Consider the following 62644-nt stretch of genomic DNA (forward strand, 5'->3'; position numbering starts at 1 on the left):
GGTGTGTCTGTTTGTCACCCCTGCAGCTGTGTGAGGGCAGGAGAAGCAGCAGAGGTGTCACCATGAGCACTTTGTCCCCTGGCACGGAGGGAGCCAGCCCTGCCTGCTGGAGCCAGCCCGGTGGGAAGGCATCCCAGGGGAGCTGGAATGAGGAGAGCCACGACAACTGGAGCCAGTGTGACAGCAGGCAGTGGAGCAAAGTGCCTGTCCTGCTGCTGCTGCTGCTGCTGCTGTGCCTGTGTGGGATGGTGGGAATGGGGCTGTGCTCTGGCTCCTTGGCCAACAGCAGTGCCCACCCTCTGATTGACTTCCTGGCTGGGAGCTGTGCAAAGGAATTCACCCCCTCTGGTAGTGTTGCCTTGCAGAGGGCTTTTGAGGCTTTAGTGCCAGAGCCAGGGCATAGGGACAACACAGTGGAGTCATCATCAAGTGGAATCATCATGAAAGAGAGGCATCATAAAATAGAACCATAAAATATCCAGAGTTGGAAGGGAGCCACAAAGATCATTGAATTCAGTTCCTGGCCCTGCTGAGGACATCCCAGCAATCCCAGCCTGTGCCTGAGAGCATTGTCCAAATGCTCCTTGAGCTCTGTCAGGCTGGTGCTGTGTGCAGCAGGGGAACTCCAGGCTGGTGTGGTTGCTGGATGACCTGAGGAATCCTCATGGAATTGTTTGTCTTGGAAGGAACCTTAGCTATCATCTCATTCCATCTCTCCTTCTGCCATGGGTAAGGAGACCCAAGAAAACTTTTGGTTTGAAATCGTTGCTCTTTTGAATAGAAGCTCAGGTGGGGAGTGGTCTGGGTGACACTGGAGACAAGAACGGTGCTGGGAAGCAGAAAAAGTATATTGGAGGATCATGATCCTTCTGCACTTGCCTTGGGACAAACATCCTGGCTGAAATGTCATTTCCTGGATAAGAGGTTCCACTGTGGAAAGTTTCTGCTTTCCAAATGGCAGGAAAGTAGGAGATGGGAGAGAAAAACCCTTTCAGATGTCAAATCTCTCTCATGTGTGTCTCCAAAGCCTGACTCCATCCACTGCTTTCACTCTCAGTTCCCTTTCCAGAAGCAGTGGCACGTTGCTTTCCCCTGGATTTAAGGCAGTGGGAAAAGGAGGGACAACTTCCCCCTGAGCAATAGATGTGGCTGCTGCCCAGGTCTCTCCCAGCAGCAATCAGGAGCTCTTGACACTACCAACATCATCCCAAGCATTGCAGGCACGTGCCTTAGGAAGGGCTCTTGTATGAGACAGGGACCTGCCCTGCTCCCAGACCAGCCAGAGGCTTTAGAATGGGATAAAAGAAGGAAATGAGCCATTTTGGACACTGTTAAACAGGGACAGGCCCTGCAGTGAAGCCTAGATGTTGTGTATTTAACAGATTCAGAGGCTGGAACTTCCACAGTGGAATCAAACAAAACCCATGAATCCAAATCTGATTGAGGGGTAGTTTCAGAATGACAAAGATCAGGACAGGCTGGACTGTGGCTGGAGCTGCTGTGCAGAGTGGCTGTGCAGCTCCTCCTGAGGGTGGCCAGGTTCAGGATGGAGGTGCTCAAGGGCTTCCCTGGACACTGATGCTGGGGAACCAGAGGATGGATGGCCCCATTCTGCAGAAGAGCAGCACAACCCCATAATCTCTGTGCAATTCAATGGTCCAAGCATCTGGTGATGGGAATTTCCATGTTCCATGTACTTTCTGGATACAGGCACAGGAGTTCAGTGGAGTTCACCATCGACCCTGCACTTTACTCAGAAGGATTCAATTCTGGAATTCAAGAATGTGAGACATTCCTGCTGAAGGCATAAGGGAATGTTGCTGTCCTTCCCCAGCTCTGCAGCCCTACCTGGTGTCCCTTCCCATCAGCTGGGAATGCAGGGCTGGCTCTGCTGGACAGAAAGGGAAGGATGCTCCCTGTGATCCCAGCCCCTCTCCTGCCATCCAGAGGCACCAGCCCTGCAGGGATTTGGGAAATCACTGCCATCCCATGCTGGGTGTGTCCCCAGGGATTAGGGTGTCCCATGCTTTGCAGGCAAGAGCTCCCTGAAAACACCATGGAACTCATCTGCTGAGCCAAAGGAGATGGAGTTCATTCCCTGGGGCTGAGGCCATGAGGGTCATTGCATGGGGAATAGAGCTGGGGAACAGCACTGAGCCCAGCTGCACTGCTTGGAGCCATGTGGATCCAGGAGGGAGGAGGAAAGCCATGCTCCAGTGTGCTCCCTGCAGAGCATTCCACAAAAATCACACAAGACAATGCCACTGGTCCCTTCTCCTGCATGAATACAGCACCATGGGGAGGGTGATCCTCTGGATATTGATTCATCAGGTGACTCAAGGAAACCCTCAGGCTTTGTGCCAAGGTCCTTCAGCAGAGCAGTGGTAGGGATCAACAGGCTCAGACTACTGTTTCTGTGCGAGACTTATTTCTGCGTTTTTTTTTTTTTTTCTGCTGCTCAAAGACCCTCTGGAGGGAGAGCCAGAGTGACCCCATGGAGCAGGGCCACCAGCATTGCCCTGCCAAGAAGTAGATGAAGGGTTTGATGCTGCTGTGGATGCAGTTGAGCAGGAAAACAACCTGGAAGGGCACAGTGAGGTAACCAAGCTGCTTCAGGAAATTCCAGAGGCTGAGAAAGAGAGTGAGGAGCACAGTGATGAGGATAACGATGTCGCGCCTCTTGGGTTGCTGCTGCTGGGAGCCCCACTTGGCCTTCATGAGGATGATTGTGCGGGAAGTGACCACCGGTACAACAAAGAGGAGCAGGGCGATGGTGTACACGGAGATGAGAGCTGCCCGGCAGAGCTCCTGCTGGTGTGATGGGCACAGGAATGTCAGTGTGGGAATGACAGCAAAGAGAGCAAAGAAGGCCCAATATTGGACACTTCCCACCACCCACATCAGGTGCTTAGGAAGGTGGCAGCCGCAGCAGAGCTTGCAGAGCTTTTGCATGGACTGGGCAGTCCTTCGAGACACCAGTGCCCTGTAGTAGGGGACCACTGAGAGCTGGAAAAGGAAACTCACGTACATAAAGGGCACGATAGGGGAGCAGGACACGTCCTCCACCAGGAAGAGGAAGGTAGAGGGGACTGCAAAGAGGAGGAAGAGAAAGTCAATGAAAGCCATGTAAAAGAAGTAACGATTACCCTTTTTCAGGCTGAGGAGCAAGAGCACAGCCCCGTTCCCAGCCAGCCCACAGAGGCAGATAAGCAAGGTCACACTGTGTATGGCCACATCGGTGACATCTGTCTCACACAGATCATCCCCTTCAGTGGGTGAGGCAGGAGATGGGGACACGGTGGTCACCTCCATGGATGGACGCTGGACAGACAGTGGGTTGTGGCCCTGGCTGTGGTCAGAGTGGATGGGCAGTCAGTGCTTGGAGAATCCAGGGATGGACCATGTGGCTCCTCAGCAGCTCCCTGCAGTGGGAAGGATTCATTGGGGAGGAGTGAGATGTGCAGGGGAGGAGGGCAGTGGAAATGGTGGTGTGGGAGAGGGAGGTGGGACGGTTAGCATGTGAAGCAGGTGATGTGAAAGGAAAGCTCAGGGCAGAGGAGGGAGGAGCTGGGGAGAGCACTGCGGTCACCAGGAGAGGGTGGCAGGAAGAGAGCAGCTGCTGCAGGAGAGGAAGGTGGGGTAGGGAGGAAGGCAAACATTCCACTGACCTGTTCCCTGTGGGGCAGCAGCAGGCAAAGGGGTCTGTGCAGATCAGCGGCGCTTCCTGGTCCCTCTTGCTCCTTTGGGATCCATGTCCTAAAGTGGCTCCTGGCAGGTCAGGGACATGAAGGAGAAAGTGCCCAGGTCACCAGGAGCTCTCCATTCCCATCCTGCTGGCTCCTCTCTGTGCCCTGTCCTGGTGTTGCTCACCAGGGCTCCATGGAGTCATGGGGGGAGGTGGAAATTGCATCTTTGGCTACGTCAGAATGTCACTTCCTCTGAGTTTTTGGTCGTGGGGTTTTTTTTCAGACAGAGGAAGTGACTTTTGTCAAAAGCTCCAAATGAAACATTTTGCAAATGCCTCCCTGTTTCCTCCTGATGAGAAACATTCCTTCCCTGCAGACTGTCCCTTTCTCGTACTGCCTTCTCTCTCCTGAGAGTCTTGCACCATTTCTTGTTTCTCTTCCCTGCGGGGTAACTGTCCCTCCAGCAGCAGAAGGATGCTGGTGGTTCTGGTGGCTGTGGAATGCTGGCAGTGCTGGTGAGGCAGCTGGGTATTTCTCAGAAGTAACTCCTGTTCCAGGAAGAACTCTGGGATCATTGCCAAAGCCTTCCTATGGCCTGAGGAAGCCGATGTGAGCTGGTCCCTCCCCTCCCCTCCCCTCCCCTCCCCCCCCCTCCCCTCCCCCCCCCCCCCCTCCCCTCCCCTCCCCTCCCCTCCCCTCCCCTCCCCTCCCCTCCCCTCCCCTCCCCTCCCCTCCCCTCCCTCTCCTCTCCTCTCCTCTCCTCTCCTCTCCTCTCCTCTCCTCTCCTCTCCTCTCCTCTCCTCTCCTCTCCTCTCCTCTCCTCTCCTCTCCTCTCCTCTCCTCTCCTCTCCTCTCCTCTCCTCTCCCAATCTCTTCACCCCATTCCCACCCCACTCTCTTCCTCACCCCATCCTATCACATCCCACAGCTTTCCCAGATGGAGCCGCTCCCCAACTCTGACCACGGCCTGTCCGGCTCTGCTCTCCTCTGGCTTTGCCAGCATCCAGACCCCCTCCAGCCCCCTCTGACCCTCTCCTGACCCCTCCAGCCTACTCTGACACCCCAGAAACCACCCAGGGCTGAGTTTTTCTCCTGTGAACCCCACTCCTGCCTCACTCAACCTGGGAACCTGGCAGTGTCCCAGTTCCTCCTGGCCACAGGATTCTAGGGTCCAGGAGGGAGGAGGAAAGCCCAGCTCCAATGTGCTCCTCAGGATCACACAGGATGATAAATGTGGCTGGAGCCAGTGCAGAAACAGATTTGGAGGCCTGCAGTGGTTTTGGTGCAACTTCTGTAACAAGCAGCAAGAGCACATGGCCAAAGGAAAAGCAATATCATAGCAAGGTCGCCTTTAATATCTGCGCACTCAGTGAATGCGACCACCAGAGACCCCTCTGAATGATCCTCCAGGAGTATCAAAGGATGCGCAGTAGGAAGCGGATGCATGGAAACGAGTTCTAGGAAAATGGTGTTTATGTAATAGATAAGAAAAACTTGTAGCGTCTCTGTATGGTTAAAGTGGATAAAAACACGATTGCAAAATCTCACAACACACAGAGAAAAAAAACTTCAGCATGTCCTGCTGCCCAATACTTCCCTTCGTAACTCCATTAGTTAGTGTTAGGAGCTCTATTCTGTCTCATTTTGGTATCACTCCTCATCCCCATGTCTCCCACACTCTTCACCACATGCCATGCCATGCCATGCCATGCCATCCCGATGGGTTCCCAGTCCCTGGTCTCTCCCTGGCTGCAGGTGTGGCCTGTTGGGCTCTGCTGCTGTCCAGTGGCAGATTTGGGATTGGTGGCACCCAGAGCCCTCCTGCCCCCCAGCCCCTGTCTGCCTGATGCCTTGGGCTGGCTCCCTGGAACAGAGGCCACAGCAGGTGAAGAAAATAAAAGGAGGCATTGATGAAAGGCCTTCAAAAGGTTCACCTTGGGATCTCAAAGCCTCTGAGAGGGGCTGCGCCCAAAATGGACAATGGTCATGAGTTTTTCAAACAGATATAAGTTTGGTCCATTTACAAATCTGGGATTATCCTCCAAATACAGCTTCAGGTAATAAAGTCATTTAGCCCCATTTTGCTCTACCCCGCTTCATTTTTGTCTATACTTTTCTGGGCCTCAGGCAGTAGAGGGTCCTTGAATTTCATGCCTAGAGGGATTGTTTTGTCTGACCAAAATGTGCAGACAGTTAACTAACACTTTCCATTGAGTTTAGAGTTATGCACTAATGCAGTACAGGATATGAAAAATAGAAAGGCTAAAATCCTAAGGCATCATGCCCCCTCTGACATCCTCTAGAAATTCCCCCCAGGCTGCCTTCCCCTCCAGACAGCCCCGCTCCTCTCCTGCCCCACTCAGGAGCCCCAGCAGTGTTTGTGCTCCTCCTGGCAATTCCGTGCTTCTCCAGCCCAATGAACAGCAGTGGAGCCATCCCTGTAGTGCCTCTTGTTTGTGTGCAAAGGAGGTTGGGGGGCTGGAGAGCAGGGATGGAGCTGGGGAGGGGCATCTCCAAGAGAAAGACGGCCCCAAAGCCTTCCGGGGCAGGCTGGGGTGAGCAGCCCGTGGGGAGGGACTGGACCTGAGGCCCGGGGCTGGGAGGGATGGGAAGGATGGGAGGTGGGTGGGCTGCATGGGGAGTGGGATGGGAGGGTGGTGTGGGAGGGGTGGGACATGATGGAGCTGCTGGGAAGATGTGGTGGGAAGGTGTGGGGTGTGGTGGGGCTGGAGGGAAGGTGTGGGGTGCAGTGGGGCTGGAGAGAAGGTGTGGGGTGTGGTGGGGCTGGTGGCCTCAGGGAAGCCCCAGGGAGGGGGGTGGTGCCCCGTGGAGCCCATGGTGACAAACACAGGTGTCACCCTGCTCCTGGAAGGGGGTGGCTCTGCTGAAGATCACGGCCTCCTCCTCTCCTTGCTGTTGCACCACCTGAGCCTGCTGAGGGAGCAGCTGAAGGCAGTGGAGAGGAAGAATTTCTGAAGGCAGAGACACCTTTGCACCTGGCTCACAAAATTGAAAACTGAATATCTTTGAGGAGATCTCTGCTGTGACACTCACAGAGCCCTCGGGGTGGGGAATGCTGAGCCCCTGGGCCATCGTGTCTGTGCCAGCCCAGCTCTGGCACTGGGGATCGTGGTTGCTGCAGGGAGCACAAGCCATGGCTGTGTCCCCTCCGACACCCAGACTTCTAAGTCTTACAGCAAATGTGTGTTAGACTAGTAACAATTTTGAGTCAAAATTGTGAACATATTGGAAATATATTTTCCACCGATATGTCCAAAGAAACAACAATTATCAGGCATTCTTATACACTACTGCGAGAAACAGAAGTCACTGCTTAGAGGTTTTAGTGTTTAATAATAATAATAATGATAATGATAGTTTTAAAATGTTTAATAGTAATAATAGTAATAGGATAAAAAAGGACACTTTCCAGGGCTGGGTTGCTCCTGGCAAACAGCCAAATAATGCGGAGAGAGGGGGAGTGTTGGGTATACAGACAATGTTATTTTTGTACTGTTACATTGCTGAAATGCATGCATATTCATGTGTTTCATGCATTATTCAAACATTCTTTCAAACTTTCTGATGTTCTGGGAACGCCTTTGTCTGACTTTTTCACACTCCAGCTTCTCTTCATGACATCCTGGGTGTCAGGTCAATGTGTTTTATTTCTTCTTGTGCCTCCATGCTGCTGTTTCACATCCTCTGATGAGATTTTAGTGTGTCCTCCTTATATCTAACATGGTATTCTCTAATTGTCCTCCAGGGCTCTGGTTTGAGTCATGGTTATCACTTGGACAGGTTGGTCAGTGGATGCCTTACACTGCTTTTAGTTACACAAAAGCATTTTTCACATCTTATGTTTTGCTGAGGTCTGTAACACAATACATTCATCACACTATGATTTCCTTACAGGATACATAGATATTATATTCATTACACTACTATTTCTGTGAGCAATACAGTGCATGCATAAGTGGATAGATTATATTATACTAGCATGCAGCTAAAAATAGTCATAACTGATATGATTTCTAAATAATTATAATCAATATTAACATGCTAGGCTAATGCATAAATGCAAAAGCCAATATTATCTGGTCAATTCCACACTACAATATCCAAGATTTTTAATAGATACACCCAAAAGTGCTCCCAGATTCTTACACCAAGGTATAGATGTTTTGTTTCTTTTAATTACTACCAGAATATGTTGTCTTAGTTTAATGCATAACCCAGGTTTTTCCCAGCTAAACAATGTTTTATTAAATTTGATGTCTTGGTTAGACAGGTGTATAAGCCTAGGAAATGGCTTTCTTATTGCAATTTATCTCTTGCAATTTATTAATCAAGTCTTCTGTTGTGTTTAGACCTGTGAATTCCTAATGCTCTAAAGTTATCATTCTTATTCTATGAAATCCAATTCATTTCTACTTATATGATAACCATTAATTTCTATACCGTAACCATTAAAATACTTTATTGAATTTTATTCTCCAGATATTAAGTTCTCTAAGAGGTAAGGGTCAACAGAGTATGGGTCAATATAGTTTTCTACTGACACTCAGCCAACACAGATCAAAATCAAAAGCAGCTAAAAAACCACAGTCAAACAAATTACCAATAGTTCATTATGAAATTTCTAAACAGTCACAGAATTCCTGGCTAACTACCTCTCTGTCCCCTCCCTCCAGCCACATTCCCGGCTGGCAGCAGCAGCCAGAGGAAGCCGGGAAGCGCTGGCAGAGGGGGCAAAGGCAGCTCAGGGTTCATGGTGCTGTTTATTGATATCAGACCTCAGTGGGATGCAGGAACCAGGTGCCAGGGGGAATTCTGGGGTCACAGCCATGTTGGGAAGGATCCATTTGGGGAACAGTGCTCTAGGACGTGTGAGGGAGAAGCAAATCCATGCTCCAATGTGCTCTCTGCAGAGCATCCCTCCCACATGGCCCTTTTCTCTGCCTCTGCTCCCTTTTCCTGCAGGAATAAGGGTGGGAAGGTGATCCTAAGTCACTGGTCCTGCATGGAGGCACTTTAAGGGTTCAACAGGCTCAGATCACTGTGTCCATGGTGGCATCATTACTGGGGGCAGTGCTCCCTTCTGGCTCCTCAAACACCTTCTGGAGGCACTCCCTGAGGGACCCCATGGAGCAGCGCCTCCAGCACTTTGTTACTGAGATGTAGATGAAGGGGTTGAGGCTGCTGTGCATGCAGGCAAACAGGAGAACAACCTGGGGGGACACCATGGTGTAGCCGAGCTGCTGCAGGAAATTCCAGAGACTGAGGGGGAGAGTGAGGAGCACAGCCAGGAAGACAATGATGTCAAGGCTCTTGGATTGCTGCTGCTGGGAGCTACCCTTGAAGTGAATGAAGAGGATTGTGCTGGAAATGACCATGGATGGAGCAAAGACGAGGAAGTTGAGGATGTACAGGGAGATGAGAGCCCCGCGGCAGCAGAGCTTGTGTTCCTGTGACTGGCACACAGAATTCACTGCAGAAATGGCAGCGATGGAAGTGATGGAAAGGGCCCAGAGCATGACGCTCACGACCACCCATGAGAGGTCCTGGGTAAGGTGGCAGAAGAGCCCAGGTGGGCAGAGTATGGACCTGCCCCTCTCGATGCTGATGGCCGTCAGCCGGTACAGCCCTACGCTGTGGAACATCCGGAAGAGGAGAAAAAGGAAACTTATGTATGCTGGGGGCATGATGACAGAGCAGAAGAAATGTTCCAGGAGGAAGAGCAAAGTGGAGGGGACCATGAAGATGAGGAAGAGGAAGTTTAGGATGGCCAGGTCAAGGATGTAGGCAGCAATGGGTTTCATGCTGTCCCACTGGATGCGGAACCCGAGGACCCAGAGCACAGCCCCGTTCCCAGCCAGCCCACAGAGGCAGATGAGCAGTGTCACACTGTGTATGGCCACGCTGGTGACATCTGTCTCACACAGATCATCTCCTTCAGTGGGTGAGGCAGGAGATGGGGACACGGTGCTCATCCCCATGGATGGATGCTGGGCAGGCAGTGGGATGTGGCCCTGGCTGTGGTCAGAGTGGATGGGCAGTCAGTGCTTGGAGAATCCAGGGATGGACCATGTGGCTCCTCAGCAGCTCCCTGCAGTGGGAAGGATTGAGTGGGGAGGAGTGAGATGTGCAGGGGAGGATGGTGGTGGAAACTGTGGTGGGAGAGGGAGGCAGTTAAGTTGGGCAGTTCAGCAGGGGATGTGGAAGCAAAGCAGAGGAGGGTGGAGCTGGGGAGGGCACTGGGGTCACTGGGAGAGGGTGTCAGGAACAGAGCAGCTGCTGCAGGAGAGGAAGGTGGGGTAGGGAGGAAGGCAAACATTCCACTGACCTGTTCCCTGTGGGGCAGCAGCAGGCAAAGGGGTCTGTGCAGATCAGCGGCGCTTCCTGGTCCCTCTTGCTCCTTTGGGATCCATGTCCTAAAGCGGCTAAAGGGACATGAAGGAGAAAGTGCCCAGGTCACCAGGAGCTCCCCATTCCTGTCCTGATGGCTCCTCTCTGTGCTCTGTCCTGATCTTGCTTCCCAGGGCTTGATGGAGTCAAAGGGAAGTGGGGGAATCGAAAATTGCAACTTTGCCTACTTCAGAAATTCAGTTCCTCTGAGTTATTTATGTTGGGTGTGGGGGGTTTTGTTGTTATTGTTGTTTTTTTCCTACAGCAGAGGTGGCTTTTGTCAGAAGCTCTAAATTAAGATTCTTGTGGTTGGATCCTCTTTCTCTCCTGATGAGAAACACTCCTTCCCTGCAGAGTGTTGCAGTCTCCAACTACCTTCCCTCTCTAGATAGGTTGCTACCATTCCTCATTTCTCTTCCCTGAGGGGTCATTGTCCTTCCAGCAGCAGAGGGATGCTGGTGGCAGTGGAATGCTGCTGGCAGTGCTAGCAGTGCTGGTGAGGCAGCTGGGTGCTTCTCAAAAAAAACTCCTGTTCTGTGAAGGGCTCTGAGATCATTGCCAAAATATGCTCTGGTCCCAGGAAGAACAGTTGAGCTGCTTCCTCCTCCTATCCCCATCGCATCCCATCCCATCCCATCGCATCCCATCGCATCCCATCGCATCCCATCGCATCGCATCGCATCCCATCCCATCCCATCCCATCCCATCCCATCCCATCCCATCCCATCCCATCCCATCCCATCCCATCCCATCCCATCCCATCCCATCCCATCCCATCCCATCCCATCCCATCCCATCCCATCCCATGTGATCCCATCCCATGGGTGCTCCCCTCCTCGAAGCGATGCCCATTGCACTCTGCTGCCCTTTGGGGGGGACATTTGGGATCAGCAGCATACAGACCTTTCCTGACCTCCGCCAGACCCTTCCAGAACTCTCTGACCCTTCTGGACCACTCTAAAAACCTCCAGACCCTCCCTGGGTCTGTCTTTTCCCCTATGACAGCCCTGCTCCTACCCTGCTCCACCCAGGACCATGAGCAGTGTCTCTCCTGCTCCCAGACAGTCCTGCTTTTGTACCTTGAAATAAACGATTTAGCAAAGAAAGGACATGAACAGCATTTAGATAGAATGGTATCTCATGCCTTAACCTCCCTTCCAGGCCTGCCCCAGTCAGATGTCTCAGGTACTAACACAGCTGAGAGAGCAGCATTTCTGCCACATTTGCCAGAGCAGATGCAGACGTGTGTGCACACAGCCAGCCAGGCAGGCAGAGTGAGTGCAAGGTGCCTGTGAGCAATTGCCCTGGCAGGCAGTGAAATGCTCCCTGCGGATCCCTTTGCATCTCCTCCCTGGGCCAAGGGCTGGGCCTGCAGCCCTGGGGGGATGGGCCCAGGAGCCGTGGGCGTTCGGGGATCAGCCCAGGGCAGCAGCCGGGAGAGATCCCAGCTGGGAGAGGCCCCAGTGCCAGGGAGCTTCTGCTCAGCGCTGCTGGGCCCAGCAGAGCTCCAAGGCTCTCCTTTGGGGCCGCTGCTCACAGGGCCCCAAGGCATGGGCGCCACTCACAGCAATGGTTCAGCCTGGCCACACTTGGGGCCGGCAGCTTCCTGGGACAGTGGCAGAGCAGGGATGCTGTGGCATCCAGGGCAGTACAATAATTTCCAAGGCTGTTGATGAAAGCCCAGGAGGTGGTTGGACAGCAGCAGTTGCTGGGTGCAGAGGGTGTTTCTGATCAGCGCCACAGGAGCTGAGCCCAGGGGCTGCTCCTCAAGGCTGAGGCCTCCCAAGCACGGATCAGAGCCCAGAGCGGCCTGGAAAGGGGCTGGGGATGCAGCAGCACAGGGAGGGTGATCCTGTGGGTATTTATTGATCAGGAGACTCAAGGAATCTCTCAGCCACTGTCCCAGGGTCCTTCAGCAGTGCAGTGGGAGCAATGAACACACTCCGAGTTCTCTGTCCATGGCAGGATCATTTCTGTGGGCAGTGTTTTCTTCTGGCTCCTCAAAGACCCTCTGGACAGAGAGCTGGAGAGACCCCACAGAGCAGGGCCTCCAGCACCTTCCAACCAGGATGTAGATGAAGGGTTTGATGCTGCTGTGGATGCAGGTGAGCAGGAAGAAAACTGGGAGAGCATAATGGTGTAGCTGAGCTCCTGCAGGAAATTGCAGAGGCTGAGGGGCAGAGTGAAGAGCACAATGAGGCAGATAACAATGTCCAGCTTCTTGTCTTGCTGCTGCTGGGAGCCAGGCTTGAAATGAGTGAAGAGGATTGTGCTGGAAATGAGCATGGAGGGAGCACAGAGGAGGTGGTTGGAGGTGCATATTAAGCTGAGAAACACCCAGCAGTGCTCAGATGGCTGGAACATGCACAGGGAAAGCATCATGGCAAAGACAATGACAAGAGTGATGAAGAAGGCCCTGAGCAGGGCAAGCATGACCTTCAACAGCTGCTGGGGATGGTGGCAGCAGAGCCAGAGCGGGCAGTGGATGGACCGGCACCTCTTGATGCTGATGAATGTCAGCGTGTACAGCCACAAGCTGTAAGACAACAGTGACATCCAGGAAAGGAACCTTATGTGTGACAAGGGCATGATGATAGAACAGGACACGTCCCCCACGAGGAAGAGCGCAGTGGAGAGCAACAGAATGAGGTGGAAGAAGAAGTCGAGAAGAGCCAGCATGAGGATGCAAAGGATGGTTCTGTTCCTGGATGAAGTGAGGGAGCCAAGGAGCCAGAGCACAGCCCCGTCCCACCCAGCCCACAGAGGCAGATGAGCAGTGTCACACTGTGTATGGCCACATTGGTGACAGTGTTCTCACAGAGATAATGTCCTTCAGTGGGTGAGGCAGGATGTGGGGACACGGTGGTCACCTCCATGGATGGACGCTGGGCAGACAGTGGGTTGTGGCCCTGGCTGTGGTCAGAGTGGATGGGCAGTCAGGGCTTGGAGAATGCAGGGATGGACCATGTGGCTCCTCAGCAGCTCCCTGCAGTGGGAAGGGTTCAGTGGGGGAGAGTGAGATGTGCAGGGAATGAAGGCAAAAGAACTTGTGGGGTGTGAGAGGGCGTGTTGGGCTGTTTGTCAGAGGATGCAGAAGCAAAGCTCAGGGCAGAGGAGGGGGGATCTGGGGAGGGCACTGCGGTCACCGGGAGAGGGTGGCAGGAACAGAGCAGCTGCTGCAGGAGAGGAAGGTGGGGTAGGGAGGAAGGCAAACATTCCACTGACCTGTTCCCTGTGGGGCAGCAGCAGGCAAAGGGGTCTGTGCAGATCAGCGGCGCTTCCTGGTCCCTCTTGCTCCTTTGGGATCCATGTCCTAAAGTGGCTCCTGCCAGGTCAGGGACAGAAGGAGAAAGTGCCCAGGTGAAGGCAGCCCAGGATCTTCCTACTCCTGTTCCTCTCAGTGCCCTGTCCTGGAGTTTCTCCCCAGGGCTCCATGCAGTCCCAGGTGAGTGGGAAATTGCAGCTTTTGCTATGTCAGAATTTCACGTCCTCAGAGACCTTTGTCTTGGGGTTTTTACACTAGAGAGGGAGTGTTTTTTGTCTAAAGCTCCAATTGAAATATTTTGCAAATACCTCTTAATTTCCTCCTGATGAGAAACATTTCTTCCCTGCAGAATGTCCCTTTTTCCAACTTCTTTCCCTCTTCTGACAGATTTCTACCATTCCTCATTTCACTTCCCAGAGGGGTCATTGTCCCTCCACCAGCAGAGGGATGCTGGTGGTGCTGGTGGCACTGAATTGCTGCTGGCAGTGCTGGCAGTGCTTTTGAAGCATCTGGCTGCTTGTCAGAAACAGCTCCCATTCTGTGAAGAGCTCCAGAACCACTGCCAAATCCTCCCCTGGGCTCATGGGATCACCCCTGGGCCATGAACTCCCAATCCTGTCATGGCAGTGCAGCCTCACGCAACCCAAGGGAAGGACAGCACTCAGTTGCTTGCAGCCAGGCTATCAGCACTTGGAGCCCGCCCTAATTACTGCCAATCCCCTTAATGATGCAATGAAAGCTGTCAGGGACCAGGGTGCTGTGCACCCCCGGTCAGCCCTTCACCAGAGCTGCTCCTGCTCCTCCTCAGTCCTGGGAACTCTTGGGGATATTTTGGTGGTTGTCTGATCCCAGACTGTGGTTCTGCCAGTAGGGATACTTTCCACTATGCCAGGTTGCTCCAAACTCCATCCAGCCTGGCCTTGGACACTTCCAGGGATCCAGGCACAGTCACAGCCTCACAGGGCAGCCTGTGCCAGGGCCTCAGCACCCTCACAGGGAAGGATTTCTTCCCAATATCCAATCTTACCCCACCCTCGGTCAGTGGGAAGTCTTTCCCCCTTGTTCTGTCACTCCATGCCCTTGTCCAAAGTCCCTCTCCACATCTCCTGGAGCCCCATCAGCACCTGGATCATGAAGGCCTTTGAAAGGGGTGGTGAGGGGATGTGAGATTCCATAGCTGGGGACACAAACATGGTGTCAGCAGGAAGAGAGGTGACAGTTCTGGTCCCAGGGCCAGCAGCTGGAGCCTGGCAGCTGAGGGCAGTGCACTGCGGGCAAGTTCTCCAGGCTGCCAGAGGAAACCAGGTCAGACTCTTCTCTTCCACCTTCATCAGGGCCCCCTCATTGGGTGGAACCTGGTTATTGATTTTGGGGGCAGAACTGAGGTCTGTAGGGAATTCAAAGCTATAAATAATGTGGGAAATTGAGGGAATATTGAAACGCATGTCCTGCTGAAGGAATCCAGCAGGTCAGTGATATCAACTGACACCTGAGAGGCAAGGTCAGATCCATCCCAAAGCCATTTGCTCTCTGATATCTCCATGGGCAATCCTCTCCGTCTCCAATGGCTTTTCTGTTCCAGCTGTGTCATTTCCAAAGCCAGGAAGGAGGTATCTCCCTGGCTTTTGTGGCAGGCACACAGGACCAGGCTCCCACATCCTCCTTGCCATCTGTCCTTTCCCTCACCCCTCCCTGTGCTGCTCCACATGGAAGCTGTGGGTGGGAAAAGATGGGAAAAGCCACGTTTGGGGGACAGCAGCGTTGCTCTGGTGTGTCTGTTTGTCACCCCTGCAGCTGTGTGAGGGCAGGAGAAGCAGCAGAGGTGTCACCATGAGCACTTTGTCCCCTGGCACGGAGGGAGCCAGCCCTGCCTGCTGGAGCCAGCCCGGTGGGAAGGCATCCCAGGGGAGCTGGAATGAGGAGAGCCACGACAACTGGAGCCAGTGTGACAGCAGGCAGTGGAGCAAAGTGCCTGTCCCGCTGCTGCTGCTGCTGCTGCTGTGCCTGTGTGGGATGGTGGGAATGGGGCTGTGCTCTGGCTCCTCAGCTTCTGCATCCACAGGAACCCCATCACCCCCTGTGTGCTCAGCCTGGCCATGGCTGGCTCCACCTTCCTGCTCTCCATCACCATCACCCTGGGGATATTTTCTGTCCCAGAGAGCTTCTGCCACCAGCTGGGCTCGTGGGGTGTGACAGCTGGGCTGAAGGTCCCCATCCTCTTGGCTTTCACTGCTGTTGTCTCCTCTCTGACTGCCCTCAGTGGTGTCACAGCTCTGTTTGTCCTCCCGTGTCCTGCTGGCCTTGCCACTGTTCCCAGTGCTTCCCGGTGCTCCTGTGTGCCCTGCTGTGGCTGCTCTCCTTCCTGCTCACTGCCACCCTCCATTGCTGCCCTTTGGTGCCCATGGCCTTGGTGCTGAGCTGCCCCTTCTCAGTGCTCAGCCTGACCTGTTCTGCTCTGGCCCTGCTGGCCAGGCTCCTGTGCTGCTCATGGAAACAGCTGCCAGGGAAGCTCTGTGCCCTGCTCCTGCTGCTCCTGTCATCTCCTTCCCCTTCTTCACTGCTGATTTTGGGCACTGGCTCTTGCTGAGGGCATTTGACTTCTCTATCTTTGCCCCCAGCACCTCTCTCCTGCTCACCTGTGCCCATAGCAGTGCCCTCCCTCTGATTGACTGCCTGGCTGGGAGCTGTGCAAAGGAATTCACCCCTCTGGTAGTGTTGCCTTGCAGAGGGCTTTTGAGGCTTTTGTGCCAGAGTCAGGGCATAGGGACAACACAGGGGATCCATCATCATGTGGAATAATCATGAAACAAAGTCATCACAATATAGACTAGTAAAATATCCAGAGTGGGAAGGGAGCCACAAGCACAATGAAGTCGAGCTCCTGGCTGTGCAGAAGACATGCCAACAATCCCAGCCTGTGCCTGAGAGCATTGTCCAAATGTTCCTTGAGCTCTGTCAGGCTGGTGCTGTGTGCAGCAGGGGAACTCCTGCCTGGGGCGGTTGTGGGTGACACAAGGAATCCTCATGGAATGGTTTGGGTTGTGTCCTGGTTTAGGGTAAAATTTGGAGGAAACCTGCAAATGGGATCCCTCTAGAAAATAAACTCAAGCACCCCCTCCCCCCAGCTGGTTCAGGAAAAGATTTCCTGAGAGAGAAGGGGAAAAAACTCTTTATTTAACAAGGAAAGTACTCACAAGCATAGTAAATGAAAACAATATGAAGCAATAAAATCTCTTGCTATTCTGAAGAGTTGGCAAATTCAGACAGTCCTTGTTGTGGAGTGTAGTTTGGCTCACTCAGTCCCTTATCAGTCCCTCTGGTGCTGGAAAATGCCGCGTCCCAGGCCCCGGTGGGCCACAGGTGTGAGCTCCTGGTGCTCTTCTGGGTTTTCAGTCCAGAGCAGGTTTGAACAGTTCCAAGCCAAAGGAAAACCACAGTCCAGGGAACTTCTCTGCCTCAGCCAGCTGAAAAAACCTAAAAGCAAAGGAGAGCTCTGTGCTGCATGTCTGTGCTGCAGACAGCACGGTCTGGGAGCAGGAATGGGGAGGAGTGAGCGCAGCTTCTGAAAACAAACTGCTGCATCTGCTCTGCCCCTCTTTGCTCAAGAACCAGTCTGAAATGTGCAAAACCTATTTCTGGGCTAAACAGATGAATGGGAATATAATTCAGCATCATAAAGTCACCCAAGACAGGTGTGAAGGAAGAGTAGAGATCATCTCATTCCATCTCTCCTTCTTCCATGGGCAGGGACAGCCAGGAAACCTTTTGCTTTGAAGTCTTGCTCATTTGAAAGGAAGCTCAGGTAGGGAGTGGCCTGGGTGACAGTGGAGACAAGGAAGGTGCTGGGAAGTAGAAAAAGTACATGGAAGGATAATGATCCTTCTGCACTTGCCTTGGGAGGGACTCCCTGGCTGAGTTGTTCTTCCCTGGACAAGAGGTTGTAAATGAGCCTTGCTTGGTCTTATCCTATGCAAGCTGTTACAGCTCCAGAGCTCAGTCCCCAAGGGGACTGGGTGCCAGAAGCCAGCTCGCTCTCAGACCAAGGCCGCGGGTTAGCCCCTAGCAAGCAGGGAGATATTCAGCTCTTAGTGATTAGGCAGCTCTTGTGATTTCAGCTTTGCTTGCTAGGTAGCTTTTCCCTTGGCCTAAGGCTCCAGCAGACGGTAGAGAGAGGAGAAGCAGAAGACGCTGGCTGTTCCACGAGTATGGCTTTATTGGAGGGTCCGTGAAGGGTCTCAGCTCTTCTTCTTCCGAGTTAGTAGGGGTACAGTATGCTACTTTGATACCCTTGGCCTGGATCCAATCCTGACCAATGGCAAAGGTGTTAGAGTGACCATAAGTGACCAATAGTAGGGTTAACAAGATATTGCCTTACATGGCTATAGGGATAAGGTACAAGGCGGATGTCCCTGGAGACAGGAAACTTCTTTGCCGCTGTGTCAGCATTCTATTCTCCAAGGGGCCCTGGCTAAACCTGAGGGGTTTACTACAAGGTTGCACCTTGGAAAGTTTTGGGTTTCCAATGGACAGGAAACAGAAGTCAGGGAGAGGAAAAAAAATGTCAAAGTCTGTGTCTTTTTTTAATTATTAACAACTCTGTTAATAAATGCTCCTCAGCTGTTTAACGTTTTGTGCGTCTCCAAAGCCTGCCTCCACAGATGACTTTCACTCTCACTTCCCTTTCCAGAAGCAATGGCACATTGGTTTTTCCTGGATTTAAGGCAGAGGGAAAAGTAGGGACAACTTCCCCCTGAGCAAGAGATGTGGCTGCTGCACAGGTCTCTCCCAGCAGGAATCAGGAGCTCTTGGCACTGCCAACATCATCCCAAGCATTGCAGGCACGTGCCTTAGGAAGGGCTCTGGTATGAGACAGGGACCTGCCTTGCTCCCAGACCAGCCAGAGGCTTTAGAGTGGGACAAAAGAAGGAAATGAGCCATTTTGGATACTGTAGAACAGAGACAGGCTCTGCAGGGAAGCCTGGATATTATTTATTCAACAAATTCAGAGGCTGGGACTACCACAGTGGAAAGAAACAAAAACCATGAATGCAAATCTGATTGAGGGATAGTTACAGACTGACAATGATCTGGACAGGCTGGGCTGTGGCTGGAGCTGCTGTGCAGAGTGGCTGTGCAGCTCCTCCTGAGGGTGGCCAGGTTCAGGATGGAGGTGCTCAAGGGCTTCCCTGGACACTGATGCTGGGGAACCAGAGGATGGATGGCCCCATTCTGCAGAAGAGCAGCATAACCCCCTAATTTCTGTGCAATTCAATGGTCCAAGCATCAGGTGATTGGAATTTCCATATTCCATGTGCTTTCTGGACACAGGCACAGGAGTTCAGCAGAGTTCACCATCGACCGTGCACTTTACTCAGAAGGATTCAGTTCTGGAACTGAAGAATGTGAGACATTCCCACTGAAAGGACAAGGGAATGTTGCTGTCCCTCCCCAGCTCTGCAGCCCTACTTGGTGTCCCTTCCCATCAGCTGGGAATGCAGGGCTGGCTCTGCTGGGCAGAAGGGGGAGGATGCTCCCTGTGATCCCAGCCCCTCTCCTGCCATCCAGAGGCACCAGCCCTGCAGGGATTTGGGAAATCACCACCATCCCTTGCTGGGTGTGTCCCCAGGGATTAAGGTGTCCCATTATTTGCAGGCAAGAGCTGCCTGAAAACACCATGAGAACTCATCTGCTGAGCCAAAGGAGATGGAGTTCATTCCCTGGGGCTGAGGCCATGAGGGTCATTGCATGGGGAATAGAGCTGGGGAACAGCACTGAGCCCAGCTGCACTGCTTGGAGCCATGTGGATCCAGGAGGGAGGAGGAAAGCCATGCTCCAATGTGCTCCCTGCAGAGCATCCCACAAAAATCAACCAAGGCAATGCTCCTGCTCCCTTCTCCTGCAGGAATACAGCACCATGGGGAGGGTGATCCTGTGGATATTGATTCATCAGGTGACTCAAGGAAACCCTCAGGCTTTGTGCCAAGGTCCTTCAGCAGAGCAGTGGAAGGGATCAACAGGCTCAGACTGCTGTTTCTGTGCCAGAGTTATTTCTGCGTTTTTTTTTTTTTTCTGCTGCTCAAAGACCCTCTGGAGGGAGAGCCGGAAGTACCCCATTGGGCAGGGCCACCAGCACTGCCCTGCCAAGAAGTAGATGAAGGGTTTGATGCTGCTATGGATGCAGTTGAGCAGGAAAACAACCTGGAAGGGCACAGTGAGGTAACCAAGCTGCTTCAGGAAATTCCAGAGGCTGAGAAAGAGAGTGAGGAGCACAGTGATGAGGATAACGATGTCGCGCCTCTTGGGTTGCTGCTGCTGGGAGCCCCACTTGGCCTTCATGAGGACGATTGTGCGGGAAGTGACCACGGGTACAACAAAGAGGAGCAGGGCGATGGTGTACACGGAGATGAGAGCTGCCCGGCAGAGCTCCTGCTGGTGTGATGGGCACAGGAATGTCAGTGTGGGAATGACAGCAAAGAGAGCAAAGAAGGCCCAGTATTGGACACTTCCCACCACCAACCACAGGCATTTGGGAAGGTCACAGTGGCAGCAGAGCCAGCAGAGTGTGTACATATACAGAACATTGCTGATGGGAATTAGCTGGAATAATGCCAAGTAGCAGGAGATCACTGACAGCTGGAAAAAGAAATTCAGGTACCAAAGGGGCATGATAGGAGAGCAGGACATTTCCTCCACCAGGAAGAGGAGGGCAGTGGGGATGGCAAAGAAAAGGAAGAGAAGGTTGGCAACAGCCAGGTCAAAGATGCGATAATTACCACTTTGCAGGCTGAGGAGGCCGATGACAGCCCCGTTCCCAGCCAGCCCACAGAGGCAGATGAGCAGTGTCACACTGTGTATGGCCACAGTGGTGACATCTGTCTCACACAGATCATCTCCTTCAGTGGGTGAGGCAGGAGATGGGGACACGGTGGTCACCTCCATGGATGGACGCTGGGCAGGCAGTGGGATGTGGCCCCTGGCTGTGGTCAGAGTGGATGGGCAGTCAGTGCTTGGAGAATCCAGGGATGGACCATGTGGCTCCTGAGCAGCTCCCTGCAGTGGGAAGGATTCAGTGGGGAGGAGTGAGATGTGCAGGGGAGGAGGGCAGTGGGAATTGTTGGGATACCGAGGTGGGAGGGTTGGGTTGTTCAGCAGAGGATGTGGAAGCAAAGCTCAGGGCAGAGGAGGGGGGAGCTGGGAGGGCCCTGTGGTCGCCAGGAGAGGGTGTCAGGAACAGAGCAGGTGCTGGAGGAGAGGAAGGTGGGGTAGGGAGGAAGGCAAACATTCCACTGACCTGTTCCCTGTGGGGCAGCAGCAGGCAAAGGGGTCTGTGCAGATCAGTGGTGCTTCCTGGTCCCTCTTGCTCCTTTGGGATCCATGTCCTAAAGCGGCTCCTGCCAGGTCAGGGACATGAAGGAGAAAGTGCCCAGGTCACCAGGAGCTCTCCACTCCCGTCCCACTGGATCCCATATCCCACTCCTCTCCATGCCCTGTCCTGGTGTTTTAAATGATCAATCGTGAGCCAAATTATCATAAATGAGATACGGTCTTCAAAACCACCACAGCCAAAGAGACAGTGTCGATCCCGGGAACGGCGCTGGGTGAACCTGGATCCAACCTGTATCGCATCGAATCCTCCCTCGTTCACGCAAGCCACTTCTAGCGACGAGGTTTTATAAAGCTTATTGTGCCCGAGGCGAAGGAGTCCCAATTTGTTTTGTAACTCTTCACATTCATTGCTGTTTCTTTCAGCGTTCAGAGCCGGACAAAGACCGTCTCCAGGTGGATAGCCAGTGTTGATTGACTTCAGGGAAGCCATGTATTCACATGTATGCTCTGGCGTCCCTGGCTGTCTTGATTGATGTTATCCACAGGACGATGATCTCTTAGGCAGTTTCTGGCAACTCGAGATACTGGTGATCATCGTTCTGGGAGCGTCTATTCTTATGCTAAAGTGTCGATTGCAATCTTAGCCGTGTCCGGGAATCTCAGAATCTGAATAGACATCTGCTTTCGGGCCGTGTGTGGTCATAGACACGTTCGGATGTCACAATCTTTATAAAAGACATTCTTTAATATCATGAATTATTTTTAACATCTATTACACTAGTGTTGCTCCCCAAGCCTTGGTGGAGTCATGTGAGAGTTGGAAATTGCATCTTTGTCTACATCAGAATTTTGCTTCCTCAGAGTTTTTTATCTTGGGGTTTTTTTTTGATAGAGAGGATGTACCTGAAAAGTTCCTAATAAAACATTTTGTAAGGGACTCCTAATTTGCTCCTGATGAGAAACACTCCTTCCCTGCAGTGTGTGCCGTTCTTCAATTGCCTTCCCTCTCCTGACAGGTTTCTACCATTCCTCCTTTCTCTTCCCTCAGGGGTCATGGTCCCTCCAGGAGCAGATGGATACTGGTAGAACTGGAAGGTTGGCAGTGCTAGTGAGGCAGCTGTGTGCTTCCCATAAACAACTCCTATTCCCAGAAAAGCTCTGGGATCATTGCCAAAGCCTCCCATGCATTCAAGGAAGCAGAGCTGAGCTGCTCCCTCCCCTATCCTATCCTATTCCTAATCCTATCCTAATCCTATCCTATCCCAATCTCTGCACCCCATTCCCACCCCACTCTCCATCCTCACCCCATCCTATCACATCCCACAGGTTTCCCAGATGGAGCCGCTCCCCCACTCTGAGCATGGCCTGTCAGGCTCTGCTCTCCTCTGGCTTTGCCAGCATCCAGACCCTCTGCAGCCCCCCCGACCCTCTCCTGACCACTCCAGCCTGCTCTGACACCCCAGAACCCACCCAGGGCTGATCTTTTTCTCTTGACAGCTCCACTCCTACTGGGACCTTGACAGTGTCCCTGCTCCTGCGGGCCAGAGGGTTCCAGGACCCAGGAGGGAGGAGGAAAGCCCAGCTCCGATGACAAATGTATCTGGAGCCAGTGCAGAAACAGATTTGGAGGCCTGCTGTGATTTGAGGGAAAGTTCTGTAATAAGAAGCAACACTACATGGCCAAAGGAAAAGTTCAAGACAAGGTCACCTTTAATATCTCAGCACTCAGTGAATACAAACACCGGAGACCTCTCTGAATGATCCTCGAGGATCAGGAAAGGACTTCCAATAGGAGGAGAACACATGAAAATTAGTTTAAAGAAAGAGATGTTTGTGTATTAGATAAGAAACACCCATTAATGATTATGTGTGGTTATAATGCACAAAACCCCTGTTGTAAAGTCTCACTACACACACAGATCAAATAGAGATCCTTCATTGCGTCCTGTGCAGGTAAGGAATTCCTGCTTCTTAATGCTTCCCATTGTGTTAGAATGTTTATTTCAGCCTATTTTGACGTCAAGATAGGGCAGAGGAGGAGGGAGCTGGGGAGGGCCCTGCGGTCACCGAGAGAGGGTGTCAGGAACAGAGCAGCTGCTGCAGGAGAGGAAGGTGGGGTAGGGAGGAAGGCAAACATTCCACTGACCTGTTCCCTGTGGGGCAGCAGCAGGCAAAGGGGTCTGTGCAGATCAGCGGCGCTTCCTGGTCCCTCTTGCTCCTTTGGGATCCATGTCCTAAAGCGGCTCCTGCCGGGTCAGGGACATGAAGGAGAAAGTGGCCAGGTCAGCAGGAGCTCCCCATTCCTGTCCTGCTGGCTCCTCTCTGTTCCCAATTCTGCTGTTGTTTCCCAAGGCTTGGTGCAATCACAGAGGACTCGGAAATGATTTTACAAATTTGTCTCCGTTAGATTTCCACACCCCCGAAGTAATTGATCTTGACTTTTTCCCCGTAAAAATCAAGTGATTTTTTTTTCTTTGTTGTGAGAAACGACGTGTCCGTTCTTAAAATTTAAAAAAATTTATTAAACTACAGCAAGGGACAAAATAAGGTAGAAGTAAAAACGCTCGGAGCTCACTCGCAGACAGAGGCACGGCCAGAGGCACACTGCTTGCAACAGAAATAGGCTTTGCAGACTTTCGGTAATCCAACCCCGGCATTCAGACACATTCCGCTTTTCCAACACAGCTCCTCCTCCGTCCCGCCTTCCCGGAGCTTGTGCAGCGCTTCGGGCTTCGACTGCCCACAATGGTCAGAGATCAGCATTACAACTCTCAACATGAACACAGTACTCACGTTAGAAAAACTCCAAAGCTTAACAGAGCTTCTTTGAACATTATAACACACGTAATATTCATTCAACATTTGCGAGAGTCAATCACCATAGCACCTGTTCATAACATTTTGAATAGCTCCTCATTTCCCCCTAATTAGAAACACTCCTTCCCTGTAGAGTGTCCCATTCTTCAACTTCCTTCCCTGACCAGACAGATTTCTGCTATACCTCCTTTCTCTTCCCTGAGGGGTCATTGTCCCTCCAGCAGCAGAGGGATGCTGGTGGTGCTGGTGGCACTGGAATGCTGCTGGCAGTGCTGGCTGTGCTGGTGCATCTGGCTGCTTGTCAGAAACTGCTCCCATTCTTGGAAGAGCTCCAGAACCACTGCCAAAGCCTCCCCTGGGCTCATGGGATCACCCCTGGGCCATGGACTCCCATTCCTGTCATTCCAGTGCAGGCTCACACAGCCCAAGGGAAGGACAGCACTCAGTTGCTTGCAGCCAGGCTATCAGCACTTGGAGCCCACCCTGATTACTGCCAATCCCCTTGATGATGCAGTGAAAGCTATCAGGGACCAGGGTGCTGTGAACTCCCAGCCAGCCCTTCACCAGAGCTGCTCCTGCTCCTCCTCAGACCTGGGAACTCTTGGGGTCGTTTGTGACACCTGATCCCAGACTGTCCCTTTACAAGCAGGGACACCTTCCACTATCCCATGTTGCTCCAAACCCATGTCAGGCTGGCTTTGGACACTTCCAGGGATCCAGGGACATCCACTGCCTCTCTGGGCAATGTACGGCAGGGCCTCTGCACCCTCACAGAAAAGGATTACTTCCCAATATCCAATCTGACCCCACCCTCTGTCAGTGGGAAGCCAAACCTCCTTGTCCTGTCACTCCATGTCCTTGTCCAAAGTCCCTCTCCACCTCTACTGGAGCCCCACCAGTTCCTGGATCATGAAGTGTTTGCCCTTGAAAGGACTGAGCTGGTGAGGGGATGTGAGATTCCATAGCTGGGGACACAAACATGGTGTCAGCAGGAAGAGAAGAGACAGTTCTGGTCCCAGGGCCATCACACACAGGGCAGTTTCCAGCAGGAGCATCCCAGATCCCTGAGGCACATGTCAGCCTTGATAGGAATCATCTTGGAATTCACTGTAGCTTGCTGACCCCCATGAAAACTTTTGCTTTGAAATCTTTGCCCTGGAAAGGAAGCTCAGGGATGGAGTGGCCTGGGTGATGCAGGAGACAAGGAAGGTACTGGGAAGTAGAAAAAGTACATTGGAGGATCATGCTCCTCCTGCACTTGCTTTGGGAGAAATCCCCTGGCTGAGTTGTTCTTCCATGGACAAGAGGTTGCACCATGGAAAGTTTCTGCTTTCCAATGGACAGGATAATGGGAGACAGGGAGAGAAAAACACAATCAGATGTGAAAGTCTCCCTCTTCTGTTAATTATTAACAACTCTTTGCATAAATGCTCCATAGCTGTTTAACCTCACATGTGTCTCCAAAGCCTGACTCCCCACTCACGGCTTTCACTCTCACTTCCCTTTCTAGAAGCAATGGCACGTTGGTTTACCCTGGATTTAAGGCAGTGGGAAAAGGAGGGACAACTTCCCCCTGAGCAAGAGATGTGGCTGCTGCCCAGCTCTCTCCCAGCAGGAATCAGGAGTTCTTGGCACTGCCAACATCATCCCAAGCATTGCAGGCACGTGCCTTAGGAAGGGCTCTGGTATGAGACAGGAACCTACCCTGCTCCCAGAGCAGCCAGAGGCTTTAGAATGGGATAAAAGAAGGAAATTAGCTATTTTGGACACTGTTTACCAGGGACAGGCTCTGCAGTGAAGCCTTGATATTTTGCTTAGCAAATTCCGAGGCTGGGACTACCACAGGGGAAAGAAGCAAAAACCATGAATGCAAATCTGATAGAGGAGTAGTTACAGACTGACAAAGATCAGGAGAGGCTGGACTGTGGCTGGAGCTGCTGTGCAGAGTGGCTGTGCAGCTCCTCCTGAGGGTGGCCAGGTTCAGGATGGAGGTGCTCAAGGGCTTCCCTGGACACTGATGCTGGGGAACCAGAGGATGGATGGCCCCATTCTGCAGAAGAGCAGCATAACCCCCTAATTTCTGTGCAATTCAATGGTCCAAGCATCCGGTGATGGGAATTTCCATATTCCATGTACCTTCTGAATCCAGGTAAAGGCGTTTAGTGGAGTTCACCATGGACCCTACACTTTACTCAGAAGGATTCAATTCAAGACTTCAAGAATGTGAGACATTCCCAGTGAAAGGATAAGGGAATGTTGCTGTCCCTCCCCAGCTCTGCAGCCCTACCTGGTGTCCCTTCCCATCAGCTGGGAATGCAGGGCTGGCTCTGCTGGACAGAAGGGGAAGGATGCTCCCTGTGATCCCAACCGCTCTCCTGCCATCCAGAGGCACCAGCCCTGCAGGGATTTGGGAAATCACTGCCACCCAGTGCTGGATGTGTCCCCAGGTATTAAGGTGTCCCATTCTTTGTAGGCGAGAGCTCTCTGAAAACACCATGGAACTCATCTACTGAGCCAAAGGAGATGGAGTTCATTCCCTGGGGGTGAGGCCACGAGGGTCATTGCATGGGGAATAGAGCTGGGGAACAGCACTGAGCCCAGCTGCACTGCTTGGAGCCCTGTGGATCCAGGAGGGAAGAGGAAAGCCATGATCCAGTGTGCTCCCTGCAGAGCATCCCACAAAAACCACCCAAGCCAATGCCCCTGCTGTCTTCTCCTGCAGGAGTACACCAATAAAGGGAGGGTGGTCCTGTGGATATTGATTAGTAAGGAGGCTCTAGGAAAACTTAAGCCTCTGTGCTGAGGTCCTTCAGCAGAGCAGTGGAAGGGATCAGCAGGCTCAGACCCCTGTGTCCATTGTAGGATCATGGCTGTGGGCAGTGTTTTCTTCTGGCTCCTCAAAGACCCTCTGGAGGGAGAGCAGGAGGGATCTCACAGAGCAGGGCCTCCTGCGCCTCCCTACCAAGAAGTAGATGAAGGGTTTGATGCTGCTGTGGATGCAGGTGAGCAGGAAAACAACCTGTGAGGACACATCGATGTAACCAAGCTGCTGCAGGAAATTGCAGAGGCTGATGATGAGAGTGAGGAGCACAGTGATGATGATAACGATGTCGCGCCTCTTGGGTTGCTGCTGTTGGAAGCCCCACTTGGCCTTAATGAAATCAACTTTACTGGAAGTGACCACAGGTGCAAGAAAGAGGAGCAGGATGACGGTGTACATGGAGATGAGAGCTGCCCGGCAGAGCTCCTGCTGGTGCGATGGGCACAGGAATGTCACTGTGGGAATGACAGTAAACAGAGAAAAGAAGGCCCAGTATTGGACACCGTCCCCCACCCACATCAGGCGCTCTGGAAGCTTTCAGTGGCAGCAGAGCCAGAAGAGTTTTTCTATTAGATCGAAAATGCTTCTTGGCATCAGCCAGAACAGTCCCCAGTAGTAGGAGACTAATGAGAGCTGGAAAAGGAAATTTAGGTACATCAGGGGCAAGACACGAGAGCAGGACACGTCCTCCACCAGGAAGAGGAGGGCAGAGGGGAGTCCAAAGAGGAGGAAGAGGAAGTCAATGACAGCCAGGTCAAAGAAGCCAGCGTTCCTGATTTTCAGGCTGAGGAGGCCGATGACAGCCCCATTCCCAGCCAGCCCACAGAGGCAGATGAGCAGTGTCACACTGTGTATGGCCACATCAGTGACATCTGTCTCACACAGATGACCTCCTTCAGTGGGTGAGGCAGGAGGTGGGGACACGGTGGTCACCTCCATGGATGGACGCTGGGCAGGCAGTGGGATGTGGCCCCTGGCTGTGGTCAGAGTGGATGGGCAGTCGGTGCTAGGAGAATCCAGGGATGGACCATGTGGCTCCTCAGCAGCTCCCTGCAGTGGGAAGGATTCAGTGGGGAGGAGTGAGATGTGCCGAGGAGGAGGGCAGTGGGAATGGTGGGGTGGGAGAGAGATGTGGGAGGGTTGGGCTGGTGTGCCAGGGATCAAGAAATAACAGAGAACAACATTTTCAACTCTTTTGAACTTGCTTAAAGACTAACTGGGGAAAAAGATAAAAATATGTAAGGAGGTGGACAGCAGTGATAAACGTGGGTGGAGCCAGTGCAGAAACAGATAAGAAGGTCCACAGTATTTTTAGAGCAAGTTCTGTAACACGAAGCAACGGTCCATGGCCGAAGGAAAAGTTCAAGACATGGTCACCTTTAATGTCTCAGCAATTAGGGAATACAACCACCAGAAGCCCCTCTGAATGAACCTCCAGGATCATAAAAGGACTTCCATAAGGAAGAGTTTGCATGGAAATGAGTTCTAGGAAAATAATGTTTATGTTCTAGATAAGAAAAGCTTTTAATGTATGGTTGTAATGAATAAAAAGGATGTTGTAAAGTATCACAACAAAAACAGAAATAAGGAGAGATCCTTCTATGTATCCTGCTGCCCAATAATTCCCTTGGTAACACCATTGGTTGATGTTAGGAACTTTATTCTGTCTGATTTTGATATCACTCCAGATCCATGCCATGCCATGCCATGCCATGCCATGCCATGCCATGCCATGCCATGCCATGCCATGCCATCCCATCCCGATGGTTTCCCAGTCCCTGGCCTCTCCCTGGCTGCAGGTGTGGCCTGTTGGGCTCTGCTGCTCTCCAGTGGGAGATTTGGGATTGGTGGCACCCAGAGCCCTCCTGCCCCCTCCAGCCCCTGTCTGCCTGATGCCTTGGGCTGGCTCCCTGGAACAGAGGCCAGACCAGGTGAAGAGAATAAAAGAAGGCATTGAGGAAAGGCCTTCAAAAGGTTCACCTTGGGCTCTCAAAGCCTCCGAGAGGGGCTGCACCCATAATGGACAATGGTCATGAGTTTTTCAGACAGATATAAGTTTTGTCCATTTAGAAATCAGGGGTTAATCCTCCAATTACAGCTTCAGGTAATGAAGTCATTTAGCCCCGGTTTGCTCTCCCCCAATTCACTTTTGTCTATACTTTTCTGGGCCTGAGGCAGTAGAGTGTCCTTGAATTTGAGGCCTAGAGGATTGTTTTGTCTGACCAAAATGTGCAGACCGTTAACTAACTCTTTCCATGGAGTTTAGAGTTATGCACTAATGCAGTACAGGATATGAAAAATAGAAAGGCTAAAATCCTAAGGCATCATGCCTCCTCTGACATCCTCTAGAAATTCCCCCAGGCTGCCTTCCCCTCCAGACAGCCCCGCTCATCTCCTGCCCCACTCAGGAGCCCCAGCAGTGTTTCTGCTCCTCCTGGCAATTCCATGCTTCTGCAGCCCAATGAACAGCAGTGGAGCCATCCCTGTAGTGCCTCTTGTTTGTGTGCAAAGGAGGTTGGGGGGCTGGAGAGCAGGGATGGAGCTGGGGAGGGGCATCTCCAAGAGAAAGACGGCCCCAAAGCCTTCCGGGGCAGGCTGGGGTGAGCAGCCCGTCGGGAGGGACTGGAGCCTGAGGCCCGGGGCTGGGAGGGATGGGAAGGACGGGAGGTGGGTGGGCTGCATGGGGAGTGGGATGGGAGAGTGGTGTGGGAGGGGTGGGACATGATGGAGCTGCTGGGAAGATGTGGTGGGAAGGTGTGGGGTGTGGTGGGGCTGGAGGGAAGGTGTGGGATGTGGTGGGGCTGGAGAGAAGGCGTGGGGTGTGGTGGGGATGGAGAGAACGTGTGGGGTGTGGTGGGGTTGGTGGCCTCAGGGAAGTCCCAGGGAGGGGGGTGATGCCCTGTGGAGCCCATGGTGACAAACACAGGTGTCACCCTGCTCCTGGAAGGGGGTGGCTGTGCTGAGGATCACGGCCTCCTCCTCTCCTTGCTGCTGCACCACCTGAGCCTGCTGAGGGAGCAGCTGAAGGCAGTGGAGAGGATGAATTTCTGAAGGCAGGGACACCTTTGCACCTGGCTCACAAAATTGAAAATTAAAGATCTCTGGGGAGATCTCTGCTGTGACACTCACAGAGCCCTCGGGGTGGGGAATGCTGAGCCCCTGGTCGATCCTGTCTGTGCCAGCCCAGCTCTGGGCACTGGGGATCATGGCTGCTCCAGGGAGCACAAACCATGGCTGTGTCCTCTCTGAAATCAAGACATGTTAAGTCTAACAACAAAAGTGTTTTAGACTAAAAAGTATTTTGAATCAAAATTGTGAACATATTTGAAATTTATTTGCAATAGATATGTCTAAAGAAAAAACAATTTCCAGGCAATTTATACACTATAATATCCCAGACTTTTTATAGATACTCTCCAAAGTACTCCCAATTTATTATATTTTGATATCGGTGTTTTGTTTGTTTTAATTCCCACCCGAATATGCAGTCTCTCTTTGTTTAATGGATAACACGGGTTGTTTCTGAGTAAACAGTTTTTTATTGGCAGTGCTTCAATGCTGGTAAAGAAACCCCTCACCCTGTTTCCCTACACTGCTGGTGGGAACAAGAGAGGGGCCTAGGGGAAAAAAAAAGGTGTTTTAAAGCTTTATTTTACTTGTGTTTATGGTCCATTGAATCTGTTAATTATAAATTTACTCAATACCATTAAATTTGAATCCGTTATTCTATTATAGGAATGTTTTTTCTCCCAGTCCTCATCTCAACTCAAGAGCCCTTTGTTAATTTTTGTTTCCCTCTCCTCTACCCAGCTGAGAGCAGGAGAAGGTGAATGAACGGCTTTCATGGGTGCCTGGCGTTTGGCCAGTGCCAAAGCATGACAGGCTTGCAGCAGGTTATCAGCATCAGAGCCCACATTTCTAACTGACAGTACCTTTGATGATGCAATACAGGTTATTGGAGATTAGATGTTGGGGTGCTGGGGTGCCCCTTGCAGCCCTTCACCAGAGCTCATCCTCCTCCTCCTCAGCCTTGGGAATACTTGTGGTTGTTTTTTCCTGATCTCACCCTTTGCAAGCAGGGACACCTTCCACTAGACCGGGCTGCTTCAAACCCCATCCGGCCTGGCCTGGAACACCTCCAGGGATGGGGAGGCCAGAGCATCTCTGGGAACCTGTGCCAGGGCCTCCCCACCCTCACAGGGAGGAATTTCTTCCTAATATTCCCCCTAACCCTGTTCTCTGGCAGTGGGAAGCCATTCCCCCTTGTCCTGTCACTTCAGGCCTTTGTCCAACGCGCCTCTCCAGTTCTTGGAGCCTCTTTAGGCCCTGGAAGGGGCTCTAAGGTCTCCCTGAAGCCTTCCCTTCTCCAGGCTGAACAGCCCCAGCTCAGAGACCTCAGAGAAGCCACAGGGTTGATGCCCCGTGGAGACAATGGTGACAAACACAGATGTCACCCTGCTCCTGGAAGGGGGTGGCTGTGCTGATGAGCACGGACTGCTCCTCCCGTGGAGCTGCACTATCTGAGCCTGCTGAGGGAGACGCCAAAGCCAGGGCAGAGGAAGAATTTCTGAAGGCACAAACCACCAGCAAGGAAAGCAATAAAAACCAGTAAAATCTGTAAAAATGTTTAATAATAAAAAGCTCTATCCCTGTGTGTGTGTTTGTGTGTTTGTTCAAGGGCATGTGACAAAAGGACACAGGGTAGGGGTAAAAAGGAGGGTAAGGATAAAAAGGAAAAGAGCCTAAAAGATTTACAGCACAGAAATTTAGCAGTATTTCAGTTATAGCTTAAAGTTAGCCATTTACAGAGGAACATCTCTAAACTGCATTTAACCTATGTCTGATAGTTCCTTGCAGGCCTGCCCCAGTCAGATGTCTCAGGTACTAACACAGCTGAGAGAGCAGCATTTCTGCCACATTTGCCCCAGCAGATGCAGACGTGTGTGCACACAGCCAGCCAGCCAGGCAGAGTGAGTGCAAGGTGCCTGTGAGCAATTGCCCTGGCAGGCAGTGAAATGCTCCCTGTGGATCCCTTTGCATCTCCTCCCTGGGCCAAGGGCTGGGCCTGGAGCCCTGGGGGGATGGGCCCAGGAGCCGTGGGCGTTCGGGGATCAGCCCAGGGCAGCAGCCGGGAGAGATCCCAGCTGGGAGAGGCCCCAGTGCCAGGGAGCTTCTGCTCAGCGCTGCTGGGCCCAGCAGAGCTCCAAGGCTCTCCTTTGGGGCCGCTGCTCACAGGGCCCCAAGGCATGGGCGCCACTCACAGCAATGGTTCAGCCTGGCCACACTTGGGGCCAGCAGCTTGCTGGGACAGTGGCAGAACAGGGATGCTGTGGCATCCAGGGCAGTACAAGAATTTCCAAGGCTGTTGATGAAAGCCCAGGAGGTGGTTGGACAGCAGCAGTTGCTGGGTGCAGAGGGTGTTTCTGATCAGTGCCACAGGAGCTGAGCCCAGGGGCTGTTCCTCAAGGCTGAGGCCTCCCAAGCACGGATCAGAGCCCAGAGTGGCCTGGAAAGGGGCTGGGGATGCACCTGCACAGGGAGGGTGATCCTGTGGGTATTTATTGATCAGGAGACTCAAGGAATCTCTCAGCCACTGTCCTGGGGTTCTTCAGCAGGGCAGTAGGAGGAATCAATAGACTCAGACACCCATGTGTATCCATGGCCGGATCATCTCCACAGGCAGTGTTTTCTTCTGACTAGTCAAAGACCCTCTCGAGGGAGAGCCGAAGGGACTCCACAGAGCAGGACCTCCAGCACCTCCCTGCCAAGAAGTAGATGAAGGGTTTGATGCTGCTGTTGATGCAGGTGAGCAGGAAAAAGAAATGGGAGGGCACAGCAACGTAACCAAGCTGCTGCAGGAAATTGCAGAGGATGAAAAGGAGAGTGAAGAGACCAATGGAGACGATAACGATGTCGAGCCCCTCGGGTTGCTTCTGCTCGGAGCCCCACTTGGCCTTAATTAAATTAATTGTGCTGGAAATGACCAGCACAGTTATGGGTGTGACAAGGAGGAGCAGGATGATGGCCCACATGGTGATGAGGGCTGCCCGGCAGTGCTCCTGATCATTTGATTGGCACTGGGATGTCAGTGTGGGAATCTCAGTGAAGAGAGCAGAGAAAGCCCAAAACTGGACAATCATCACCACCCAAAGCAGATCATTAGGAAGGTCACGGCGGCAGCAGCGCTTCAAGAGCTTTTTGATATACATTGAAAGGCTGAAAGTCATCAGCAAAAGCGGCACCCAGTAACAGGAGAACAAAGAGAGTCGGAAAAGGAAACGCAGGTACAGCACGGGCAGGATAAGAGAGCAGGACACGTCCTCCACCAGGAGGATGAGGGCAGAGGGGACTGTGAGGAGAAGGAAGAGGAAGTCGGTGACAGCCAATGCACGGATGAAAAAGTTATCACCCTTCAGGCTGAGGAGGCGAATGACAGCCCCATTCCCAACCAGCCCACAGAGGCAGACGAGCAGGGTCACACTGTGGGTGGCCACGCTGGTGACATCTGTCCCACACAGATCATCTCCTTCTGTGGGTGAGGCAGGAGATGGGGACAGGGTGGTCACCTCCATGGATGGACAGTGGGCAGGCAGTGGGATGTGGCCCCTGGCTGTGGTCAGAGTGGATGGGCAGTCAGTGCTTGGAGAACCCAGGGATGGACCATGTGGCTCCTCAGCAGCTCCCTGCAGTGGGAAGGATTCAGTGGTGAGAAGTGAAGGTGAGGAGGGCAGTGGAAATTGTGGACTGGGAGAGGGAGGCAGTAAGGTTGGGCTGTTCAGCAGGGGATGCGGAAGCAAAGCACAGGGCAGAGGAGGGTGCAGCTGGGGAGGGCACTGCAGAGACCTGGAGAGGGTGGCAGGAAGAGAGCAGCTGCTGCAGGAGAGGAAGGTGGGGTAGGGAGGTAGGCAAACATTCCACTGACCTGTTCCCTGTGGGGCAGCAGCAGGCAAAGGGGTCTGTGCAGATCAGCGGCGCTTCCTGGTCCCTCTTGCTCCTTTGGGATCCATGTCCTAAAGCGGCTCCTGCCAGGTCAGGGACATGAAGGAGAAAGTGCCCAGATCACCAGGAGCTCCTCATTCCCATCCTGCTGGCTCCTCTCTGTTCCCTGTCCTGCTATTGCTCCCCAAGGCTTGGTGGAATCACACGGAATTGAGGAAGTCAAAAATTGCAACTTTGCCTACTTCAGAAATTCAGTTCCTCTGAGTTATTTATCTCAGTTGTGGTTTTTTGTTTCTTTTTTTTTTTTCTTCAGAGGAAGTGGCTTTTCTCAGAAGCTGTCTATGAATATTTTTTGTGATTGGCTCCTCTTTCCCTTCTGATGAGAAACACTTCTTCCCTGCAGAGTATTCCAGTCTCCAACTACCTTCCCTCTCTAGACAGGTTTCTACTATTCCTCAGTACTCTTCCTTGAGGAGTCATTGTCCCTCCAGCAGCAGAGGGATGCTGGTGGTGCTGGTGGCACTGGAATGCTGCTGCCAGTACTGGCAGTGTGGGTGAGGCAGCTGGGTGCTTCTCAGACACAACTCCTGTTCCAGAAAGGGCTCTGAGATTATTGCAAAAACATGCTCTGCTCCTAAGGAAGCACAGCTCAGCTGCTTCCTCCTCCTATCCTGATCCCATCCTCATGCCTCCTCCCCATCCCCATCCCCAACCCGCTCCATCCTCATCCCATCCTATCACAGGTTTCCCAGACGGAGCTGTTCCCCCACTCTGAGCGTGGCCTGTCAGGCTCTGCTCTCCTCCAGTGGGGAGATTTGGGATTGTCGGCATCCAGACCCCCTCCAACCCGCTCTGAGCCTCTCCTGACCCCTCCAACACCGCCTGCAACACCCCACACCGTCCCTGGGGCTTCCTTTTCCACCCAACAGCCCTGATCCTGCCCTGCTCCAATAGTGTCCTGGCAGTGTCCCTGCTCCTCCTGGCCATAGGGTTCTAGGACCCAGGAGAGAGGAAAAAAGTCCAGATTCAATGTGCTCTGCAGGATCACACAGGATGATAAATGTGGCTGGAGCCAGTGCAGAAACAGATTTGGAGGCCTGCAGGGGTTTTGGGGCAAGTTCTGTAACAAGCAGCAAGAGCACATGACCAAAGGAAAAGTTCAAGGCAAAGTCACCTTTAATATCAGAGCACTCAGTGAATGTGACCATGACAGACCCCTCTGAATGATCCTCCAGGACCAGGAGAGGACTTGGAGAAGGAGATGGATGCCTGGGAATGGGTCTTAGGAAAGTGATGTTTATGTAATAGATAAGAAACATGCTTTAATGACTGTCTGTGGTTATGATAGATCAATCCCCTGTTGTAAAGTACTCAAGTCATACCCCAAACAGAAATATGGAGAGATCCATCTGTGTGTCCTTTGGAGGGAAAGAATTCCTGCTTCCTAATGCTTCCCATTCTGTTGGAAAGTTTATTCTGGCTGATTTTGGTATCAATCCTGATTCTCATCTCCACTCCACTCTTCTCCCCATCCCATCCCATCCCATCCCATCCCATCCCATCCCATCCCATCCCATCCCATCCCATCCCATCCCATCCCATCCCATCCCATCCCATCCCATCCCATCCCTGCTTCCTGCCCTGAAGTGCTGCCCATTGGGCTCTCAAATTGGGACATTTGGGATCAGCAGCATCCAGACCGTTCCTGATCTCCTCCAGACACTTCCAGAATTCTCTGACCCTTCTGGACCCTTCTTACAGCCTCCAGACCGTCCCCAGAGCTGGCTGTCCCCTATGACAGCCCCACATCTGCTCTGCTCCACCCAGGACCATGAGCAATGTCTCTGCTTCTCCCAGCCATTCCTGCTTTTGTACACGTGACAAATTCCCACTGAAAGGATAAGGGAATGTTGCTGTTCCTCCCCAGCTCTGCAGCCCTACCTGGTGTCCCTTCCCATCAGCTGGGAATGCAGGGCTGGCTCTGCTGGACAGAAGGGGAAGGATGCTCCCTGTGATCCCAACCCCTCTCCTGCCATCCAGAGGCACCAGCCCTGCAGGGATTTGGGAAATCACTGCCACCCCGTGCTGGGTGTGTCCCCAGGGATTAAGGTGTCCCATTCTTTGCAGGCAAGAGCTCCCTGAAAACACCATGGAACTCATCTGCTGAGCCAAAGGAGATGGAGTTCATTCCCTGGGGCTGAGGCCATGAGGGTCATTGCATGGGGAATAGAGCTGGGGAACAGCACTGAGCCCAGCTGCACTGCTTGGAGCCATGTGGATCCAGGAGGGAGGAAGAAAGCCATGCTCCAGTGTGCTCCCTGCAGAGCATCCCACAAAAATCACCCAAGGCAATGCTCCTGCTCCCTTCTCCTGCCTGAATACAGCACCATGGGGAGGGTGATCCTGTGGATATTGATTAATCAGGAGGCTCCAGGAAACCTTCAGCTACCCTCCTGGGTTCCTTCAGCAGATCAGTGGAAGGGCTCAGCAGGTTCAGACCCCCGTGTCCATGGCAGGATCATTTCTGCAGGCTGTTTTTTCTTTTGTGTCCTCAAAGACCCTCTGGAGGCTGAGCTGGAGGGACTGCACGGAGCAGGGCCTCCAGCACCTCCCTGCCAAGAAGTAGATGAAGGGTTTGATGCTGCTGTGGATGCAGGTGAGCAGCAAAACAACCTCTGAGGACACTGCAATGTAACCGAGCTGCTGCAGGAAATTTCAGAGGATGAGGAGGAATGTGAAGAACGCAATGATGATGATAACTATGTCACACCTCTTGGGCTGCTGCTGCTGGGAGCCCCACTTGGCCTTAATGAAATCAACTGTGCTGGAAATGAGCAGGGGTGCAACAAAGAGGAGCAGGATGATGGTGTACATGGAGATGAGAGCTGCCCGGCAGTGCTCCTGCTGGTGTGATGGGCACAGGAATGTCACCGTGGGAATGACAGTGAAGAGAGCAAAGAAGGCCCAGTATTGGATACGGATCCCCACCCACAACAGGTGTGCTGGAAGCTTCCAGCAGCAGCGGAGCCAGCAGAGCTTGTACATAGACCACACATTGCTGCTGGGCATCAGCCTGAAGAGCCCGCAGTAGTAGGAGAGCCCTGAGAGCTGAGAAGGGAAATTCAGGTACAGCAGGGTCAAGACAGGAGAGCAGGACACGTCCTCCACCAGGAGGACAAGGGCGGAGGCGAGCGCAAAGAGGAGGAAGAGGAAATCAATGACAGCAAGCATAAAGAAGTCAGAGTTAAGGATTTTCAGGCTTCGCAGGCCGATGACAGCCCCGTTCCCAGCCAGCCCACAGAGGCAGATGAGCAGTGTCACACTGTGTATGGCCACATCAGTGACATCTGTCTCACACAGATCATCTCCTTCAGTGGGTGAGGCAGGAGATGGGGACACGGTGCTCACCTCCATGGATGGACGCTGGGCAGGCAGTGGGATGTGGCCCTGGCTGTGGTCAGAGTGGCTGGGCAGTCAGTGCTTGGAGAATCCAGGGATGGACCATGTGGCTCCTCAGCAGCTCCCTGCAGTGGGAAGGATTCAGTGGGGAGGAGTGAGATGTGCAGGGGAGGAGGTGTGGGGTGGGAAAAGGGAAGTGGAAGGGTTGGGCTGAGGATGGTATGCAGAGGATTGATAACAGAGAATAACATTTTCAGCTCTTTTGGTGTTGCTTAAAGACTAACTGGGCAAATAGATAAATGTATGTAAAAAAGGGGACCCAGGGTAATAAACATGGCTGGAACAAGTGGGGAAACAGATAAGGAGTCACAGAGTATTTTTGGGGCAAGTTCTGTAACAAGAAGATGGCGGACATGGCCAAAAGAGAAGTTCAAGGCAAGGGCACCTTTAATATCACAGCACTCAGCGAATACAACCACCAGAAGCCCAACTCAATGAACCTACAGGGCCATCAGAGTGTGGAGAGCCTGGTTCAAACGTGGCTTAAAGAAGGAGGCCATGAAGGTATTCAGCTAATGGAAAAGTAAAAGGCAGCTGTAAAGCAGCAGTTCCCAGGCTTGATTCTGCAAATAATTAGATTCTCAGCCACCTTTTATATATACAACAAGATTCTCAGACTGTCTTCCTAATAACAGGCAATATTGTGTCCTTGGCTGCTCTGGGAACCGATGGCTGTTCTGGGAACAGATATAAAGGTTTTGAGAACTTTTCATATCACGGTGAGAACACTGATCTTGGTTTCAATAAACAAACCTCAGGTATTGTAAACAAAAGGAGGAGTTGAAGTTTTCTCTACAGCCTATCGTGAGCTTGGATTTTGCAATATGCATGAAGTGAATTAACACTGTTATAAAAGGTGTCTGATTTGATCAATAAACTGGAGTTGATGCTCATCAATCGGATGGTCGTCTCCCTTCACTTCAACATAATGGTGACACCCGACCGTGATACTAAGTTGTACCTTTCCCAGAAGGGTGAAGACACCTGAGAGGGTGTGGGGGGTTATGCAAAGGTACTCCAAGGACCAGAATGCTTTGTGGGACCCCGACTCCAAAGTCACAGAGAAAACCCCAAAAACAACGAGCCAAATAAGAGTTGAGAGACTGGAGTGATGTCTGGACGTGAGGAGCCGAGTGCGGAACCTGCAGAGATGTGGAGTCCCTCTTGCCCTGACCACGGGAGTCGTCCCCAGCGCCGAGACTGAGGGGGACCGAGCTGGGAAAAGTAACAACGAAGGGATCATCACGCCCTAAAGGCTCCCACGAAGACTTGATCCCCAGCTCTGCCCCTAGTGGACAAAGCTGTGCATATCCTCCTCCTCTGAGTCGCCCTGGGAGAGATGACGGGGACTGCAGCCCTGCCGAGCTGCCCAATCCTGAGCTGATCACTTTTAATAAAGGCATTAAAAAGGAGAAGAAGTCTCCTGGCTCTGTTTATTTCATGTAGTAAGCTATAGTAAATGCTATACTTTATTTTTCTAGTAAGTTTTATTTGTTGTTAAGTAGTTAAATTATCTATTAAGTGCCATTAAATATTAAATACTGTTGAGGCTTTGTTAAGTTTTCTGTTAAGATTAAAATTATATTTGGTGTAAGTTATGTAGAATTTAAAGTCAGTTGATTCTTGTTAAAGTTTTATTAGATTTAATTGATTTTATATGTAAGTGCTGTTGATTTGAAAATAAGTCTGCTAAGTTTAAATATTTTAAGTGCTTTTACTTTCCCACCACTCCAAATCAACCAAGGACTGAGAATCACCCAGCTGATGCCATTCGAGCCAAATGACTAAAGGATTACAGACTGTAAGACTGATTTTGAACTTTTCTGAGAAAAACCAAGAAAAGGGTGGATATGAAAATCTCAAGGACAGAAAGGATCATTTTTAGACTTGCCGTTCGCCTCCTCTCCAGGTTCACATGAAGGAAAACAGCTAACAGCCTTCTTTTCTTGGTCTAATTACCACCTATCCTGCAAGGCCTGATAAGGCAGGACATTATGGCTCAGCTGGGGGTGGTTTTAAACCTTTGGGGTAAAAGCCATTGCTCGGACCATGGCTGGGGGACCTTATAGAGATACTAAGTGTGCTTTTGAATGCTTTTGCCTATTTTGCTTTGTATTTTTGGTTGTATTCAAAATATGGTTGGTAGGATGATAGAGAAAACTTAGCAAACTAATCTCCTTGCTCAAAAAGAAAGAAATGGGGGAAATGTGGAGAGCCTGGTTCAAACATGGCTTAAAGAAAGAGGCCATGAAGGTATTCAGCTAATGGAAAAATAAAAGGCAGCTGTAAAGCAGCAGTTCCCAGGCTTGATTCTGTAAATAATTAGATTCTCAGCCACCTTTTATATAAACAACAAGATTCTCAGACCGTCTTCTAATAACAGGCAAATATTCTGTCCTTGGCTGCTCTGGGAACTGATGGCCCTTCTGGGAACAGATATAAAGGTTTTGAGAACTTTTCATATCACGGTGAGAACACTGATCTTGGTTTCAATAAACAAACCTCAGGTATTGTAAACAAAAGGAGGAGTTGAAGTTTTCTCTACAGCCTATCGTGAGCTCGGATTTTGCAATATGCATGAAGTGAATTAACACTGTTATAAAAGGTGTCTGATTTGATCAATAAACTGGAGTCGATGCTCATCAATCGGATGGTCATCTCCCTTCAACATCAGAGGAGACTCAGTAGGAAGTGGATGCATGGAAATGAGTTCCAGTAAAATGGTGTTATTAGATAAAAAAAATTTTCATGTATGGTTATAATGAATAAAAACACTATTGTAAAGTCTCACAACACACACAGAAATAAGGAGAGATCCTTCTGTGTGTCCTGCTGCCCAATACTTCCATTGGTAACACCATTACTTGGTGTTAGGAACTTCATTCTGTCTGATTTTGGTATCACACCTCATCCCTATCTCCACCCCACTCTCCATCCAATTGCATGGCATGGCATGGCATGGCATGGCATGGCATGGCATGGCATGGCATGGCATCCCATCCCATCCCATCCCATCCCATCGCATCCCGATGGGTTCCCAGTCCCTGGCCTCTCCCTGGCTGCAGGTGTGGCCTGTTGGGCTCTGCTGCTCTCCAGTGGCAGATTTGGGATTGGTGGCACCCAGAGCCCTCCTGCCCCCTCCAGCCCCTGTCTGCCTGATGCCTTGGGCTGGCTCCCTGGAACAGAGGCCAGAGCAGGTGAAGAGAATCAAAGGAGGCATTGATGAAAGGCCTTCAAAAGGTTCACCTTAGGCTCTCAAAGCCTCCGAGAGGGGCTGCACCCAAAATGGACAATGGTCAAGAGCTTTTCAGACAGTTATAATTTTGGTCCATTTACAAATCAGGGGTTAATCCTCCAATTACAGCTTCAGGTAATGAAGTCATTTAGCCCCAGTTTGCCCTCCCCCAATTCACTTTTGTCTATACTTTTCTGGGCCTCAGGCAGTAGAGAAATGCAGGCCTAGAGGGATTGTTTTGTCTGACCAAAATGTGCAGACAGTTAACTAACACTTTCCATGGAGTTTAGAGTTATGCACTAATGCAGTACAGGATATGAAAAACAGAAAGGCTAAAATCCTAAGGCATCATGCCCCCTCTGACATCCTCTAGAAATTCCCCCCAGGCTGCCTTCCCCTCCAGACAGCCCCGCTCCTCTCCTGCCCCACTCAGGAGCCCCAGCAGTGTTTCTGCTCCTCCTGGCAATTCCATGCTTCTGCAGCCCAATGAACAGCAGTGGAGCCATCCCTGTAGTGCCTCTTGTTTGTGTGCAAAGGAGGTTGGGGGGCTGGAGAGCAGGGATGGAGCTGGGGAGGGGCATCTCCAAGAGAAAGACGGCCCCAAAGCCTTCCGGGGCAGGCTGGGGTGAGCAGCCCGTGGGGAGGGACTGGAGCCTGAGGCCCGGGGCTGGGAGGGATGGGAAGGACGGGAGGTGGGTGGGCTGCATGGGGAGTGGGATGGGAGGGTGGTGTGGGAGGGGTGGGACATGATGGAGCTGCTGGGAAGATGTGGTGGGAAGGTGTGGGGTGTGGTGGGGCTGGAGAGAAGGTGTGGGGTGTGGTGGGGCTGGTGGCCTCAGGGAAGCCCCAGGGAGGGGGGTGATGCCCCGTGGAGCCCATGGTGACAAACACAGGTGTCACCCTGCTCCTGGAAGGGGGTGGCTGTGCTGAGGATCACGGCCTCCTCCTCTCCTTGCTGCTGCACCACCTGAGCCTGCTGAGGGAGCAGCTGAAGGCAGTGGAGAGGAAGAATTTCTAAAGGCAGAGACACCTTTGCACTTGGCTCACAAAACTGAAATTTAAAGATCTCTGCGGAGATCTCTACTGTGACACTCACAGAGCACTCGGTGTGGGGAATGCTGAGCCCCTGGGCCATCGTGTCTGTGCCAGCCCAGCTCTGGGCACTGGGGATCATGGTTGCTGCAGGGAGCACAAGCCATGCTGAGTCCCCTCTGACACCAAGAAGTTTAGGTCTGACAGCAAATGTGTCCTAGACTACTAACAATTTTGAGTCAACATTGTGAACATATTGGAAATTTATCTGCCATCGATAAGTACAAAGAAACAACAATTTTCAGGCATCCTTGTATACTATTGCGAAAAACAGAATTCACTGATAAGAGTTTTTAAATGTTTAATAATGATAATATGATAGTGATAGTAATAGGATAAAAAAAGACAATATTTCCAGCGCTGTGTTGCTCCTGGTCAACAGCCAAAGAATATGGAGGTGGGGAGTGTTGTGTATACAGACAATGTTATTTTTATCCAGTTGCATCGATGAAATACATGCATATTCATATGTTTCATGCATTATTCAAACAGTCTTGTGAGCTTTCTGATGTTTTAGGAACTCCTTTGCCTGACTTTTTCACACTTCCGCTTATCTGCATGACATCCTGGGTGTCAAGTCAATGTGTTTTATTTCTTCTTGAGTCTCCATGCTGCTGTTTCACATCCCCTGATGAGATTTTACTGCGTCCTCCTTAAATCTAACATGGTATTCTCTAATTGTCCTCCAGGGCTCTGGTTTGAGTCATGGTTATCACTTGGACAGGTTGGTCAGTGGATGCCTTACACTGCTTTTAGTTGCACAAAACCATTTTTCACATCTTATGTTTTGCTAAGGTCTGTAACACAATACATTCATCACACAATGATTTCCATAAGTGATACATAGATATTGTATTCATTAAACTACTATTTCTGTGAGTAATACAGCGCTTACCTAAGATGATAGATTATATTATACTTACATGCAGTTAAAAGAGTTATAATTGATATGATTTATAAACACTTATAATCTATCAAAACACGCATAGGCTAATACATAAATGCAAAAGCTGATATTATCTGGTCAATTTCAGACTATAATATCCAAGATTTTTTAATAGATACACCCAGAAGTGCTCCCAATTTCTTACACCAAGGTATAGTGTATAATTTTGTTTCTTTTAATTATTACTAGAATGTGTGGTCTTAGTTTAATGCATAACCCAGGTTTTTCCAGCTAAACAATGCTTTATTAAATTTGTTGTCTTGGTTAGACAGTGACCACTGGTTATGTTTTCTGAGCCGTACAAGCATGAGGAAATGGCTCCCTTATTGCCATTGCAATTTATCTCTTGCAATTTATTAATCAAGTCTTCTGTTGTGTTTAGACCTCTACATTCCTAATGCTCTCAAGTTATCATTCTTATTCTATGACATCCAATTAATTTCTAGTTATCAAAACCATTAATTTCTATATGAAAACTATTAAAAATAGTTTATTGAATTTTATTCTCCAGCAATTGATTTAGTTCTCTAAGGGGTATGGATCAATAGGGTTTTCTACTGACACTCAGCCAACACAGATCTAAATCAAAACCAGCTAAAAAACCACAGTAAAACAATTAAACATAGTTCATTATGAAATTTCTAAACAGTCACAGAATTCCTGGCTAACTACCTCTCTGTCCCTTCCCTCCAGCCACATTCCCGGCTGGCAGCAGCAGCCAGAGGAAGCCGGGAAGCGCTGGCAGAGGGGGCAAAGGCAGCTCAGGGTTCACAGTGCTGTTTATTGATATCAGACCTCAGTGGGATGCAGGAACCAGGTGCCAGGGGGAATTCTGGGGTCACAGCTGTGTTGGGAAGGATGCATTTGGGGAACAGTGCTCTAGGACCTGTGAGGGAGAAGCAAATCCATACTCCAATGAGAATCATGCAGAGCATTCCTCCCACATGGCCCTTTTCAGTGCCTGTGCTCCCTTTCCCTGCAGGAATAAGGGTGGGAGGGTGATCCTAAGTCACTGCCCCATGGTCCTGCATGGGGGCACCTGAAGGGTTCAACAGGCTCAGAGCCCCCTGTCCATGGTGGCATCATTACTGGGGGCAGTGCTCCCTTCTGGCTCCTCAAACACCTTCTGGAGGCACTCCCTGAGGGACCCCATGGAGCAGCGCCTCCAGCACTTTGTTACTGAGATGTAGATGAAGGGGTTGATGCTGCTGTGCATGCAGGCAAACAGGAGAACAACCTGAGGGGACACAGTGGTGTAGCCGAGCTGCTGCAGGAAATTCCAGAGACTGAGGGGGAGAGTGAGGAGCACAGCCAGGAAGACAATGATGTCAAGGCTCTTGGATTGCTGCTGCTGGGAGCTACCCTTGAAGTGAATGAAGAGGATTGTGCTGGAAATGACCATGGATGGAGCAAAGACGAGGAAGTTGAGGATGTACAGGGAGATGAGAGCCCCGCGGCAGAGCTTGTGTTCCTGTGACTGGCACAGAGAATTCACCGCAGAAATGGCAGCGATGACAGTGATGGAAAGGGCCCAGAGCACGACACTGACCACCACCCATGAGAGGCCCTGGGGAAGGTGGCAGAAGAGCCCAGGTGGGCAGAGCATGGACCTGCCCCTCTCAATGCTGATGGCCGTCAGCCGGTACAGCCCTATGCTGTGGAACATCGGGAAGAGGAGGAAAAGGAAGCGTATGGATGCTGGGGACATGATGGAGGAGTAGGAGAAATCCTCCAGCAGGAAGAGCAGAGTGGAGGGGACCATGAAGATGAGGAAGAGGAAGTTGATGAGGGCCAGGTCAAGGATGTAGGCAGTGCTGGGTTTCATGGTGTCCCTGTGGATGCAGAACCCGAGGACCCAGAGCACAGCCCCGTTCCCAGCCAGCCCACAGAGGCAGATGAGCAGGGTCACACTGTGTGTGGCCACGCTGGGGACATCTGTCTCACAGAGATCATGCCCTGCAGTACATTAGTTGGCGGGGGGCGGGGGGGACACAGTGCTCACCTTCATGGATGGATGCTGGGCAGGCAGTGGGATGTGGTCCCTGGCTGTGGTCAGAGTGGATGGGCAATCAGTGCTTGGAGAATCCAGGGATGGACCATGTGGCTCCTCAGCAGCTCCCTGCAGTGGGAAGGATTCAGTGGGGAGGAGTGAGATGTGCAGGGGAGGAGGGCCGGGTAAATTTTGGGGTGGGAGAGGGAGATGGGAGGATTGGGCTGTTTAGCAGCAGGCTTATAAAGAACACAGAAATAAACATTTTCAGTTCTTCTGAAGTTCTTCAAAAGCAAAGTAGCCAAAATTTCAAAAGATGTGTTAGAGATTGATAATGAGATAATTTGCTCTCACAGTTAAGGGATGAATACTGTGTGAATATTAAGAGAAGCTTCATTGATATATATAATTATCTTATTGCAGTCTGTTGTTTAGATGTCCCCTGTTCTCCCCATAGTCCCCTTCTCTCCCCTCTGCACTGTTGCCATCAGAGAGCCTGAGTCATCTAGGACAGGTAGAAAGAAGGGGTGTACAAAAGCTTGTTGCTGGAGGGGAAGAGGTGCAGCATGGCAACACCTGACCCTCCAGTCAAGCTGCAGGAAAGCAGACTCCAGCAAAAAACACAAAGAAGGGCTGACTGACAGACTTTGGGAGGGGCCAGGTTTAGCTGATGCAACCCCCGGGGTATCAAAGGTGAAGCATCCATCTTGAAGATCAGCCAGCCACGTGGTGGGCAGCCATGAGGGAAGCTCCCAGGCCTGCTTCTCCTTATTTAGTCCTTTTGTCGCATTTTTTGTTAAGGTTTATTGACCATTTAAAATTTTAAAAAGTGGGCGGTTTTTTCTCACAGGATGTAAAGGCTGGCACACAGGATGGCAAACATGGCAGGAACCAGTGCAGAAGCAGATAAGGAGGCCTGCAGTGATTTTGGGGCAAATTCTGGAACAGGAAGCAACAGTGCATGGCCAGAGGAAAAGTTCAAGGCAAGGGCACCTTTAATATGGCAGAATTCATTGAAAGTGACCACCAGAGAGACACTGCTTAATAAACCTCCAGGATCATAAAACGACTTCCACGGGGAGGTGGATGCATGGAAATGAGTTCTAGGAAAATGGTGTTTATGTATTAGATAAAAAAACTTCTAAATGCCTACATGTGTTTCTAATGGATTAATACCCTGTTTGAACATCTCACCATACACACAATATAAGATGAGATCCCTCTGTGTCCTTTGCAGGTCAAGAATTCCTGCTTCCTTATGCTTTGCATTGTGTTAGAAAATTTGTTCTGGCCCATTTCAGTATTAGGTTACAGATGGGAGGCACAGGAGAAGAGGGAGGAGCTGGGGAGGGCCCTGCAGTCACCGGGAGAGGGTGGCAGGAACAGAGCAGTGGCTGCAGGAGAGGAAGGTGGGGTAGGGAGGAAGGCAAACATTCCACTGACCTGTTCCCGGTGGGGCAGCAGCAGGCAAAGGGCTCTGTGCAGATCAGCTGCGCTTCCTGGTCCCTCTTGCTCCTTTGGGATCCATGTCCTAAAGCGGCTCCTGCCAGGTCAGGGACATGAAGGAGAAAGTGCCCAGCTCACCAGGAGCTCCACACTCCTGCCCCACTGGCTCCTCTGTGTGCCCTGTCCTGGTGTTGTTTCACAAGGCTTGGTGGGAGAGTCAGAAATTTAATCTTTGGCTAAGCCAGAAATTCACATGAGTCTTGACCTTTTTTTTCTGCCATAGAGGACGTAATTCGACATGCAGATTTCTTTGAATGGCTCCTCATTTCCTCCTGATTAGAAACTCTTTTCCAAATGGGACATTCTCCAAATGCTTTCCCTCTCTCAGCAGGCTTCTACCATTCCTCATTTATCTACCCAGAGGGGTCATTGTCCCTCCAGCAGCAGAGAGCTGCTGGTGGGGCTGGTGGCACTGGAATGCTGGTGGCAGTGCTGGAAGTGCTCACAGCATTGTGCAAGCATCTGGGTGCTTGTCAGAAACAACTCCCATTCTGGGCTGATTTTCAGGATCATTGCCAAAACCTCCCCTGGCCCCAAGAAAGCAAACTGAACTGAGAATTCCCATTTCTGTCATTGCAATGAAGGCTCACACAGCCCAAGGGAAGGACAGCACTCAGTTGCTTGCAGCCAGGTCAGCAGCACTTAGAGCCCATCCTGATTACTGCCAATCCCCTTGATGATGCAGTAAAAGCTATCAGGGACTAAGGTGCTGTGATCCCCTTTCCAGCCCATCATTAGTACTCATCGTCCTCCTCCTTGGACTTCGGAACTCTTGTGTTTGTTTTTACCTGACCCCATCCCTCTGGGCAACCTGTGCCAGGGCCTCAGCACCCTCACAGGGAAGGATTTCTTCCCAATATCCAATCTGACCCCACCCTCTGTCAGTGGGAAGCCATTCCCCCTTGTCCTGTCACTCCATGCCCTTGTCCAAAGTCCCTCTCCAACTCTCCTGGAGCCCCATAGCTCCTGGATCATGAAGTGTTTGACCTTGAAAAGATTGGGCTGGTGAGGGGATGTGAGATTCCATAGCTGGGGACACAAACACGGTGTCAGCAGGGAAGGGAGGTGACAGTTCTGGTCCCAGGGCCAGCAGTTTGCAGCAGGAGCATCCCAGATCCCTGAGGCACATGTCAGCCTGGGTAGGAATCACCTCACCCCAGCTTTCTAGGAATTCCTTGGAATTCAGTGTAGGCTGCTGTCAGACTGCAAAGGGAGTATAGAGGACAACTCAGATGAAACCTGCAACTTTGTAAGGATTAAAGCCAAGAAAGCAGCATGGATTTGCCTCTTGTCAGAAGAGATGACATTGCTGAAATCCCAAATCATCCCTCTGCTGTGTTCCAGTGCTCCAGCTCGCACACAGAATGTATTATTGCATGAATCTTCTTGGAAACTGAATGGTGAAGGTCCGGTGCCATTGTGGTATACAAGTGGGGAAACCACATTTGAAACAGAAATATAAGTTTAACAGCACATTTGTAGTTCAGGGTCATAAGGATCCACGTCAGGGGATGACAGGGGGCAAGTTCAGGCAATTCAAAAGACAAGATTTTGGGATTGAGGTTGCTATAAAATAGAATAGAAGCTGAGATGGAGCCCAAGTGCTTTGGGCACAGGTGTGGTTGCTGAGGCTCTCTCCCGTTGCTCATTTCCCGGGCAGAGTGAAGAGCAGCTGAGGAGCAGAGCCCTGAGCCCGTGGCAGGCTCTGAGGCAGCTGCCTGTGTGTGAGAGCCCTGGAGAACACGAGGCAGCACGGAGAGCAGGGGCTGTGGCAGGAGCTGGGACAGAGCCCGCGCCGGACGCTGCTCGGGCTCAGCCCGCGGGCTGCGCTCCCCTTTCCCAAGGGACCATTCCAGGGAACCTCCTGCAGATCCCGGCCCAGGGACAGCAGCTGGAGCCTGGCAGCTGAGGGCAGTGCACTGCGGGCAAGTTCTCCAGGCTGCCAGAGGAAACCAGGTCAGACTCTTCTCGTCCACCTTCATCAGGGCCCCCTCATTGGGTGGAACCTAGTTATTGATTTTGGGGGCAGAACTGAGGTCTGTAGGGAATTAAGGGCTATAAACACTGTGGGAAAAGGGAGGGAATATTGAAACAAGTGTCCTGTTGAGGGGTATCCAGCAGCTCAGTGATATCAACTGATACCTGAGAGTCCAGCTCAGATCCATCCCAAAGCCATTTGCTCTTTGATATCTCCATGGGCAATCCTCTCCTTCTCCAATTGTTTTCCTGCTCCAGCTGTGTGCTGTCCACAGCCAGGAGGGAGGTATCTCCCTGGCTTTTGTGCCAGGCACACAGGACCAGGCTCCAACTTCCTCCTTGCCATCTGTCCTGTCCCTCACCCCTCCCTGTGCTGCTCCACATGGAAGCTGTGGGTGTGAAAAGATAGAAAAGCCACGTTTGGGGGACAGCAGCGTTGCTCTGGTGTGTCTGTTTGCCACCCCTGCAGCTGTGTGAGGGCAGGAGAAGCAGCAGAGGTGTCACCATGAGCACTTTGTCCCCTGGCACGGAGGGAGCCAGCCCTGCCTGCTGGAGCCAGCCCGGTGGGAAGGCATCCCAGGGGAGCTGGAATGAGGAGAGCCACGACAACTGGAGCCAGTGTGACAGCAGGCAGTGGAGCAAAGTGCCTGTCCCGCTGCTGCTGCTGTGCCTGTGTGGGATGGTGGGAATGGGGCTGTGCTCTGGCTCCTCAGCTTCTGCATCCACAGGAACCCCATCACCCGCTGTGTGCTCAGCCTGCCCATGCCTGGCTCTACCTTCCTGCTCTCCATCACCATCAGCCTGGGGATATTTTCTGTCCCAGAGAGCTTCTGCCACCAGCTGGGCTCGTGGGGTGTGACAGCTGGGCTGAAGGTCCCCATCCTCTTGGCTTTCACTGCTGCTGACAGTGCTGTCACAGCTCTGTTTGTCCTCCCGTGTCCTGCTGGCCCTGCCCCTGCTCCCAGTGCTTCCCGGTGCTCCTGTGTGCCCTGCTCTGGCTGCTCTCCTTCCTGCTCACTGCCACCCTCCATTGCTGCCCTTTGGTGCCCATGGCCTTGGTGCTGAGCTGCCCCTTCTCAGTGCTCAGCCTGACCTGTTCTGCTCTGGCCCTGCTGGCCAGGCTCCTGTGCTGCTCATGGAAACAGCTGCCAGGGAAGCTCTGTGCCCTGCTCCTGCTGCTCCTGTCATCTCCTTCCCCTTCTTCACTGCTGATTTTGGGCACTGGCTCTTGCTGAGGGCGTTTGACTTCTCTGTCTTTGCCCCCAGCACCTCTCTCCTGCTCACCTGTGCCCAGAGCAGTGCCCTCCCTCTGATTGACTGCCTGGCTGGGAGCTGTGCAAAGGAATTCAATCCTCTGGTAGTGTTGCCTTGCAGAGGGCTTTTGAGGCTTTTGTGCCAGAGCCAGGGCATAGGGACAACACAGTGGAGTCATCATCAGGTAGAATCATCATGCAAGATAGTCAGCATAAAATAGAATTATAAAATATCCAGAGTTATAAGTGACCTCCAAGGTTCATTGAGTTGATTTCCTGGCCCTGCACAGGACATCCCAACAATCCCAGCCTGTGCCTGAGAGCATTGTCCAAATGCTCCTTGAGCTCTGTCAGGCTGGTGCTGTGTGCAGCAGGGGAACTCCTGCCTGGGGCTGTTGTGGGTGACACGAGGAATCCTCATGGAATGGTTTGGGTTGTGTCCTGGTTTAGGGTAAATTTGGGAGGAAACCTTCCAATGGGATCCCTCTAGAAAACAAATTCAAGCAGCCCCTCCCTCCCAGCTGGTTCAGGAAAAGATTTGCTTAGAGAAAAGTGGAAAAAACTGTTTATTTAACAAGCAAAGTATACACAAGGATAAGAAATGAAAACAATATGAAACAATAAAATCTGTTGCTGTTCTTAAGAGTTGACAAATTCAGACAGTCCTTATTGTGGAGTGTAGTTTGGCTCACTGAGTCTCTTATCAGTCTCTCTGGTGCTGGAAAATGCTGCGTCCCAGGCCCCGGTGGGCCACAGGTGTGAGCTCCTGGTGCTCTCCTAGGTTTTCAGTCCAGAGAAGGTTTGAACAGTTCCAGGCAAAAGGAAAACCACAGCCCAGGGAACTTCTCTGCCTCAGGCAGCTGAAAATGCCTAAAAGCAAAGGAGAGCTCTGTGCTGCATGTCTGTGCTGCAGACAGCACGGTCTGGGAGCAGGAATGGGGAGGATTGAGCGCAGCTTCTGAAAACCAACTGCTGCATCTGCTCTGCCCCTCTTTGCTCAAGAACCGGTCTGAAATGTGCAAAACCTGTTTCTGGGCGAAACAGATGAATGGGGGTTTAATTCAGCTCATAAAGTCACCTAGGACAGGTTGGAAGGAACAGTAGAGATCATTTCATTCCATCTCTCCTTCTTCCATGGGCAGGGACAGCCAGGAAAGCTTTTGGTTTGAAGTCTTGCTCTTTTGAAAGGAAGCTCAGGTAGGGAGCGGCCTGGATGACACACAAGACAAGGAAGGTGCTTGGAAGCAGAAAAAGTACATGGAAGGATAATGGTCCTTCTGCTCTTCCCTTGGGAGAGACTTCATGGCTGAGTTTTTCTTCCATTGACAAGAGGTTGTACCTTGGAAAGTTTTGGGTTTCCAGTGGACAGGAAACAGGAGTCAGGGAGAGGAAAACCCCCTCAGATGTCAAAGTCTGTGTCTTCTGTTAATTATTAACAACTCTTTTAAGAAATTCTTCTTAGGTGTTTACCCTTATATGTTTCTCCAAATCCTGACTCCACACATGACTTTCACCCTCACTTCCCTTTCCAGAAGCAGTGGCACGTGGGTTTCCCCTGGATTTAAGGCAGAGAAAAAGGAGGGACAACTTCCCCCTGAGCAAGAGATGTGGCTGCTGCCCAGGTCTCTCCCAGGAGGAATCAGGAGCTCTTGGCACTGCCAACATCATCCCAACCATTGCAGGCACATGCCTTAGGAAGGGCTCTGGCATGAGACAGGGACCTGCCCTGCTCCCAGACCAGCCAGAGGCTTTAGAATGGGATAAAAGAAGGAAATGAGCCATTTTGGACACTGTTTAACAGACACAAGCTCTGCGGTGAAGCCTGGATGTTGTGTATTCAACAAAGTCAGGGGCTGAAATTACTACTGAAGCAAACAAAAGTATGAATGCAAACTTCCTTTAGGGGTAGTTTCAGAATGACAAAGATCAGGAGAGGCTGGACTGTGGCTGGAGCTGCTGTGCAGAGTGGCTGTGCAGCTCCTCCTGAGGGTGGCCAGGTTCAGGATGGAGGTGCTCAAGGGCTTCCCTGGGCACTGATGCTGGGCAACCAGAGGATGGATGGCCCCATTCTGCAGAAGAGCAGCATAACCCCCTAATCTCTGTGCAATTAAATGGTCCAGGCATCTGGTGATGGGAATTTCCATATTCCATGTACGTTCTGGATACAGGCACAGGAGTTTCGTGGAGTTCACTATCGACCCTGCACTTTACTCAGAGGGATTCAATTCTGGAATTGAAGCTTGTGAGACATTCCCACTGAAAGGAAAAGGGAATGTTGCTGTCCCTCCCCAGCTCTGCAGCCCTACCTGGTGTCCCTTCCCATCAGCTGGGAATGCAGGGCTGGCTCAGCTGGACAGAAGGGGAAGGATGCTCCCTGTGATCCCAACCCCTCTCCTGCCATCCAGAGGCACCAGCCCTGCAGGGATTTGGGAAATCACTGCCACTCCATGCTGGGTGTGTCCCCAGGGATTAGGGTGTCCCATGCTTTGCAGGCAAGAGCTCCCTGAAAACACCATGAAAATCATCTGCTGAGCCAAAGGAGATGGAGTTCATTCCCTGGGGCTGAGACCATGAGGGTCATTCGATGGGGAATAGAGCTGGGGAACAGCACTGAGCCCAGCTGCACTGCTTGGAGCCATGTGGATCCAGGAGGGAGGAGGAAAGCCATGCTCCAGTGTGCTCCCTGCAGAGCATCCCACAAAAATCACCCAAGGCAATGCTCCTGCTCCCTTCTCCTGCAGGAATACAGCCCCATGGTTTAGGTGATCCTATGGATATTTATTAATCAGGAGACTCAGGGAAACCCTCAGCCTCTGTGCCGAGGTCCTTCAGCAGAGCAGTGGTAGGGATCAAAATCTCAGAGCACTGTGTTCATGGCAGGACCATCACTGTGGGTTGTTTTTTCTTTTGGCTCCTCAAAGACCCTCTGGAGGGAGAGCCGGAGGGACTTTATGGAGCAGGGCCTCCAGCACCTCCCCACCAAAAAGTAGATGAAGGGTTTGATGCTGTTGTTGATGGAGGCAAGCAGGAAAAGAACCTGTGAGGGGACAGTGACGTAACCGAACTGCTGCAGGATATTGCATATGGTAAGAAGGAGAGAGAAGAGCACAACGAGGTAGGTAACAATGTCGCGTCTCTTGGGTTGCTGTTGCTGGTAGCCCCATTGTGCCTTAATGAAGTCAATTATGCCAGAAATGACCACGGGTGCAGCAAAGAGGAGCAGGGTGATGGTGTACATGGAGATGAGAGCTGCCTGGCAGTGCTCCTCCTGGTGTGATGGGCACAGAAATGTCATGGAGGGAATGACAGTGAAGAGACCAAAGAAGGCCCAGTATCGGAAACTGTCCACCACCCACATCAGGCGCTCGGGAAGGTGGCAGCGGCAGCAGAGCCAGCAGAGCTTGTCCATATAGAGCACAGTCGATTTAGACATCAGTGCCCTGTAGTAGGAGACCACTGACAGCTGGAAAACAAAGTTCATGTACATCAAGGGCAGGATAGTAGAGCAGGACATGTCCTCCACCAGGATGAGGAGGGCAGAGGGGATCGCAAAGAGGAGGAAGAGGAAGTCCATGAAAGCCATGTAAAAGAAGTGACGATTACCAGTTTTCAGGCTGAGGAGCCAGAGCACAGCCCCGTTCCCAGCCAGCCCACAGAGGCAGATGAGCAGGATCACACTGTGTATGGCCACGCTGGTGACATCTGTCTCACACAGATCATCTCCTTCAGTGGGTGAGGCAGGAGATGGGGACACGGTACTCACCTCCATGGATGGACGCTGGGCAGGCAGTGGGATGTGGCCCCTGGCTGTGGTCAGAGTGGGTGGGCAGTCAGTGCTTGGAGAATCCAGGGATGGACCATGTGGCTCCTCAGCAGCTCCCTGCAGTGGGAAGGATTCAGGGGGGAGGAGTGAGATGTGCAGGGGAGGGGGTGGTGGAAATTGTGGGGTGGGAGAGGGAGGTGAGAGGTTTGGGCTGTTTGGCAGGAGGCTGATAAATAATACAGAGAATAAACATTTTCAGTTCTTCTGAAGTTGTGCAATACCAAAGTGGCCAAAATTTTAAACGATGTGTTATAGATAGATAATGGGATGATTGGCTCTCACAGTTAAGGGATGAATACTGAATACTGTGTGAATATTAAAAGAAGCTTGATTGATGTATAATTATGTTATTGCACTCTGTTGTTTAGATGTCCCCTCTTCTCTCCGTAGTCCCCTTCTCCCTCCTCTGTACTGTTGCCATCAGAGAGCCTGAGTCATCTAGGACAGGTGGAAAGAAGGGGTGTACAAAAGCTTGTTGCTGGGGGGGAAGAGGTGCAGCATGGGAACACCTGACCCTCCAGTCAAGCTGCAGGAAAGCAGGCTCCAGCAATAAACACAAAGAAGGGCTGACAGACTTTGGGAGGGGCCAGGTTTAGCTGATGCAACCCCCGGGGTATCAAAGGTGAAGCATCCGTCTTGAAGATCAGCCAGCCACTTGTTGGGCAGCCATGAGGGAAGCTCCCAGGCCTGCTTCTCCTTATTTAGTCCTTTTGTTGCATTTTTTGTTAAGGTTTAATAAATCTCTAAAAATTTAAAAAAGTGGGTGGTTGTTTCTGACAGGATGTAAAGGCTGGCACACAGGATGGCAAACATAGCAGGAACCAGTGCAGAAACAGATAAGGAGCCCTGCAGTGATTTTGGGGCAAATTCTGGAACAGGAAGCATGACAAGGAAAAAAGTTCAAGGCAAGGGCACCTTTAATATGGCACCATTCATTGAATGTGTCCACTAGAGAGACCCATCTGAATGAACCTCCAGGATCATAAAAGGACTTACAGGAAGAGGTGGACACATGGAAATGAGTTCTAGGAAAACGGTGTTTGTGTGTTAGACAAGAAATACTTTTTAATGCCTACATGTGGATCTAATGGATTAATGCCCTCTTGTAAAGTCTCACCATAGACACAATACAAGGAGAGATCCCTCTATGTCCTGTGCAGGTCAAGAATTCCTGCTTCCTCATGCTTTGCATTGTGTTAGAAAGTTTGTTCTGGCCCATTTCTGTATTAAGATAGAGATGGGATGCACAGGAGGAGAGAGAGGAGCTGGGAGGGCCCTGCAGTCACCGGGAGAGGGTGTCAGGAACAGAGCAGCTGCTGCAGGAGAGGAAGGTGGGGTAAGGAGGAAGGCAAACATTCCACTGTCCTGTTCCCTGTGGGGCAGCAGCAGGCAAAGGGCTCTGTGCAGATCAGCGGCACTTCCTGGTCCCTCTTGCTCCTTTGGGATCCATGTCCTAAAGCGGCTCCTGCCAGGTCAGGGACATGAAGGAGAAAGTGCCCAAGTCACCAGGAGCTCCCCATTCCCGTCTTCTGGCTCCTCTCTGTGCCCTGTCCTGGGGTTTCTCCCCAAGGCTCATGGGGTCATAGGGCAGGTGGAAGTTGTTTTACAACTTTGGGTGCGTCAGAGTTCCACTCCCTCGGAGTTATTTATTTTGATTTTTTTCTTTGCCACAAAGGAATTGGCTTTTGTCAAAAGTCCATTTGAAGAATTTTGCAAACACTGCCACCCTGTGCTGGGTGTGTCCCCAGGGATTAAGGTGTCCCATTCTTTGCAGGCAAGATCTCCCTGAAAACACCATGGAACTCATCTGCTGAACCAAAGGAGATGGAGTTCATTCCCTGGGGCCGAGGCCATGAGGGTCATTGCATGGGGAATAGAGCTGGGGAACAGCACTGAGCCCAGCTGCACTGCTTGGAGCCATGTGGATCCAGGAGGGAGGAGGAAAGCCATGCTCCAGTGTGCTCCCTGCAGAGCATCCCACAAAAATCACCCAAGGCAATGCTCCTGCTCCCTTCTCCTGCAGGAATACAGCACCATGGGGAGGGTGATCCTGTGGATATTGATTAATTAGGAGGTTCAAGGAAACCCTCAGTCACTCTCCTGGGGTCCTTTAGCAGAGCAGTGGAAGGGATCAACAGGCTCAGATCCCTGTGTCCCTGCTGGCATCATTTCTGTGTGCTGTTTTTTCTTTCTCCTTCCCAAAGACCCTCTGGAGAGAGTCCCTGAGGGTCATAAGTGTACAGTGCCTCCAGCAGCTCACCATGGAGCAGGACCTCCAGGAGCTCCGCATGGAGTTGTCTGTCCTCCAACTCCCCACCAAGAAGTAGATGAAGGGTTTGATGCTGCTGTGGATGCAGGTGAGCAGGAAAAAAATCTGGGATGGCACAAGAATGTAACTGAGCTGCTGCAGGAAATGGATGAGGCTGAGGGGGAGAGTTAACAGTACAGTGATGTGGATAACCATGTCACGTCTCTTCGGTTGCTGCTGCTGGGAGCCTCACTTGGCCTTATGGAAATTGACTGTACTGGAAATGAGCAGGGGTACAATAAAGAGGCGAAGGATGATGGTGTGCTCGAAGATGAGAGCTGCCTGGCAGTGCTCCTGCTGTTGTGAGTGGGACAGGAATGCCACCAAGGGAATGACAGCAAAGAGAGCAAAGAAGGCCCAGTATTGGACACTTTCCACCACCAACCACAGGCATTTGGGAAGGTCACAGTGGCAGCAGAGCCAGCAGAGTGTGTACATATACAGAACATTGCTGATGGGAATTAGCTGGAATAATGCCAAGTAGCAGGAGATCACTGACAGCTGGAAAAAGAAATTCAGGTACCAAAGGGGCATGATAGGAGAGCAGGACATTTCCTCCACCAGGAAGAGGAGGGCAGTGGGGATGGCAAAGAAAAGGAAGAGAAGGTTGGCAACAGCCACGTTAAAGATGCGATAATTACCACTTTGCAGGCTGAGGAGGCTGATGACAGCCCCGTTCCCAGCCAGCCCACAGAGGCAGATGAGCAGTGTCACACTGTGTATGGCCACTCTGGTGACATCTGTCTCACACAGATCATCTCCTTCAGTGGGTGAGGCAGGAGATGGGGACACGGTGGTCACCTCCATGGATGGACGCTGGGCAGGCAGTGGGATGTGGCCCCTGGCTGTGGTCAGAGTGGATGGGCAGTCAGTGCTTGGAGAATCCAGGGATGGACCATGTGGCTCCTCAGCAGCTCCCTGCAGTGGGAAGGATTCAGTGGGGAGGAGTGAGATGTGCAGGGGAGGAGGGCAGTGGGAATTGTTGGGATACCGAGGTGGGAGGGTTGGGTTGTTCAGCAGAGGATGTGGAAGCAAAGCTCAGGGCAGAGGAGGGGGGAGCTGGGGAGGGCACTGTGGTCACCTGGAGAGGGTGTCAGGAACAGAGCAGGTGCTGGAGGAGAGGAAGGTGGGGTAGGGAGGAAGGCAAACATTCCACTGACCTGTTCCCTGTGGGGCAGCAGCAGGCAAAGGGGTCTGTGCAGATCAGTGGTGCTTCCTGGTCCCTCTTGCTCCTTTGGGATCCATGTCCTAAAGCGGCTCCTGCCAGGTCAGGGACATGAAGGAGAAAGTGCCCAGGTCAGCAGGAGCTCTCCATTCCCGTCCCACTGGATCCCATATCCCACTCCTCTCCATGCCCTGTCCTGGTGTTTTAAATGATCAATCGTGAGCCAAATTATCATAAATGAGATACGGTCTTCAAAACCACCACAGCCAAAGAGACAGTGTCGATCCCGGGAACGGCGCTGGGTGAACCTGGATCCAACCTGTATCGCATCGAATCCTCCCTCGTTCACGCAAGCCACTTCTAGCGACGAGGTTTTATAAAGCTTATTGTGCCCGAGGCGAAGGAGTCCCAATTTGTTTTGTAACTCTTCACATTCATTGCTGTTTCTTTCAGCGTTCAGAGCCGGACAAAGACCGTCTCCAGGTGGATAGCCAGTGTTGATTGACTTCAGGGAAGCCATGTATTCACATGTATGCTCTGGCGTCCCTGGCTGTCTTGATTGATGTTATCCACAGGACGATGATCTCTTAGGCAGTTTCTGGCAACTCGAGATACTGGTGATCATCGTTCTGGGAGCGTCTATTCTTATGCTAAAGTGTCGATTGCAATCTTAGCCGTGTCCGGGAATCTCAGAATCTGAATAGACATCTGCTTTCGGGCCGTGTGTGGTCATAGACACGTTCGGATGTCACAATCTTTATAAAAGACATTCTTTAATATCATGAATTATTTTTAACATCTATTACACTAGTGTTGCTCCCCAAGCCTTGGTGGAGTCATGTGAGAGTTGGAAATTGCATCTTTGTCTACATCAGAATTTTGCTTCCTCAGAGTTTTTTATCTTGGGGTTTTTTTTTGATAGAGAGGATGTACCTGAAAAGTTCCTAATAAAACATTTTGTAAGGGACTCCTAATTTGCTCCTGATGAGAAACACTCCTTCCCTGCAGTGTGTGCCGTTCTTCAATTGCCTTCCCTCTCCTGACAGGTTTCTACCATTCCTCCTTTCTCTTCCCTCAGGGGTCATGGTCCCTCCAGGAGCAGATGGATACTGGTAGAACTGGAAGGTTGGCAGTGCTAGTGAGGCAGCTGTGTGCTTCCCATAAACAACTCCTATTCCCAGAAAAGCTCTGGGATCATTGCCAAAGCCTCCCATGCATTCAAGGAAGCAGAGCTGAGCTGCTCCCTCCCCTATCCTATCCTATCCTATCCTATCCTATCCTATCCTATTCCTAATCCTATCCTAATCCTATCCCATCCCAATCTCTTCACCCCATTCCCACCCCACTCTCCATCCTCACCCCATCCTATCACATCCCACAGGTCTCCCAGATGGAGCCGCTCCCCCACTCTGACCATGGCCTGTCAGGCTCTGCTCTCCTCTGGCTTTGCCAGCATCCAGACCCTCTGCAGCCCCCCCGACCCTCTCCTGACCACTCCAGCCTGCTCTGACACCCCAGAACCCACCCAGGGCTGATCTTTTTCTCTTGACAGCTCCACTCCTACTGGGACCTTGACAGTGTCCCTGCTCCTGCGGGCCAGAGGGTTCCAGGACCCAGGAGGGAGGAGGAAAGCCCAGCTCCGATGACAAATGTATCTGGAGCCAGTGCAGAAACAGATTTGGAGGCCTGCTGTGATTTGAGGGAAAGTTCTGTAATAAGAAGCAACACTACATGGCCAAAGGAAAAGTTCAAGACAAGGTCACCTTTAATATCTCAGCACTCAGTGAATACAAACACTGGAGACCTCTCTGAATGATTGTCGTGGTTTGACCAGGAAGGAGTGGGAATTCTGGGAAGCTGTGGTCAAACCAATGAAGGTTTTGGGTTTCATACTGACACCTGGTGTAGCCAGTGGGGTTTGGACACACCTCCGAGAATACACAGGGGTTAAAAGCAAGGCACTGCCCTGGCACTTCCTCTTTGGGACATCGTCGGGCGAAGAGGTCAGATCTCTTCCCCGCCCAGCCCGCTGCTGCTGGGGGGGAGGGGCGGCCATGCGGTAGGCCAGGGGCCTGGACAGAGGTGGGGGTTGAGGGGCTTTCAAGGATGGAAGGGTGGCGGAGCCCCAAGAGACATCGAGACATCGGCGGCCAGCCCCCCCCCCCCCCCCCCCCCTCCGGGAGGGAGAGCGGCCGGCCGCAGCAGCAGCAGCACGTGTGGGAGTATTATCGTTCTAAGATAGACAGAGACTGAAAACTTTTAACCCTTTCTTGCATGATTGGGGCCTTGCAAAAATGCTAATCCTCCTCGAAGCTGAATAAGAAGGGAGATGAGAGATGAGATGAGACAAGGACTTTGGCTCGAAGAATGTGGAGATGATTAGATGGGGGGAGATGATTTAGAGTAGCCTTTTGGCTAGACTTTTTCTTGTAGCCATGGACTCAGTTGTTCCTGTGACACAGACTGCATTTAGGGGAAAGCAGTGCCTCAAAACTAAGAAGGTTCTTCGTGAGGACCCCCCGGCCCCAGGGGGTTGGAAAAATATGGGGGGGACAGATGTCCCAAAAGCAGAGACTGTGCCTTTTTGGAGTGAGACAAGGCATCCTTGAAAGACAACCCTAAAAGCAGCTCTGGCCATGTCTCGGTGGTGAGAGCACTGAGCATGGAAGGAAGATGTCACAAGCGGCAAATGGACTTTCCGGGCGGTGCCGAAGTGACAGGGAAGCACACGAGGTTTTCAGTGTGTTTCCACGAGAAGCCTATGGAACGAGAAAGACTCCTTTCCTCTTCATGAACTGAAGTTTGAGTATACTAACGTGTGGGGCCAAGGCTGGGCAGTTGGTGTTTTGGGAGAATGTATTGGATTGGGAAAGTCAGGTGGTGGGGGAGGAGGAAAATGGTTTTTTTTTGTAAGGTTTTCAATTCTTTTCTTCTTTTTTCCTTATAGTCTCTCCCTATTTTCCTGTAGTTTAAGTAATAAAGTGGTCTTTATGTTTAAGTTAGAGCCTGTTTTGCTTATTCCTGGTCACATCTCACAGCAGACACCAGGGTGAGGCATTTTCATGGGGGGCACTGGCTCTGTGCCAGGCTCAAACCATGACAATGATCCTCGAGGATCAGGAAAGGACTTCCAATAGGAGGAGAACACATGAAAATTAGTTTAAAGAAAGAGATGTTTGTGTATTAGATAAGAAACACCCATTAATGATTATGTGTGGTTATAATGCACAAAACCCCTGTTGTAAAGTCTCACTACACACACAGATCAAATAGAGATCCTTCATTGCGTCCTGTGCAGGTAAGGAATTCCTGCTTCTTAATGCTTCCCATTGTGTTAGAATGTTTATTTCAGCCTATTTTGACGTCAAGATAGGGCAGAGGAGGGGGGAGCTGGGGAGGGCCCTGCAGTCACCGAGAGAGGGTGTCAGGAACAGAGCAGCTGCTGCAGGAGAGGAAGGTGGGGTAGGGAGGAAGGCAAACATTCCACTGACCTGTTCCCTGTGGGGCAGCAGCAGGCAAAGGGGTCTGTGCAGATCAGCGGCGCTTCCTGGTCCCTCTTGCTCCTTTGGGATCCATGTCCTAAAGCGGCTCCTGCCAGGTCAGGGACATGAAGGAGAAAGTGCCCAGGTCAGCAGGAGCTCCCCATTCCTGTCCTGCTGGCTCCTCTCTGTTCCCAATTCTGCTGTTGTTTCCCAAGGCTTGGTGCAGTCACAGAGGACTCAGAAATGATTTTACAAATTTGTCTCCGTTAGATTTCCACCCCCCCGGAGTAATTGATCTTGACTTTTTCCCCGTAAAAATCAAGTGATTTGTTTTCTTTGTTGTGAGAAACGATGCGTCCGTTCTTAAAATTTAAAAAAATTATTAAACTACAGCAAGGGACAAAATAAGGTAGAAGTAAAAACGCTCGGAGCTCACTCGCAGACAGAGGCACGGCCAGAGGCACACTGCTTGCAACAGAAATAGGCTTTGCAGACTTTCGGTAATCCAACCCCGGCATTCAGACACATTCCGCTTTTCCAACACAGCTCCTCCTCCGTCCCGCCTTCCCGGAGCTTGTGCAGCGCTTCGGGCTTCGGCTCCCCACAATGGTCAGAGATCAGCATTACAACTCTCAACATAAACACAGTACTCACGTTAGAAAAACTCCAAATCTTAACAGAGCTTCTTTGAACATTATAACACACGTAATATTCATTCAACATTTGCGAGAGTCAATCACCATAGCACCTGTTCATAACATTTTGAATAGCTCCTCATTTCCCCCTAATTAGAAACACTCCTTCCCTGTAGAGTGTCCCATTCTTTAACTTCCTTCCCTGACCAGACAGATTTCTGCTATACCTCCTTTCTCTTCCCTGAGGGGTCATTGTCCCTCCAGCAGCAGAGGGATGCTGGTGGTGCTGGTGGCACTGGAATGCTGCTGGCAGTGCTGGCTGTGCTGGTGCATCTGGCTGCTTGTCAGAAACTGCTCCCATTCTTGGAAGAGCTCCAGAACCACTGCCAAAGCCTCCCCTGGGCTCATGGGATCACCCCTGGGCCATGGATTCCCATTCCTGTCATTCCAATGCAGGCTCACACAGCCCAAGGGAAGGACAGCACTCAGTTGCTTTCAGCCAGGCTATCAGCACTTGGAGGCCACCCTAATTACTGCCCATCCCCTTGATGATGCAGTGAAATCTATCAGGGACCAGGGTGCTGTGAACTCCCAGCCAGCCCTTCACCAGAGCTGCTCCTGCTCCTCCTCAGTCCTGGGAACACTTGGGGTTGTTTTTGTGGTTGTCTGATTCCAGACTGTCCCTTTGCAAGCAGGGACACCTTCCACTATCCCACGTTGCTCCAAACCCATGTCAGTCTGGGATTGGACACTTCGAGGGATCCAGGGGCAGCCACAGCCTCTCTGGGCAATGTACGGCAGGGCCTCTGCACCCTCACAGAAAAGGATTACTTCCCAATATCCAATCTGACCCCACCCTCTGTCAGTGGGAAGCCATTCTGCCTTGTCCTGTCACTCCATGCCCTTGTCCAAAGTCCCTCTCCAACTGTCCTGGAGCCCCATCAGCTCCTGGATCATGAAGTGTTTGCCCTTGAAAGGACTGGGCTGGTGAGGGGATGTGAGATTCTATAGCTGGGGACACAAAACACGGTGTCAGCAGGAAGAGAGGTGACAGTTCTGGTCCCAGGGCCATCACACACACGGCAATTTCCAGGAGGAGCATCCCAGATCCATGAGGCACATGTCAGCCTTGAGAGGAATCATCTTGGAATTCACTGCAGGTTGCTGACCCCCATGAAAACTTTTGCTTTGAAATCTTTGCCCTGGAAAGGAAGCTCAGGGATGGAGTGGCCTGGGTGACGCAGAAGACAAGGAAGGTACTGGGAAGTAGAAAAAGTTCATTGGAGGATCATGATCCTCCTGCACTTGCTTTGGGAGGAATCCCCTGGCTGAGTTGTTCTTCCATGGACAAGAGGTTGCACCATGGAAAGTTTCTGCTTTCCAATGGACAGGATAATGGAAGACAGGGAGAGAAAAACCCACTCAGATGTGAAAGTCTCCCTCTTCTGTTAATTATTAACAACTTTTTGCATAAATGCTCTTTAGGTGTTTAACCTCACATGTGTCTCCAAAGCCCGACTCACCACACACGGCTTTCACTCTCACTTCCCTTTCCAGAAGCAGTGGCACGTTGGTTTCCCCTGGATTTAAGGCAGTGGGAAAAGGAGGGACAACTTCCCCCTGAGCAAGAGATGTGGCTGCTGCCCAGGTCTCTCCCAGGAGGAATCAGGAGCTCTTGGCACTGCCAACATCATCCCAAGCATTGCAGGCACGTGCCTTAGGAAGGGCTCTGGTATGAGACAGGGACCTGCCTTGCTCCCAGAGTAGCCAGAGGCTTTAGAGTGGGATAAAAGAAGGAAATGAACCATTTTGGACACTGTTTAACAGGGACAGGCTCTGCGGTGAAGCCTTGATATTGTTTGCTTAGCAAATTCCGGGACTGCCACAGGGGAAAGAAGCAAAAACCATGAATGCAAATCTGATTGAGGGGTGGCTACAGAATGACAAAGATCAGGAGAGGCTGGACTGTGGCTGGAGCTGCTGTGCAGCTCCTCCTGAGGGTGGCCAGGTTCAGGATGGAGGTGCTCAAGGGCTTCCCTGGACACTGATGCTGGGGAACCAGAGGATGGATGGCCCTATTCTGCAGAAGAGCAGCATAACCCCCTAATCTCTGTGCAATTCAATGGTCCAGGCATCTGGTGATGGGAATTTCCATATTCCATGTACCTTCTGAATCCAGGTAAAGGCATTTAGTGGAGTTCACCATGGACCTTACACTTTACTCAGAAGGATTCAATTCAAGACTTCAAGAATGTGAGACATTCCCACGGAAAGGATAAGGGAATGTTGCTGTCCCTCCCTGGCTCTGCAGCCCTACCTGGTGTCCCTTCCCATCTGCTGGGAATGCAGGGCTGGCTCTGGTGGACAGAAGGGGAAGGATGCTTCCTGTGATCCCAACCCATCTCTTGCCATCCAGAGGCACCAGCCCTGCAGGGATTTGGGAAATCACTGCCACCCTGTGCTGGGTGTGTCCCCAGGGATTAAGGTGTCCCATGCTTTGCAGGCAAGAGC

General features: G+C 51.5%; 6 protein-coding genes, 2 long non-coding RNA genes and 4 pseudogenes across 10 annotated transcripts; 2 read left to right on the top strand and 10 right to left on the bottom strand.

Moving 5' to 3' along the window:
- Positions 1-446: 446 nt before the first annotated feature.
- Positions 447-4202, bottom strand: LOC135449002 (mas-related G-protein coupled receptor member H-like). The gene is made up of 2 exons (XM_064715429.1): positions 3669-4202; positions 447-3422 (listed from the first exon to the last, which is right to left on the bottom strand). The coding sequence occupies exon 2, from the start codon at positions 3310-3312 to the stop codon at positions 2401-2403; it is 912 nt and encodes a 303-aa protein (XP_064571499.1). The 5' UTR covers positions 3313-3422; positions 3669-4202; the 3' UTR covers positions 447-2400.
- A 3349-nt stretch (positions 4203-7551) lies between these two features.
- Positions 7552-9685, bottom strand: LOC135448998 (mas-related G-protein coupled receptor member H-like). The gene has a single exon (XM_064715420.1). It carries the CDS (start codon positions 9683-9685, stop codon positions 8738-8740), a length of 948 nt encoding a protein of 315 aa, XP_064571490.1. The 3' UTR covers positions 7552-8737.
- A 2321-nt stretch (positions 9686-12006) lies between these two features.
- On the bottom strand, positions 12007-12970 carry LOC135448708 (mas-related G-protein coupled receptor member H-like; annotated as a pseudogene).
- Positions 12971-14599: 1629 nt separating this feature from the next.
- LOC135448709 (mas-related G-protein coupled receptor member A1-like) lies at positions 14600-16508 on the top strand (annotated as a pseudogene).
- A 4-nt stretch (positions 16509-16512) lies between these two features.
- On the bottom strand, positions 16513-23440 carry LOC135449008 (uncharacterized). The gene is made up of 4 exons (XR_010440619.1): positions 22832-23440; positions 20651-20750; positions 20133-20409; positions 16513-16833 (listed from the first exon to the last, which is right to left on the bottom strand). It is a non-coding gene; the product is annotated as an uncharacterized LOC135449008 (long non-coding RNA).
- On the bottom strand, positions 19047-20118 carry LOC135449007 (mas-related G-protein coupled receptor member B5-like). Its single transcript, XM_064715437.1, has one exon. It carries the CDS (start codon positions 20041-20043, stop codon positions 19327-19329), a length of 717 nt encoding a protein of 238 aa, XP_064571507.1. The 5' UTR covers positions 20044-20118; the 3' UTR covers positions 19047-19326.
- Positions 23441-26341: 2901 nt separating the features above from the next.
- On the bottom strand, positions 26342-27442 carry LOC135448710 (mas-related G-protein coupled receptor member H-like; annotated as a pseudogene).
- Positions 27443-30925: 3483 nt separating this feature from the next.
- Positions 30926-36740, bottom strand: LOC135449005 (mas-related G-protein coupled receptor member H-like). Of its 2 annotated transcripts, XM_064715434.1 has the most exons (4): positions 36671-36740; positions 35712-35874; positions 33246-33345; positions 30926-33006 (listed from the first exon to the last, which is right to left on the bottom strand). In XM_064715434.1, the coding sequence occupies exon 4, from the start codon at positions 32893-32895 to the stop codon at positions 32020-32022; it is 876 nt and encodes a 291-aa protein (XP_064571504.1). In that variant the 5' UTR covers positions 32896-33006; positions 33246-33345; positions 35712-35874; positions 36671-36740; the 3' UTR covers positions 30926-32019. The 2 variants fall into 2 exon arrangements, with proteins under 2 accessions (XP_064571504.1, XP_064571503.1); XM_064715433.1 differs by lacking the exons at positions 35712-35874; positions 36671-36740 and having other exon boundaries at positions 33246-33391.
- A 4674-nt stretch (positions 36741-41414) lies between these two features.
- LOC135449009 (uncharacterized) lies at positions 41415-45526 on the bottom strand. The gene is made up of 3 exons (XR_010440620.1): positions 45428-45526; positions 43997-44113; positions 41415-42880 (listed from the first exon to the last, which is right to left on the bottom strand). It is a non-coding gene; the product is annotated as an uncharacterized LOC135449009 (long non-coding RNA).
- LOC135449006 (proto-oncogene Mas-like) lies at positions 42878-43911 on the bottom strand. Its single transcript, XM_064715435.1, has one exon. It carries the CDS (start codon positions 43817-43819, stop codon positions 43052-43054), a length of 768 nt encoding a protein of 255 aa, XP_064571505.1. The 5' UTR covers positions 43820-43911; the 3' UTR covers positions 42878-43051.
- Positions 45527-47116: 1590 nt separating the features above from the next.
- Positions 47117-48949, top strand: LOC135448712 (mas-related G-protein coupled receptor member A1-like; annotated as a pseudogene).
- A 438-nt stretch (positions 48950-49387) lies between these two features.
- LOC135449004 (mas-related G-protein coupled receptor member H-like) lies at positions 49388-60103 on the bottom strand. 2 transcript variants are annotated; one of them, XM_064715432.1, is made up of 5 exons: positions 59935-60103; positions 59508-59607; positions 56012-56111; positions 55493-55769; positions 49388-52600 (listed from the first exon to the last, which is right to left on the bottom strand). In XM_064715432.1, exon 5 carries the CDS (start codon positions 52487-52489, stop codon positions 51578-51580), a length of 912 nt encoding a protein of 303 aa, XP_064571502.1. In that variant the 5' UTR covers positions 52490-52600; positions 55493-55769; positions 56012-56111; positions 59508-59607; positions 59935-60103; the 3' UTR covers positions 49388-51577. The 2 variants fall into 2 exon arrangements, with proteins under 2 accessions (XP_064571502.1, XP_064571500.1); XM_064715430.1 differs by lacking the exon at positions 49388-52600 and having other exon boundaries at positions 54924-55769.
- Positions 60104-62644: the final 2541 nt, after the last annotated feature.

This window comes from Zonotrichia leucophrys, chromosome 5 (genome assembly GCF_028769735.1).
Source record: "Zonotrichia leucophrys gambelii isolate GWCS_2022_RI chromosome 5, RI_Zleu_2.0, whole genome shotgun sequence".
NCBI classification, from domain to species: domain Eukaryota; kingdom Metazoa; phylum Chordata; class Aves; order Passeriformes; family Passerellidae; genus Zonotrichia; species Zonotrichia leucophrys.

Bases quoted from the DNA above. Each gene is read 5' to 3' on its own strand.
- LOC135449007 (XM_064715437.1), bottom strand. From the start codon at position 20,043: ATGTCCTGCTCTCCTATCATGCCCCTTTGGTACCTGAATTTCTTTTTC.
- LOC135449004 (XM_064715430.1), bottom strand. From the start codon at position 60,016: ATGCCGGGGTTGGATTACCGAAAGTCTGCAAAGCCTATTTCTGTTGCA. The intron at 56,112-59,507 runs GTCAGTGGAATG...CTGACCTGGCAG, and splicing joins TGCTGCCCCACAGGGAACAG to GAGCCGCTTTAGGACATGGA. The intron at 55,770-56,011 runs GTCAGTGGAATG...TTCCCACTGCAG, and splicing joins TGCTGCCCCACAGGGAACAG to GGAGCTGCTGAGGAGCCACA.
- LOC135448998 (XM_064715420.1), bottom strand. From the start codon at position 9,685: ATGGGGATGAGCACCGTGTCCCCATCTCCTGCCTCACCCACTGAAGGA.
- LOC135449005 (XM_064715434.1), bottom strand. From the start codon at position 32,895: ATGGAGGTGACCACCCTGTCCCCATCTCCTGCCTCACCCACAGAAGGA.
- LOC135449002 (XM_064715429.1), bottom strand. From the start codon at position 3,312: ATGGAGGTGACCACCGTGTCCCCATCTCCTGCCTCACCCACTGAAGGG.
- LOC135449006 (XM_064715435.1), bottom strand. From the start codon at position 43,819: ATGAAACCCAGCACTGCCTACATCCTTGACCTGGCCCTCATCAACTTC.